This window comes from Eurytemora carolleeae, unplaced genomic scaffold (genome assembly GCF_000591075.1).
Source record: "Eurytemora carolleeae unplaced genomic scaffold, Eaff_2.0 scaffold998, whole genome shotgun sequence".
Classification (NCBI taxonomy): domain Eukaryota; kingdom Metazoa; phylum Arthropoda; class Copepoda; order Calanoida; family Temoridae; genus Eurytemora; species Eurytemora carolleeae.
Window position 1 is genome coordinate 5,504 of NW_019397054.1, and position 72,089 is coordinate 77,592.

A 72,089-nucleotide genomic window follows, 5' to 3' on the forward strand; every position below is an offset into this window, starting at 1 on the left:
AACTGTTTTGCAAAAATGTTACTTAAAAAGGATATGAAAGATTTCTAATATAATTTGGATGGAGAGAAAGGCTGGGGCTACAATGGGAAAGTGTTTGCAGAGAATTCTCAATTTATTAAGTTTTACAAATCTTTATATCAGATATAAACTCCCAGAGCAATATTTTGGACACAAGAGTCTGAACCAATGCATATTTTAGCAGTTTAGGAAGTTTTATCCAAACATACTATCTAAAGATACCCCCTCCACTATAGCTACTGCAGCTTCCCCTCCAAACACTTTTACTAACTTCACTTCATCGTTATTCATATTATTTGTTAAGCTATAACACCAGCTTTCCTTGAATTTCAAATTTACTTTTTACATTTTTGTTTTTAGAGTTTTTACAGTTTTGAGAGTTTTGAGAGTTTTTAGAATTTTGAGAGTTTTGATAGTTTTGATAGTTTTGATAGTTTTGATAGTTTTGATAGTTTTGATAGTTTTGAGAGTTTTGAGAGTTTTGAGAGTTTTGATAGTTTTGATAGTTTTTAGAGTTTTTAGAGTTTTGAGAGTAGGCAAAGATTGCAAACAATTAAACCATAAAACAACAAACATTTTTATAGTTTTTGTGATTTTAAAATGTAAGAAAGACCGAAAACTTGTATAACATTTTAACAGTTCAGATTTTCATTAAAAAAATGCATAAATATTAGTCTTCTTTTCTGTTTTTTGTATCAATTAAATATCTTAACTACTGAAAATAATAGACCTTAATTAGGGATTATATGAAAATGACCAATTTAGTAAAAGTTTCGGTTTTTTACAATTTGTTTAATTAATGTATAATTTCTATGTAATGTAATGCTTATTTGCATAATAAATCAAATAACATATTTCCCCCCAACCTATTAAATGTTAAATGATTATGTTAACGGCTATATTTATGCATTATTTTATATTTATTTTTATAAACAAATATACCTTTTTATCTTTTTTATTTTAAGAAAAATTACAACAAAAAATTGAATATTTGATTTCAAGGACTGTAACTTGAGCTGCCCTCAATCTAATCAATAATTTGAAAGGTTTTTTTCAAGTTAACACGTGATTAATTCTGTTAATTTCTTCAGCGTTTCTGAAATTCTGAAGCAAAATATACGCAAGCTTTTTTTGGAGAGAAAACAGGTCCACGCATGAAAACAAACAGTTTTCAAAATATTAAACATGGATTTCTAATGTATATATCCTTGCTTAGAAAAAGCACTTATGAAGGTACTTTCAAAGAAATAAATGGCAGAGACAAACAAAAAAAAGGTTTTTAATAGAGATTCGACATGACTTGACTTTATTGATGAAACATGCTATTTTTTTTCTTTTTACGAATTGACAGAACAAAAGAAACCTAATATTCTTCCCCATATAAATGTTGATATATTCATAATTTATTTTTTTAGTATTTAGTATTTATTTTCAAACACAAAATACAAATTAATAATGAATGATGGTTCAGCTTAAAATAAAAATTTTTTATGAGCCAATTGAAAATATAATGTTTGATAATTTTGTTTGATCGTTTTTGTTGAAACAAAGTATGCATATTGAAATCTCAACTAAATATACCTTGCATACATTAATACCTTGAAATGCTCGGTTCAGTTAGATTCTTGATTATTACAAATTGTCATCTACACACTGTGTTCATTTAAATTAAAGAAACAAATTTCAAAATTTACCAATGTCGGTGGATCGATAAAATAATGTTTTTAAAATAGGTAATTTAAAAATCTCTAAATCATGCAACCAGTAAAAATAATTTATCATTGTTATCAGTTTTATAAATGCACGAAATATTTTTTTTAACTTTAATAATTTATTCATTACAGGGTGTGGACTGTGGGCACACGCTCACGCATACGAATAAAACGATACATTAGCAAACCTGACTCAAATTTGTTATTGAGATCTTTCTATTATTTTATTTTGCTCAAGATCGGTTAAGAGTTATGTACCCCAACGATTTGTGTTGCGTCATTGTCCCAAAAAACTTGACCGTGGAAATGCACGAACTGTAAAAATCCGCGAAAACTAGAAATCTATTCCTCTGTTTGTTTGGGGCTCCCTGTATGTTACTAAAAGCGTACTGGAGTTGATCCCGTCTGAACTGATAAAGAAATCCAATCTTTATAATAACAAGGGAAATCTTTCCCCATGTCTGCACCATAAATATATTTTCTCATTTTTAAATACTTTTCCTGAGATTAATTCTTCACCCATTGCATTTTTCTGAAACACTTTTCTTTTTTAATTAATATTATCCTAGCTGGAAATTTTTTTTTATTTCAAAAATAATTTGAAGAAAAAAAAATCTTTTTTTTTAGCTTTTAATCGAACAAACCTACAGACACCCACCCATACAGGAATTTTTGTTTTGTCTCCAGAGTGGCCGGGGGGTTATGGGAGGGGGTTCTATTTCGTCTCCNAAAACAACATTTTTTTACTTTATTATGGTGAGTAGAGATGGCATAAACTTTTTGTTAAGATAGGAGATTTCACCCCAATGAAGTTAAATGAAGTTAATTCTATTGTTATCTAAATGAAGTTAATTCTATTGTTATCTAAATGTCGCAAGCCCTCGCAATTACTTCTTTAAACTACTAATCATCAGTAAAACATAAGCCAGTTTGTGAGTTAAAATCAATCCCTAACTTGTTTTAAGACACTTTAAAGTCGACCCATGAAAATTCTTGCATTTACATTGCAGTCTGGATTTTTGTGAATGCATTACAATCTACAGTAAACTGTTTATTGCAAATAAAACTTTAAGCTTTTTATAAATTCCTTTGTTGGTAAAAAGCTTGCATTAAAGTTTATATTGAATTATTGAACAAATTGTCAATAATATTTACAAGATAACAAAAGTAAGTTTATTAAATTGGCATCAATACAGGTTTTTACTAGACTATCAAATAGAAAACAGGCATTACAAATATACTATTTATAGAGTTTAAGTTCATACAAAATAAATTGCTTTATCTAAATTTAACTTTAAAAAATTTTGTATTCCCCAAAAAAATATAAACATGATAATAACTTGTTTTTATTATGAAATATTACTTTGTTGGCCAAATTCTAACAGTTTGAGGATTTCAGCGGAATGGAGGTGGGTGCAAATTCTGCATTTTTTGCACTCCCTTACATTTTGACGTGAATTCCGCATCGGAATTTTTTTGCGGAATTTTTTGCTCGGAATTGCGTATCGTTTGCGCTTGCTTAACTTTCGCAAAAACCTGCAGAATTCCATGCATACAAATTTGAACGAAATCCGCGCTAAAAATGCGGGAAAATATTTGCTTCCTGTTGGATCCCCAACTTAGTTTCAGGTCCGAGAATTATGACGATTTTATAATTTTATCCCCTGCCATATATATAAACAGTGAGATTGTTGGAAAGGGTGTGTTTGACAGGGTTAACATAAAGAGAAAAATAAAGTTTATTTGTTGAGTGCTAGCAAAGGATTAGCAGATAAAATCATGGATTATCTATACTGCAGGAATAAAAGTAAAGAAGGCAGAGGAGTAAACAGTATTTAGGGAGTATTGATTGAAGGGGATCCTCCTGATAGATTTACCGGAAGGTTTAAAGAAAAAGCTCCTTGAGATGAACAGATAGATAAAGATGGAAGGCTAAAGATCTGTATTTGACAGTATCAATCTGAAAGATGAAAGTAAGAAGTCTCTAGTTCCATCTTTTGGAAGAACTTGATCAGATAGTAAGACAAGAAATCTGTTGGTGGGAACCTAATCTTCAAATACAACCTTTTTAGAGTCATTGCAGTCAATCAATCCTTTGGAACAATTAATTTTCTTTGTTTGTGGGGGGATGGAGAAGGAGAAAAGGATTGGGAGAAGGAATAGGAACATTAAAAGGAAAGAAATCATGGGGAGAGGAAGGATTTCGAAAAAAAAATTTCCAGTAATGAATATTTTTCAAACATAAATAAAAAAATATATGAAATAGTAATCTTTTTTATTTTTTTGGATATACGATTATAACACTGAAACCCCTTGACCAATTTATAAATTTTGATTGGACGCCAGATCCACAAATATGTTTTTGTGGCCTTGCTTAAATTGAGAAGTTTGAGTTATATTGGGAAAACTCAAAGTCCTCCAAGCTATATGGACAAAATATTTTAATTTAATGTTTTAATTTGACCATAATTTCTAATGACCCTGGAATAACAGATATATAAAAAAACAATTGGAATTCATATAAAATGTGTAGTTTTTATCCAAAAGAACCTTTTTTTAAATGACGATTTGATTTTATAGAAGGACAGAGATAGCCAAAAAGAGTTATCAAAATATTTCAGGGGTCTTAAAAGTTACCTTTTATATAAGCGCACTACAATTATTTGCCAAATAATCTGGCTATTCCCCCCCCCCCCCCGGGGAGCAAAGCATATTATCAACATGATAAATGATATAATGCATGAGTTGGACCCAGCTAGAGAATATGACCTTTATCATTAATACAGATAATGAAGATAACCTACAATATGATCTGTAGAAAATCAGAAAAGAGACAATTTTGACAAATAGTGATCTTTTCCAGTGAAAATCATTGTTTTCAAACTAAACTATAATTAAACTATTATTTTTGAGGTTTTAGAAGAAAACCTACATAACTTAATAAATTAATGAGGATTTGACACAACTTTAGCTTTTAGAGAATAATCTCTATAAAGTTTAAAGGGACTGTAAAGGAAAAATTAAAGGGGGTATAGGATGAAACCTAAGAATCTCAGACGTTGAACGACACATTTAAAACATCTATCTCAAGAAATTAATATAAAACTGTTTCAAAATTATACGAAATTTCATATATATACAATTTTGTATAAAAGTAGTAGTTTTAAACGGATCCTATTCAGCAAATACTCAATCAATCTCAAAATAATTATATCCCACAGGAGCCTGAGAATCTCAGGTTTGCTCCTATTATAATTTTTTAAATTTTATTTTGCATTTTTAATAAACATAATTGATAATATTATTTTATATAGTCCGTGTAGTCCGTATTACGTCACCAAAACTTCAGCCAATGGCATTGCAGTATGCTGGTCACGTGATTTCCGTTCGTCCATCGTTCACGAACAACCTATTTTATTAGTTTTTTTTCAATTGTTCGTTTAGTAAAAAACATATATTATTTCTAAATCTTTCGCAAAATTAGTTGGTTCAGTAAAAAAAATCGATTTTTTAAAACTTTGTTTTTGGAAAAGATTTCAAAGCGTTAGTTTTTGTTCATTTTGATCGTTCTTTTTTAACCCTATCCCTGTTGGGGTACTTGAAAACCAGGATACGCTGGGGGGGGGGTCAATTTGACCCCCCCTCTAAATCCCATGTTTTATGTCCAAATATGACAAATGATACGTTATTAGAAAGCTCTTGTGCTCCACTTTAAGAATCTGCAAAAAAAATTGCAAATTTGCGAAAATTGAATTTTTTATCGCAAAATCCAGCTCTTTATAGTAAAAATGTTTGCAAAAATTAAATTTGTCCAAAAAATGAAAAATTATACATTTTTGAAAAGCCCTTGACCATGCCATTTCAAATATGCAAAAATGTTTGCAAAATTTGAAAAAACCTGATTTTTAATCAAGAAAAACTAAAAATGTGCAAATTTCCTTTGACAGGTTGTTTGCAAAAAATTTGCAATTTTTTTAAGAAAATTTCAACAGCCTCAGACCAATACTTTTTGAGTTATGTAAAAAAAACAACAGGGGGGGTCAAATTGACCCCCCCCCCCAGCAGGAATAGGGTTAATTTCTCTGAATGAGCTCAGTCGTTAGTCCTATAGTTCGTTATAATTCAGAAGGACAGTCATTTAAAAAATAAAGTAATTGAGTCTTTGTCGACACAAACTCAAATTTTCTAATCTCTATATCAATGGAACTTGATGTTGTAGACTTTGGATAATTCAAACTAAGATAATTTGATGCAACAGTTTGAAATATTTAAGGTCTACGACATTTGGTTGCAGAGATATAGGGATTAGAAAATCAGAGTTTGTGTCTAAGACTCAATTCCTTTGTTTGTTCTCAAAAATTTAGTTTGTTCAAAACAACTTGCCAATCTCTATGTCTAGTTGTTTTCCGTCTAAAATTGCAATTCCTCCTGATAGATTTACCGGAAGGTTTAAAGAAAAAGCTCCTTGAGATGAACAGATAGATAAAGATGGAAGGCTAAAGATCTGTATTTGACAGTATCAATCTGAAAGATGAAAGTAAGAAGTCTCTAGTTCCATCTTTTGGAAGAACTTGATCAGATAGTAAGACAAGAAATCTGTTGGTGGGAACCTAATCTTCAAATACAACCTTTTTAGAGTCATTGCAGTCAATCAATCCTTTGGAACAATTAATTTTCTTTGTTTGATACTACAGCAATTATTTAGCGGATTTAAACAGAAAAGAGGTCTGAGTCGAAAAATTGCACCCAAAATTTTGACAATTTTTATTTTACAGCACTGCAGTTTTAAAGTTAACGAAATTTTAGTTGTATTTGGAAAACATTTCAGAACACATTTTTCATAAAATTTTTCTACAAAGTTGCTCAAAAAATTGTAAATATCTTTGTGTTTTTTTTACATTTATATTTGAAATATTGAATAGTTCAGTCCGGAAATAAAACATAATAAATTGTAGGATAAAATTTTAGAGTAGACATATTTCAACTGAAGCCGAATGAAACCAACGAATTCGAATCAGCTTAACGTGTTTTGTCTGTGTATTTGTTATTTTTTGTAAGAGCTCAAAAACGTAAAAGTAATAAGACCTTTGCAATCGCAAGTGCATATCTTCGTAATATGGTAATCTAATTAAATCATCATATAAAAACTCTTAACAATTTTTTTCTCTCAGAGGTTTAATAATTGGATTTGGTCATTTGAATAAACGCTCTTTCTTGTCGAGAAAAACTGATTAGCTCACACAGGCTGCAGTAGTTCCTTTCCCCACGGTCCCACCTCACTGAGCTTTAGTTGACAGTAGTTAATGGCCATCCATTTTTTTCTAATTCTTCAAATGATTTTAAAAAAGTGATAATGGATAAGATAAGTAATGACTTGATTTAGATTTTGATATTCGAAATTTTTAATTTTTTTTTTGGTCAAATAACAGCGTATCCGCCATTTGGCAGACAAATTGAAAACAAAGGAATTGAGTCTTTGCCACAAACTCACATCTTCTAATCCTTATATTGTCCCAACCAAATGTCGGAGACCTCAGATATTTCAAACTATGAATTTTGTTTGCTTAAATTATCTAAGTTTGAAATATCAAAGGTTCGCTGAAATATTGGAATTCGAAAATTTATGTTTGTGGCAAAAACTCTATTCCTTTGAAAAAGTACCAATATTCTCTTTATTTCCCATTTTCGTAAACTTCTGTTAATTTCTCTAAAATAAATGGAATTTCTTAGTTTTGCAGAAAAAAAACAAGTTTTTTATATAATCATTTTATAGAAACTATGTATGGAATTTTGAAGAGATATGCAAAAGATGCAAAGTTTCCTAATTTATTCACATTGAATATATTTAAACATTATAAACTTTACAAGAATATGAGAGCTACAATATCCCTGCAGTAAAGAAAGAAGACCAATTTAAGTCAATGACGTACTGTCCCTTTCGTTATAACAATTTTAGTTCTAAACTGTTTAGCTTAAAATCGCCATTTTAAATCGTTCTCAAACTTTTACGCGGACAAGCCCAGTAACAATTTTAGTTGTAAACCGTAGCTTTTTATAACTGCCATTTTTATGTGTGAATCATATTTTGCGCATTTTCAAAAATATTAAATGTTTTTACTGCAAAATCTTTATATTTCTGTAACCATCCTTGAACAATCTCCGGGCCATGCAAGTTGCCAAATAAAATGGTGTGTCGATCCGACGTTTAAGAGATACAGACAGACACCAGAACAGTATTTAAAATAAAAGCAAGAAATAATAATCAGTACAATTTTATCTTTAAAATTCAAGATTTTCCTAAATCATCATTTATAAATGTCAAAATTTAGATGATGATGAAAATAAAATATACAGAAATTTAATTTTCCAAAATTTTGTAAAATATTCCACTGTGAAATTGAATTATCTGAACACACTTAGCTTAAAGCTATATGTTCAAATTGATCAAAAGGGAAATTTAAACTTTAATTTACATTATAATTGTAATGTAATAAGATCAGAGAAGTGTTTTACAACTGAATTTATAATATTTTATATACTTTTAGTTAATGACTACATTTATGATATTTTATACTTAACTATCAACTTGACATTCTCAAAATGTGCTCATTACAGTATTTACCATCAAGCTCTCTTATTAAACTTTTCACACATTCGAAATTTAAACACAACACTAACCAAAATTAACCCTTATTTTGAAAGTGTTAACTTTTTAAAGAGACAGTAATCGTAATTTCAAGGAATTCTCCATATTGTTGTCACGTGATACAGATGGAAATCACGTGACCAGAAAACTGCACTGCCATTGGCTGAAGTTCTGGTGACAGAATATGGACTATGAGGACCACATAAAATAATATTATCAATTATATTTAGTAAAAATGCAAAATAAAATTTAAAAAATTATAATAGGAGCAAACCTTAGATTCTTATGCTCCTGTGGGATATAATCGTTTTTAGATTGGTTGTGTATTTGCTGAATATGATCTGTTTAAACCTTTTACTTTTATACAAAATTGCATATATATGATTTTTTGTATAATTTTGACACACCTGAGATTCTCAGGTTTCAAACTATACCCCCCTTTCATTTTTCCTCTACAGTCCTTTTAATGTTGTCTTCCTGTCTACACTTTTCTTCTGGGTATCAGTGTATTTATTTTTCTTAAATTGTAAACCTTTAACTTTACAAAATGCTTTGGGGGTTTTAACGAATTTGCAAAAATAGTTCAAATTAAACAAGCTGTTAAATTAAGCACTGCATCGCATCCCATCCCAGCATACAAAATAGTAACAAAACTTTGACCAGTACACAGTTACTGTTTTTGGAAAAACCCAAAAAATCAGATGTAGGAATCATAGTTTAATTTCACAGATGCGCTGGTACCAATGGTTGACAAATTTTATAGTCTTTATTTTTTCTGTTATTTATACACTGAAAAATACATTAAAGATAAAAAAATAAAGATCAAATTTTGCATAACAAATACGCTCAGGTGAGTCAAAAGCTCAAAGATTCTACAGAATTGCGATACAACTAACTTTAGTATAGTCATCCTTATACATGGTTAACTTAAGGACTGGAGTATGCTCCTTGTTTACAAACATAAACCGGAATATTTTAATACAGTATACAAAAGGGATGTTGCAACTTAAATCTAGATTAAATGCTAACCATCATCCTGCAGAAGTGATTCTCACTCAACAGGTACAGGCGATTTGTGTTAAGAAATGTCTAAATTTCTGTCAAAAAATGTCTAAATTTCTGTCAAAAAATGTCTAAATTTTTGTTAAGAAATGTCTAAATTTCTGTCAAGAAATGTCTAAATTTCTGTCAAGAAATGTCTAAATTTCTGTCAAGAAATGTCTAAATTTCTGTCAAGAAATGTCTAAATTTCTGTTAAGAAATGTCTAAATTTTTGTCAAGAAATGTCTAAATTTCTGTCAAGAAATGTCAAAATTTCTGTCAGGAAATGTCTAAATTTCTGTGAAGAAATGTCTAAATTTTTCTTGTAAAATGTCAAATTTTGTTGACACCATCAAAAATGTTCAGGAGAAAAGGAACAAATAAATTGATACAAAAAAACAAACTCATCTCGTGAATCGTGATATACGAATTGATACATTTGATACTTTAAAATTTTTATCGAAAGGAATTTTTACAATTTTAGCGTTTCTTAATTTAGTGTTTCAAGAAGAATAGTTTGACACACATCTAAATTTATTTTCACAATTTTTATTTCAGTTGCAGTACAGTGAAGCAATTACATAAATTTCGCAAGAAGGGCCTGATATCTTTGGTGTACTATGCCCCATTGCCTTAAAAAATCTGTAGGTGTACTGTAAAGCCTTCTATTTCTGCTTGAAAGTCGACCCGTTACTTGGAATGAACCTGAGTTTACATAAAAAACTAAAAAATTTAATATCAAAATAATAAATCTTAATTTTTTTTTAATGTATCAAAGACAATTTTAGGCCTGGTAATAAAAATTTCAGCATCTTTTAAAAAAATGACACTTATTTGTCTGCCTTAACTGAATCGAAGAAAAAGAAAAAATCGAGGTCGCAACAAAGAACAAAAGCTGATTTTGAAGCAAAAATCGCAATGCTGCATTGCTTCTTTATGTTTTTATTTTTGAGTATTGTGTTTTGTATGTTTTGTAAAGAATCTAGCTTTCATAAAACCATTGATGAAGCCTCAACTACTTTTATTAGCTGGAATTTATATTGTTCTGCATTCCATTAAACAAATAAGGAAATACATTTATAGGGAAAAACAAAACCAAAATGATATGAACCATATCTCAAGAATTTACGCAAAAAAATAGAAACTGGGATCGAGTTTATACAGACAATATATACATATTCTGTCAAGAAGTCGTTCTAGATTGATAGATATTTTGATTTTAGATAATATTAACCACTATATATATTTATAGATCAAGATATATATAGATAATATTTAACCATAACCCCCCTCCTATGGTATATATTTTATAAAAGGAGGCTCAATTTACTCTGATATTTGTATAACAGTATTCAGTATTTACTCTCAATATGGTTCGGCTTCTTGTATTTGAAAAGAAATAATTTTCTGGGATCATACATCAGCCAGATGTATCAATAAAAAGGTATTTTATTCTGAATATGAAGGATATATGCTTCAATTCAAATAGACTTATGCAGTTTTTATATAACTGGCAATGCGCAATATAACTGGCAATGTACAATATAACTGGCAATGCACAATATAACTGGCAATGCACAATATAACTGGCAATGCACAATATAACTGGTAATGCGCAATATAACTGGCAATGCACAAAATAACTGAAAATGCACATTATAACTGGCAATGCACAAAATAACTGGCAATGTACAATAAAATTGGCAATGCACAATATAACTGGCAATGTACAATAAAATTGGCAATGCACAATATAACTGGCAATGTACAATAAAATTGACAAAGTATAATACAACTGGCAATGTACAATAAAATTGGAAAAGCACAATATAACTGGCAATGCATAATATAACTGGCAATGCATAATATAACTGGCAATGCACAATATAACTGGCAATGCGCAATATAACTGGTAATGCACAATATAACTGGTAATGCACAATATAACTAAAAATGCACATTATAACTGGTAAAGCAAAATATAACTAGCAATGTACAATAAAATTGGCAATGCACAATATAACTGGCAATGTACAATAAAACTGGCAATACACAATATTACTGGCAATGCACATTCCAGAGAGAAATACAGGTATACTCGTTAGACACGAAGATTCTAATCTTTTTTAAACCGTCGCAAAAGACAGTGACCAAATCTATAATTATACCTACTCTGGTCACTGGATATTGGAATAAAAATGGCACCCTTAATCAACCTTTATCTGATTAATTTTGAGGAAGACGTCGTTTTTTAAAGTGTAGTAATTAATTCTGACAATGTTCGCCATTGTTTTTGTTATGGAAATCTGTCACAACTGAAAATAATCTATATCTAAGAAAAAAGTATTACTTGAAAAAAAAAAGTCGGTTTACATAGGAAAGGCACCTTTATTAATTAAGGGTTACTTGAAATTAGGTCTGCATCCAAACTGTAAAAATGATTAACTCTTTCATCAGGTTTATTTTGTTCTATGTGTTTCCTATTAGTCCCTAAAAAACTATAATAGTTTTAGAAGAAGTAAATATTTCCATTTACTGATAGCGCTGATTGAAGGATTCATAACTCTAATTGGATAATAAGATAGATAGATAGATGTTAACGACATACTATTTCTATTGGTTCAAAATAGACAACAAACACATGACCGAACCCTGATTGGATCAGGCTAATGGACTTCGCATACAGGAGTGAGAAGTGTGGATAAACCCCTGTTTATAAATGTTGCCAGGGGTTCTATTGTCCTTTTTCCTGAGATAATCAAGCAATATTCATCTTTATACTTGATGATGATTCCTTTTCTTTATTTACAACACTCTCATTACCAATGGACTATTGTATTTAGGGAAGATATAAATATTAAATAAGATTAATGAAAAATATTAATTATATTCTATCTTAATATTCATTCATATGATAATGATAACAATGATTAAATGTATATATTTGACAGTACTTATGTCTATCAGTCAACTGAGATTGATAACCAGAAAACAATTGAAATAGGAAGACGACATTATAGCAATACATAAGTGTATTTGATATTGTTACAAAGCAAATATTTTTACTATAATACGCTTGTTGTTTCACATTCTCAATAGACTTTTCAAAGTAATAACTTGATACTTTAAGTTGTCTTCCATTTCCAGAGTTTTCTGGTAATTACTGTACTATATAGTATATTTACTGTATGTCTATCATTCTTCTAGTAAATTGACTGTCTATCTGTCTATTAGTATATTGACTTTCTGTCTATCTCATGTTTACTAATATATATTGGCTGGCTGTCTGTCTGTTCGCTGTCTATTGACGAATGAATATGCTGGTGACAAATATCATCTCGGATCATTACCTGGTCAACTTTGGCAGAGAGGTTTAACACTCTTCATCCTTTCATCCTTTCATTCTTCCATCCTTTCATCCTTTCATTCTTTCATCCTTTCATCCTTTCAATCTTCCATCCTTCCACCTAATCATCCTTGCATTCTTACATCCTTTCATTATTTCATCAATTCTTTCTTTCATCCTTCATTTTCTAATTTTTTCTTTTTAAATTATTAAGTTTGGGTAGACTTTTAAAGTATCACACAGGGTGTCCCAATAAACATGGGAATTGATTGACGATTTCGAAATTGTTTTTTAAGTAATTCTTTGATTTAGTATAGTGTAATATTTAGAACAGGATTTTTGATACTAAACACCCTCACCTCTTTTTATGAATCATAACAGAATAGAGGGACTATGAGCAGTACGCTCCAGGATCTTATACAGGATAGACAATAGAGTTTAGCTCTGTTTATCTTACTAAGGCCTGGGAACTGGTACTTAATGGACAGCTCTCGGACTAGTATACCTTTACTATGCCTACTAGAGGACAATAAAGAACACCGGCCTCCTTCCCAATCGATATCCCAAAGGATGCTTCGTCAGATTTGTCAGCATCCCCCAGGGATCTATCTCCAGTGGTTTCTGGTTCTTCTCTGATTGTAAAACAGACCCGTCAAGAGCTTAAGAGGAGTTGAACATGCATGCTCACTGCTCAGGCCCAACCTGGATAGACAGAGGACCAGTATACTCTCCTTAGCTGGAAGATGGTTATCTCAATCATCAAAACCATGAACCAACTTATCAGATGTGTTTAATATCTGATCAATCTCAATTCATTTATACTCTAAGAGATATAAATAAAGGTTATTAGAGGGATCAATACTAAAAGAAGAGAACAGGGCGTTAGAGTGCAATATTTGCATAGACCCTAAACCATGGGTGCAATTAATTGATCTCGAAAATCTCTAGGATTTAGATCTGGCTTGTATTTGATAGAATATAATAATCATTACAATAGTGATACCTACGGAGAGAGCTGTAATCTGTAAGACTTGCATCTGCTATGCTTTATAGTTTGTTTGTTTATGTTTTGATTGCATAAGGTTGTAAAACAAGAAAATTACAGTATACATACAGAGTCCGTTTTCACTGTTCATGTTGCAGAAACATTTTACAGTAGCAAAATCTTTACAGCTCTATAACTAATTTATTCGAAAATCTTCATTTTATAAATAATGCTTTCTTTAGGTAGAAAATAAATTATTTAGTTTATACCAAACAATAAGTAGTAAAAAAAGAATGCAATTACTATTCTTAAGTGCATGGCCTTTAAGCTAACTCTAGTTGAACAGATTTTCTTTTTAAAAGAAAAATATATCATGTTTTCCACTCAGTGAATCTTCTTATAGATTTTCGATAAGGTTCTGGCTTATGCCTTATCACGATACCGTAATAGGAATTACTTTTTAAACGGACCTTATAATTATTTTTTTTTTATTATTTGAATAAATTCTAAAGTTTTTCATGATCTTTGATAGCACGGTTTCAATTTAGATAAAAAAAGAAATTAGTAAAATTAGGAGTAGTTACAGTGAAAAGTGTGAAAATGAGGGAGAACGCCAGAACTCATTTCCTTTATCGTTTAGAGTTAACACTTCAACCCACCCTCTACACTCTACACTCTACACTCTACACTCTACACTCTACACTCTACACTCTACACTCTACACTCTACACTCTACACTCTACACTCTACACTCTACACTCTTGCTCCTGTTTTGAAACGAGCATATAACATGTAAAAAAGAATATAATTGTAAACGTAATTTCAAGATGTTGGAGGGGCATGTCCGATTCGCAACGTTTTGTCTATTCAAGTATGAATAAGATATCAAGATTTTTTTATTTGTTTTGACTTCTCTGCAAATTTGGCTTGCGCATTTTTGCTTCAGAAAATAAGGGATAAATTGTAAAAAATGAACAATTTTCACAATCTTGATAAGATCCAAGTTTTAAGGGTATGTCATTTTGAATCAGGAATGTACCAGCTCTTTTAATAAATGATCTCTTGAAATTACGCTTACACCCCCTCCCAGTTTTCCCACATGCAATATAAGATATTTAGTTTGTTTCTGGAATTTGAGTTTCTTTCTAAAATTTCAAATATTTTGGAATATCTTGAGGGCTGGTAGGTTTGCCCTGAGTGCTGACTAAACGGATATTTACAAAGGAATTGAGTCTTTGGAACAAAATCAAATATTTAAACCTCAATATCTTTAGAACCCGATGTTGTAAACCTTTGATATTTCAAACTCAGATTATTTGATCTAACAAAATTCATAGTTTGAAATATCTAAGGTCTGCAACATTTGGTTCCAAAGATATAGTGATTATAAAATCAGAGTTTGTGGCAAAAACTCAATTCCTTTATACATTTCAGCGAACGAATTAGTCCGGCGGCAAATTTATTATAATTTAAAATATTTAAAAAAAAACTTTATTTTTACTTTTATTGGTAAATACAATACAGGATAACCCACAAAGGATGAATTTACAGAATTTCTTCAATTATTAAATCAATTACTTCTGCAACAGTTGTAAATCAGTTGCAAAATCATTTAATAAAACATTCAAAGACTTTTTTTAGGGAAAATCCTGAATTCATCCTTTAAATTGATAGATTTAGAGAACTTTAGGTCATCACTAAAGTCTAATCCTTTGATATCCTTTGGATGACCAGTTTCAAATTGCTCTCTCTGTATATAGACGGTCTTTTTTAGCTCTTTATTTTAGATGGTGATACTTGACAGAATTGCTTACAGTTTAACAACAGATAAAAGGGGGAGGAAAGTTTAAACTAGTGTCTTCTATTAAGAAACGAAATCAAAGTATGTTTACACTCTACATCAGCGTCCATAGTTGGTTTAGGCCTTACTCAAGCTATCTTTGGGTCCAGGCATATACATGGGAATAGATCAAATGGAAATAGATCAAAAAGGAATAGATCAAATGCTCAATTTCAAAACAGGCTTCCCTGTAAACTATAAAAATCTCTGCTTGGATTTTGTTATCCTATCAAAACTCTAGAAAAAAAACTACACCACGATCTTCCTAAAATTTGAATTGCTAACCCCGGAATTTATAAATATGGTTTCCAAGTCAAGGGGTTAGAGAGTTTAGTTTTCAGGTGAAGCTGGTTCCCAAGCTAGTATATCATAATGCTACTGAAATAAATATATCACATTGTTCAAATATTTGGGTTTTAGAATTTTTCTAAAACCAAATCCCAAATCTTACTGTGTTTAATTGTTTATTTCAAAAAGTTAAGAGGTCGATGAGGATGTATTTGCTACAAAAATAATCTGGAAGGATGTATGCACAATAATACTGCATTTTTTGTAATTCAGATATAAAAGATATAAAATAAAATTAAAGTTTAAGTTTCCTCAAGTGCCCAGGAGCAGTTTAACAAAATTCCTGAAAGTTGGGAAATTTGTTTAGATTTTAATTAAATGTTTGTTTACCTTTTAGTGTTTGCATTGCAGCCGGTATTAAGTTATATTTATTTTGCGCTTTTAAGCATATTTTATACCACCTGAAGTGCCCGGCGTTGCCCGTGAAATTTTTTAATTGAATTTTTAAAACCAAATTCCGATTTTTGAAAAATAAATTTTGATTTTTTAACCTTTGTTTCCCCAGGGGTACTCACGGGTTCCCTTAAAAAATGTCAGCCAGTTCGGTCCAGGCGTTTGGCCAGCTATAGCTGACAAATAAATAAGAACTTCACATTTTACAAAAAAAGAATTCTACTTAACATAATGTTAAGGCGTGAAGCCTCATGACGATCCTCAAGAGTCAAAATTCTTTGAACAACTAAAATTCAAAAAAATTTTCATCACATCTTGCGTATTTTTTTAAGAATATCACAAACATTTCTTTGCAATAATTTTCCTCTTAAAAAATATCGCATTTAACTGCAATATATAAATTATTTGATACATATAAAAACATGATCACATTCTACTAAATCGATAATAATAGATATTTTCTTCTATGTCTTGCTAATTTAGAAGATGATGATGTGTAGATGTGAGGATAAGGGTTTTTTCTGTGTTGCATAAAATGCAGCTCTTCTTGGTTGGATGATATACTTGTCGATAAACCATCTTCTTTCATAAGGTTTTTTTTTGATCCTTTAATTTCCAAATGTGCTTTGAAAGTACCGTACTTTCTTTGTATTTTTGATTCCTGAATGATGATGTATGGTTCAGATACCTCTCTTTAAATGTGTTAGAAGCCAATTGAATTTACAGATTGTGCCTGATTCAGACTGGTAATTTATTTACATTATTAGTTGCCAAAAAAAGTTGCAAAAGGTCAGCTGCTATTTCTCAATATACATGATTTTCTGGTTTATGCAGCAGAAACAAGGAAGGAAATTGATTATATTTTACTTTTTTAAAAAAAAACATAAAAAATACATCATCTCCATTTTTTGCTACTTTTTATGGTTTTATGTATGCAGTTGTAAATCGGACATGTAAATCTTAAAGAAAAAGGTAACAATTTATGGGTTAAGTAATTAAGTAAGTATGTAATATTTATTGCACAATAACATACTAAAGGGACAGACTGGCTATGTAAGTTAGTTAAACTGAGTATGCAGTGTGGTACACAAATTCTTTAGGATTCATTTGAGCCATAATACGTTTCCACGAAGTAGAATTACTGAGTTTGAGCGCAAAGTCGACGTTAAAAGTCATATATTTGGGTGGATACGTTTTCAGAATCGGACATTTTTTAATTATTAAATAATGACGACGAAAAATATCGTAAAAATTCTATAGTAACCTAATTAGATGTTTAGGAACATATTTCTCAAAAGAAACTTGTCAATAAATCGAAGTTAGAATTAGTTATTTCCTTTTTCATCATTATATTGAATTTCTTATTTTCTATGAATTTGTTTGCAGATTTCTACAAATTCGTCAATCTAATAAAAATTCCAGAAAATCTGCAGAAAATCTTTGTGGTTAAGAGAGAAATTATAGAAACTAATAATTGAATAAGATTACTTATTCTCGATGATAAGAGTTAATTTTTATTTTCTCAACCGGTTCCTAAACAACTAATTAGTTTACTGTAGAATTTTGTTTACATTTTTGTCGTCGTTATTTCAAAATAAAGAAAATACAAAATTCTAAAAGCGTATTCACCCACAAGTGCGATTTTGAACGTCGACTTTGCGCTCAAACTCAGAATTAACAGATTTTTTATTTGCCTGAAATGAATCATAAAGATTGGTCCACAACAGTGCATACTTGGTTTAACTACCTTACATAGCCGGTCTGTCCTTTTAAAGTGGGAGGAGAGATATACAGGGTGTCCCAAAAAACATGGGAATTCAGTGACAAATTGGATATAGTCTTTGTTATGAATTAGTATTGCAATGCCTAGTTTCAAAAGCCATAATATTATTATGTCTGCTAGAATTTATTTTTTTGAAAAGGGTAAAAGACTGTAAAGATGTGTCTATAATGTCTCCGCAAGATGAACAGTGTAGACGGACAAGTTTAATCTGTTTGTAATACTGTAATTTTCTTGTTTTATTAAGTACAACCGTATGCTGTCAAAACATAAACAAACAAAATGTGAATATAGCAGACGAAACTCTTACAGATTACAGCTTTCTCAGTAGGTATCACTATACTAAATCAAAAAATTATTTTAAAAGACGATATCGAATTTATCACTGAATTCTCATGTTTATCGGGACACCCTGTACATCTCGCAGGATTACAACGTAACACTAATAATAATACAGTTTTTAAAATAAACTATACATTTAACAGCCCATAATCAGATTTGAAGGTAAAAATGGTCTAGGTAAACTATACTAAAATAAAATAAATATTCCTGAAAATGTATTGTATTTCCCCTTTAAAAGAAAGGAATTAAATCTTTGTCACAAACTCTGATTTTGAAAATCTTACATCTTTGCAACCCAAGGTCGGAGACCATCAGGTTATCAAGAATAAATTATTAGAAAACCAGATTTTGTGGCACAAACTCAATTCCTTTATTTTTTTTTGGTAACAGCAGAAGTGGATACTTTTACTCTGAGATGCATCACAGTGGATACTTTTACTCTGAGATGCATCACAGTGGATACTTTTACTCTGAGATGCATCACAGTGGATTACATTTTTACTATGTTTCCCCCTCCCCTTTTTTTGAGTTGAATCCCTTCATTTAGTTGAACTTAATCCCTCTTTGAATTTGACCAACACTTACAACTCCGAAGGAAAGAGCTGAAAGAGTGGGGAGGGGGGGGGTGGTGGTTATGGCCCATTTTAAGGAATTGTCTAAACATTTAAGGACAAGAAATTTCTATAATTGGATAAAGAAGTCGGAATATTTTCTTATTTAAAAAATAAAATAAAATATAATTCCAAATTTTTTTTTCTCCATTGTCTGTAAGAAATTGCTCATCAAAAAGTACTAATCTTCCGTATCCCTGCCTCATACCCTGGTTTATTTTGAGTATCCCTGCATCATGCCCTGGTTTTTTCTAGTATCCATGCCTCTTGCTCAGGTTTATTTGAGTATCCCTGCCTCATGTTCAGGTTTATTCTAGTATCCCTGCCTCATACTCGAGTTTATTCGACTATCCCTGCCTCATGCCCAGGCCGAAATTCCACATTCTACATATGATCTAAATAAAGGATTGTAAATGGTTAGCTTAATATTAACAGGAAGAATATTTTTTCAACTTGACATGCAAAAACTGCATAGGAGGCTTTTTTAACCGACTTAAGATGATGGTTCCAGTTAAGATTTTCGTCTAGAAGATTCATTTTACATCCAGTTCCTATCTATATCTTTATTATCTATGAGAAGTTTAAGAGAGGTGATATTTGCATCTTCTTTTTCTTTTTGAAGAGAATATACTTGGTTTTAGACACATTCAACGTCATTTTGTTTGCTGTAAACCAATCTTCCATTTTAGAGAGCTGAAAATTTGCCAAATCTCATAAGTCTTGTAAGCTTTTTGAAGAAAGTTGCAGTTTTCTATCATCAGCAAAAAAGAATTTAAAAAAATGTTCATACTTTATGAAGGTTTTTAATAAGAATCAGAAATAAGATTGGTCCTAATATCGACCCTTGTGGTACACCACAGGAGATTTCTTTAAGTGAAAAGTCAACACCCCTGATTGAAGTAAATTGTTTTCTTCCATTTAAATAATTTTTAAACCATAAGTTTTAAATCCCACAAAAACCATTGCTTTAGAGTATTGCCTGTTTTACTTTTAGACTGATAAAAGACCTTTGGCTGTTTAGCCATTTACTAGAGGTAAGCAAGTGTACGTTACAGAACATCGTTTAGGCCTTTTTTTCAATCAGAAACATTTCTGAACAATCAAATTGAAAATTTGTTAATTTCATTAGATTTAAAACAATTTCTTGATAACACAAAATACTAAAACATCAAACAAACATAAAACATAAAATCAAACAACAGCGAGAGAATGTTATTTGTCGGTTAGTCTTTAATATGGACAATATTTTTTTTACAATTTGAAGAATTTGGGAAAAGTAACACTAATATTTGCAGTGTAAAAAAAGAGAAAAAAGTAAGGGGTTGGATACATATATAAGGAGAAGTTGCAATTTTTTACATCTTATAAAGAGATTTTTTACACTTAATAGAAATTCATTCAAGAGAGTAATATCAAATATATTGTTTCTGTGGACACTCATTGATAGCCTGGGGGTGACATAGACTATAAAAATTCGATTTTTTTTTCACCACGGGCAATGCCAGTCCCTTAAGCTTGTAAGTTATAAATGGTATAATTTGTTATACATTACTCCTGAGAAGTGAGAAGCAAGACAAATACCTCAAGAAGTTGTCAATAAATCTATACAATTGCAGGAAATATCATCTTTCCGTTAATTGTCATACTATCAAACTTGAGCAAAGTACTTTTGAATAACATGCAGCTAAGCCTAATAGCTTAAATGAAGCTTAAACTAAAAACGAAAGAACACACTCCTAAAAGACAAAATATTAAAGGAACCCACTCCTAAAAGACAAAATATTAAAGGAATCCACAGACCAAATATTAAAGGGACACACTCAATAAAGACCAAATATTAAAGGAACCCACTCCTAAAAGACAAAACATTAAAGGGACACTGTAGAGGATGAAATCCACGAAAAAGGGATATGAAATACACAAATCAGTAGTGTCGGATCCTGGAACAAGAGAAGACTACTCATCTTACTCTCCTTTAATACACTCGTTATTTATCATGTATGTATGTCTGGAGGCAATAAATGTACTTCTAAAGTGGTGACCCTAGACAACAAATGTACCATGGCCGAAAACACAGCCACCTGGACAAGGATGACAATCTCAAGCTTAAACTTCTTATCCACGAATTTACTATTCCTTCATTCGACAATTAGCAACTTCTGGAGCTAAACCTTAGCTACTCCTGGAGCTAATAAGCTGAAATTTAGCTACTTCTGGAGCTAATAAGCTAAACCTTAGCTACTCCTGTTACTAATAAACACTTACAACACTTACAGTCTCAACTCTTTATATGCTCGATTGGAACTTAGGGGGGTTTCTGTAGAGCATCAAATCCCCAAAAGAGGCTACAAAATCCGGAAATCAGAAACAAAAAAGACCTAATCATCTTCCTCTCCTTAAATACACTCGTTATTTATCATTTATTTATATTTAGAAACAATAAATGTACTTCTAAAACACGCCCATTAAAGACCGAAAAATAAAGAAATAAATCCTAACAGACCAGATATTAAAGGGAACCACTGAAAAAGGCAACATATCCAAAGGAGAAACTCCTAAATTGCAAGCTTTAAAAACTTTTAACTGAAGCATCTTGAAGGGACTAGCTCTTAAAAGACAAAATTAAAAAAATACTTTTGTTTCGCTACTTAGCGATTTCCCTAAAGACCTAATATATGTACCATGTGGTATTTCTCAAGACTGGATCGTAAGACTTCCTTCTCTCAACGCTCTTCATAACAAAAGGATGATAATAAGGTTCCGAACATTTATTTCTCTGAATCTTCAATCTAAATAAGTTTAATAAACCCACAGAAAAAGCTTTGAGTGATAAATCATACGAATACAACAGATAATCCACTCAGGCATTAAAAAACTGTGGCAAGGAACCAACAAACACATATATAAATATCAATCATAATATAATCAACCGATAAGCATATGTATATATATAAGAAATAATTACCACAGTGATCCTAGAATTCTGGACACGGTTACACTTGCAAAACAAATAAACATATACAAATATAAAACTGTTCACTCCCACGCGAGAAATCTTGCGCCTGCGTAGTCAGTCTGTAAACAGCTCCTAAAACTAGTTCTTTCACGATTCGCTCTGTACAGATCCTCAGGGAGAACTCAGAAATACACAGGGGCATCAAGTAGACTTTATACACGGAGCATGGCTCGCGTAACAACTTTAAAATAAAACACCTTGTCCTTGTAGGAACAAAATATTAAATGAAAAATCATGAATTAAAAGAGAAGAAGGATAACTCAGTTCCTTGAAGTGAATTTTATGTCTGCATGGTTTCTTGTGAAATATATAATGAAGAAAAAGAAGATGTTGGCAAAGATAATTTAAAAGTTAGATTACACCTTGACCATAACGTGGGAGCCACAACATTGCTGTTTATTTACTGCTTCAAGTTATACAAATACAAAAACTTTTTAAATTGTAAAATTAAGGATTTTAAAAAAGTTTTAAAAAATAATATTTTAGGACAATAGGACCATTATTTTTATAAAGCTAGAACTAGGCGCATTGACAGTTTTAAAAACTTTTTTATCATACATTTTCACCATTTTTAATTATTATTTAGCAATAAGCAAACTCTATAAACGAAAAGTAAATATTTACATAAGCTTTTATCTTCGATCTTGCTTGAAATTAGCTTGTAATTGTTACTTCAACTGCAACCATTACTTAGTAAAGCATTCAAAACTGAAGATGCAAGATTTCGTTTATTTCCTGTTTTTTTTTTGGTGGATTTTCTATCTTATACGGGTTAATTTCCTGTTTTAAATTCGAAGATTTCCTGTTTTATATTAGTCAGTTTTCTGCTTTATATTGCTGGATTTCCTATTTTATATTTGTGGATTTCCTGTTTTATATTGGTGGATTTCCTGTTTTAAATTGGAAAATTTCCCGTTTTTTACTGAAAGTTTCCTGTTTTATATTGATGGATTTCCTGTTTAATATTGGTGGTTTTCCTGTTTTATATTGGTGGATTTACTGATTTATATTGTTGGATTTCCTGTTTTATACCGGGGATTTCCTATTTTATATTGTTGGATTTCCTTTTTTATATTGGTGGATTTTCTGTTTTATATTGGTGGATTTTCTGTTTTATATTGGTGGATTTTCTGTTTTATATTGGTAGATTTTCTGTTTTATATTGGTGGATTTTCTGTTTTAAATTGACGTGATACTGGATAAAAAAAAACGAACAGCAAAACAGAAAATATAGAAAAATAAAGATGATTTTAATTTCAATAATCTAACTTAACACAATCTCATGTCAAACAAATATTGAAATAAAACAAGTCTACTTTCCTTCCATTTCATGTGTTCAAAGATAAAAATACAACTATTAGATAACTCTACCAAGAAAACCAGACATGGATAATTTAAAATTCCGCAGTCATTTTAGAATTTCAATTTCTTTTTAAGTACTTAAATAATCTTCCTAGATTGGTAAATGGTAATGTTGAACATTTTGGAATGAATATGGGTTTGCCGGGCTTAGGTAAAATGGAATTTTGTAGAAGTGGGGTTGGGGGCCAAAAAAAAAAGTAAAAGATTGAAGAAGTGGGGGGTTAAGATATAAAGCTGGATAGGGAAATGACTAGCTATAAACTAGGATTGGATAGGTCAATGAAGTGTTTTATAGTACGAATCATGAATATTCTCTACCCCCCACTGTCCCACATAACCGCACCCCAAGGACAGCCGTAGTATATTTGAATTTCCGAGCCGGGTCAACCTTTACGGTCCAAGTTTGTACTGTATTGTCCGGACATTGGGTAAATAAAGCAGACACTCAATAGGATTAGCCGGCGCAACCAGGTTGACGCGGTCAGACTTTAGGATGAATTTACTTTTACTAAAGGGTCAGAGGTGCGTGACCCTACTCCCTCCTCTCTCCGTGTTTGTATAAAGTATACTGCAAACTATACAGAAGGAGAAGGTCAACTCGAATGTTCTAATTTCTATATTTCTGTAATCTGATGGTATAAACCTTTTATATTTCAAACTTCACTTTATTGTTCTAACTTAATTTTTAGTTTAAAAGTTTAGTTTCTGCGACTTTGGATTGCAAAAATATAGGGATTAAAAAATAAGAGTTTGTGGCGAAGACTCAATTCCTTTAAAGCAGTTTGCTCTTCTCAATAACTCTTCAATAACATATCAGACTTTAATTCTTCGTGGAGTTTATTTTAGTTTAACGTGAGGTGGGATTGTTTGTAGAAAGCCTCGTTTAGTTCAACTTTGGATTACTTTAGTTTAACGTGAGGTGGGATTGTTTGCAAAAAGCCTGGTTTATTTCAACTCTTCTTTGCTCTAATTTAGACGAGCTGCCCAAAGCTAATTATTTATTAGTTTTTATCCAAAAAAAACTTGATAAGTTCGAAAGTGTCGTACAGTACATGTAAACAATTTTCTCAAATGTTTATTCCTAAATTTTTTATAATCTAAAAATTTCATTAAACTTTTTTTCAAAGGAATTAAGTCTCAATTTTTTATTACTATCACGGGCAGCCGTAGTACATTTGAATTTCCGAGCCGAGTCAACCTTTCCGGTCCCATTTTGTACTGTCCCTAGCTCTATGGACAGGACTAGCCGGTGCAAAAAGGTTTACGCTGTCAGACTTTATGCTTCTTATAGGTTGATTTTATTTTTACTAAAGGGGCAGAGGTGGGTGCTATGTCTTTGCAACCTGAGGGTTTAGAACTTTGATATTTCAAACTAAGACTATTTGATTTTTCAAAATTCATAGTTTAAAATATCTAAGGTTGAGTTGTAAAGATATTGGGCTCATAAAAATAGGGTTTGTAGCGAAGACTCAATTCCTTTTCCAATTGTTCTAATATTTATTTGTTTCTATATTCCGTGCTAAATTCAATATTATTGAACAATTAAGCCTCTGAATACCTGCCCTTTAGTTGCAATGTATTTGTTTATTACTCGAATTAAGACAGATTATTTTGCAACGGATATTGAACATGCAAATATACACAAATCATGCAATCATACATGAGTGTCCTAAAAATATGTTGATATTAATTATGATCAGAATTGTACTGGGTGTCCTGAAACCTGCTATGAACACATGCCCATGGCGATATATTCTGTAAAAAAGTCTTTAAAAAACTTTATTTACAGGGTGTTTAGCATAAAAACTTCTAAGAATCTAATTCTTTGGTCAATCATATGATTTCAGTAAGTACGTATATAATAACAATATTCTCCTTTTTAACCTTATTAATCAAAATTCGGACCGAATTTAATGAATTCGAGCTTCTTCACTGAACTAACTGCTGCCAGTTCAAACTTTAACCACGGATTGAAAGAATTTGAGCTGACTCGCTGAACCACCTACTGTCAGTTCAAACTTTAACCACGGATTGAAAAAATTTGAGCTGCGTCGCTGAACCACCTCACGTGGATTTAACGGTTCTGTCAATATTTCAGAAAGCTGCGACTTTCGATCACAATTTAACCCCATACATAATTTTTTAACCTTTTTTCTTAAATACTTTTTTGTCAGCATATACATTTTGAATGAAAAAGTATAAAATAAACAAATCCTTAAGTTTAAACTAAAAATAAACTTTAACCACAGATTGAAAGAATTTGAGCTGCCTCGCTGAACCACCTACTGTCAGTTTAAACTTAAACCACGGATTGAAAGAATGCCTCGCTGAACTGTCAGTTAAAATTTAAACCGACGCCATCACTTTAGCGATCTTTAAAATTGAATATATTCGCGTAGTTCCTATCAAATAAGATAATTGTAAAATTTATAAGAAAAATTGCTTTGCAGTACGGGGAGGGGAGAAAGGTTTAAGGTATAAAATTATGCAAACCTGGAATAAGACAGTCAAAACTTTAGAAAAAGTAAACAAACTGTTAATTAAAACATAAACAAATTCAAAAGCTTAAAAGTTAAAGTGGAATGGATTAGTTGAATTCTCACACATTTTACTCTTAACCCTAAATAGGCTGGATTGGGGGGGGGGGCGTTAAATACTGTGACATCACTGTGACATTTTGTAACTTTCAAAAAAATTGAAATTTATAGGATTTTACCAAAAAACCTTTTTTTTAATGCAAAGGGTAGGGTCCAATAACTTTTTGTGACTAGAGCTACAGATCTAAAAACTATATTTTTGAAAAGCCCGTGAAAAAATTGGGCTATACACATGCACTTCAACCCTATACATATTCTCTAAGGCCTTTTTATGGAACGGGGGGCGTAGGACGCCCCCCACCAGGCTTAAAATAGATTCAGTTAAAGGGACTGAAATTCCCGATTCCCAACGGCACCCCTTAAACCTTTTTCTGATAAATAATGTGGAAGATATGTTTGTTTTTATAGGTTTAAAAGTGTTTAAGTCTGATAATTTAGATATGTTTTCCTGAAATAGAAATTTGCAGTTACGCCAAACGCCCTCCCCCCCCCCCCCCAGCCTGTTTAGGGTTTAAAATGCGCTTACAGTCCTTTACAGAAGAAAACAACTTAGTATATTTGAAGCCCTTTTTTCAAAAAAAAAATAATTTAATCAGAGTGCTTCGTGCCGTTCTCTTTATTAGGTAAAAACAATGTTGAAACACATGGAATATTGTTTTTATTTTCAGAGACAAATTGCTCGTGTTATTGAATGCCAGTTTTGGTAGTTAAATATAAAGACTTCATCAAGACATTCAATTTCTTCATTCCAGGAAATTTCCAATTTTTAGGACTCTTTTCATTTATCAACCCTTGCCCCCAGCAAACAGAAACTCGAGTTAAACTTGAGATGTGTGGTTGAGTTTCAAGGTGGAATTTTCGCCTGTAAAAGTTGTGGCATGTCTGGGTTATTTAACTCGAGTTTTCACCATGTTGAGCCTGGGCTCCAAAAAAAAAATGAAAAAGAAAAATAAGAAAATTACAAAGAAGAACAAGAACAAGAAGAAAAAGAAGAAGAGGAAGAAGAAGAAAACTAAGCAAAAGAAAAGGAAAGGTTTAATGCAAACAACAAGAACAAGAACAAGAACAAGGACAACAACAACAACAACAAAAACAACAAGAACAAGAACAAGAACAAGAACAAAAACAACAACAACAACAACAACAACAAGAAAAGAAAAAAAGGAAGAAGGAAGGAAGAAGAAGAAGAAGAAGAAGAAGAAAAAGAAAAAGAAGAAAACTAAGAAAAAGAGAAGAAAAGGTTTAATGCAAAAAGTTTGATGATGCTGCAGTCATTACATAACAGTTTGAGATAATATGTGGCTAGGGGGGCTGGGGGAGGAAGATAAAGACAAGAGAAAGAAATCTTCTATCCCGGAAAAAAATACTAAACATTTTATTTTATTCTATAGAGGGATTTTTAAATATTTTAAATGACAAAGTTTTGAAACAGAACTTTTTTTTATAAGAGGATAAAATTTTAAGAAACAAAAATAATATTCTTTAAAAAATTAAAGTAAATAACTGTTAAGAGTGTTTTCAAATTAAATGGTTCTTCACTAGATAAAATTTCTCCGGCGGCTCAGTGCAAGATATGAAAATGAGAAAATATTCTAAATTTGTATTTCATTTTATTTGCTTGAATACAAAGAAAAATTATGCTTGGCTTTTATTCAACATTTACATATAAAACGGAGATACGTCTCATGGGACCACAGCTAACAAACAAACAAAACAAGTTTACATTTTCTTCAGAATAATCCAAAGGTTATATTGTTTTGCAATTTGCAATTTATTATTCGATAAATACAGAACCATTCGATTTTTTTGTCTTGAGATATTGAACTATAGGTTGAAATTTAAACTGCGCTGCGTCTCTGTTTCAATTCCTCCTTTTTCCTCTAGAGTAATTAAATTTTTCATCTAGAGTAATTAAATTTTTCATCTAGCGTAATTAAATTTTTCATCTAGAGTAATTAAATTTTTCATCTAGAGATTTTTCATCTAGAGAGTAATTAAATTTGTCATCTAGAGTAATTAAATTTTTCGTCTAGAGTAATTAAATTTGTCATCTAGAGTAATTAAATTTTTCATCTAGAGTAATTAATTTTTTCATCTAGAGTAATTAAATTTTTCATCTACATCTAGAGTAATTAATTTTTTCATCTAGAGTAATTAAATTTTTCATCTAGAGTAATTAAATTTTTCATCTAGAGTAATTAAATTTTTGTTACTAAAAAACTGGGGAGGAAAATTTTGTTTCAATTTTGCCATAAACATTCCTGCTGTCAACATAAGTATATATTATATATATCTTTTTCTTTCTTAAAAAACCGTTAGAGAAATTTAGAAAATTCATAATTTTGTTGTAAAATATGTTTATTAACTGATGAGGATCGAGAGATCTGAAACAATTTGTATTAATTTTTATACATACACACGAATAACAACCTGTAATGAAAACACTAAGCCCCAAATGAAAAAAGATGCTAGCTCAAGTAGGACTAAATTTAGTTCATAGAAACATTTGCTCATTTTATTTCGAAGGAAAAGGGTTCTAAAACTTTAATTTCTCGATCGAAAAAAAAACAAATACAACAAAAATTGTTTATTTCTGTAAAATTGTTTATAATTATTATTGTCAGCTAAATATGAATAACTATTGATAAAACTGTTTTTATTCTATTATGATTTGATTATTATTTACTACGAAAATATAAAGAGTGCAGTACAACATTAAAGTACAATTTTATCACAACATCAATTCATTTCAAAATTTGATAATAAAGATCTAAAAAGATACACCAAAAAATTGTGTCTTTGCCAAAAACTGAAATGTTTAAATATTTTCAACGTTATGGCGTAAACCTTTAAAAATTCAAACTTAGATTATTTGATTTAACCGAGTTTATAGTTTAAAATAACTAAGTTCTCCGTCATTAGGTTGCAAAGATAAAAGGATTAGAAAATCAGAATTTATGGCAAAAACTCAATTTCTTTTAGTTTGCAAAAAATTGTTACGAAGTTTCTGGGTTTGAAAGAAAACAACACTGCGTCTGAGTAGCACGGGATTTGTTTACAGTGATATCCAGAAAACTCTGAAATAGGAAGACGACTTTTAGAATAAAGTTATGACTTTAGATAGTTCAATGATCATGGGATACAGCAATTATGCTGTGTATTTGCTTAATAATAACATCACATACACGTGTATTTGCTAAATAATAACATCAAATACACGTGTATTTGCTTAATGATAACATCAAATACACGTGTATTTGCTTGATAATAACATCAAATACACTTGTATTTGCTAAATAATAACATCAAATACACGTGTTTTTGCTTAATAATAACATCAAATACACGTGTATTTTCTATTTCATAGTTTCTAGGCTATCACTGTGTATTTTCTTTAATTTAAAAGAAATCATTTTTGATAACTAGATAAAAATTCACTTATGTGTACAGAAGAAAGAAATGTATTAAAGGTAAGGAGAATAATTTTCCAATAATGATTTTCTTGGTATAACAAATGATTTTAAGTAAAAAAAGATTACTACATATATCACACTAATTATAAAATTCATTATTTTTAGGTCATCAGAGTTCGAATTTAATGAATTTTAGCCGCGTCTCAAAGCCCCCCAAAACACGTTCAATTGAGCGCCGGCCTAAATCTTGAAAAACTGAATACAATTTTAAGTAAAACCAACAATATTTGAGCCGCGGCTTAAATTCTTTTCGGCCGAATTTTACTTTTTTTAGCAGGTTACACAGTTTGTTTTATACTTCAGACTATTGTTTCATTCTTTAAGAAATAAAGAGACTCAATGTTTCTCTTTTCAAGATTTCAGTTTCAGTTTAAAAGAAATTATTTAACTTTGACAACTGATTACCCGCGTCAAACTCTAATCTACAAATGAGGATATATGTTCACTCTGATGGTGTAACCCCTTGACGAATTGATAAGCAGAATTAGTAGTTTAGAAATTAGAGTTTGAAGCAAGTTATCAGATACTTAGACCCAGAAGGTTCTTTTGCTGTAGATTTAGTATGTGTTTTGGACTTTCATAAGATTTTCAGTTGAATAGTAAACTGGATAACGAGCTTTTTCCAGCTTTATAGCACTACTGTATGTGTACTAACTCTAAGATAGCCAAGTTTTACAAGGACTTTTTTCTTGTTTGAATAAATGCACTTTTTATGTTGACTTCATACAGTTTTATATTTGTAGATATATGTGTTTCTTGAAAAAAAATTTTTTTAAATGCCATTAAGGAGCATGGTAAACAGATTGTTTTTTTTATTTTGTTGTTTTTCTCCATTTTGATCAGAATTTTGTACACATAACGTGCAACAATTTTTTTGTTCAAATATAACACAAATTCGAAGAACTGTTTTTTTAAAGTATACATTCAAAACAACAGGTGAATCTAATATTCTTAGAAATACCCAGATATTTTTGTCTTTTTAATTGACAAAACATAGACTCGTTATCTTTGTCTCATTCTATCAACTATTAACGATGTCAGAGAGTCTGCTCATCCGAACCCATTTTCACTCTCAATAAAATATTGATTTTTATACTTTTCATTCGGTATAAATATAATTGTTCAGTGAAATATATTCCTCATTAGTTTGGGTGCCCGTTCGAGAATTGGGAATAATCTTGACAATTGTAGTTCCAATTAATGTCTACCAAATGCCATGATTACGAAGGCTAGGGCTTGAAGAAGGATAGATGGGTAGTATATTCTCATGCCATTGGATAATACACGTTTCCATTCTAAGTCATGAGCTACTGGAGCTGAAATAATAGAAAACAATTTTAATAACAATAAAAAAAATCTTAGATTTAAAACCAACACAATGCAGAAGTTTATGAGGGTAAACCCAAATACTCCTTCTAGCTGCAGCGTAAAGCATTTACAGTCAGACCCATTCTTCCTATGCAGCGCTGCCATTAAAAATGCTGCGCTAGGAGGTTAGTATAAGGTATACCCAAATTCAAAGGCTTGGCAGCACTTTAATGTCGGCTAAAAGTCGAGTCTTTGCTTAAGCTCTCCTTGGGCGTAAATAGACTGAAATAGTGGTTTAATTGGGTTTAAACTTTGGTCTTCAATTGAAAAACAAAAATTTAAGCAAACAATTTACCTGGTCTAGAAGTAAAAAAAGTAAACAAACGGCTGGGTTCGCTCCAACCAAACCGGTTTCTGGCTTGAACCAAACATTCGTATTCTGCATCTTCCACTAATCCTGAAAATCAAAAAAAAGATGTAAAATTTTGAATTTAATTAAAATTATAATTAATGCATCTTTATTTTTATTCATGATGTACTTTCAAAAGAAGAAACTTAAAAAAAAAAATCAAAGCTTACGCCTGCAGATCAGGTTTAGCTACAGAAACTGATGGTGTATCTTATACTTTTTTAAGCGTTGGTTATAAAATAGATATAGCAGCATATATAGTTAAAAAAAGGGGCTAGAATATAATGATTCTGAAATAGATATAGCAGCATATATAGTTAAATCAAGGGTCTAGGATATAATGATTATAAAATAGATATAGCAGCATATATAGTTAAATCAAGGGTCTAGAATATAATGATTATAAAATAGATATAGCAGCATATACAGTTAAATCAAGGGTCTAGGATATAATGATTATAAAATAGATATAGCAGCATATATAGTTAAATCAAGGGTCTAGGATATAATGATTATAAAATAGATATAGTAGCATATATAGTTAAATCAAGGGCCTAGGATATAATGATTATAAAATAGATATAGCAGCATATATAGTTAAATCAAGGGTCTAGGATATAATGATTATAAAATAGATATAGCAGCATATATAGTTAAATCAAGGGTCTAGGATATAATGATTATAAAATAAATATAGTAAATCAAGGGTCTAGGATATAATGATTATAAAATAGATATAGCAGGATATATAGTTAAATCAAGGGTCTAGGACATAATGATTATAAAATAGATATAGCAGCATTAATAGTTAAATCGAGGGTCTAAGATATAATGATTATAAAATAGATATAGCAGGATATATAGTTAAATCAAGGGTCTAGGACATAATGATTATAAAATAGATATAGCAGGATATATAGTTAAATCAAGGGTCTAGGATATAATAATTATAAAATAGATATAGAAGCATATATAGTTAAATCAAGGGTCTAGGACATAATGATTATAAAATAGATATAGCAGCATGTATAGTTAAATCAAGAGTCTAGGATATAATGATTATAAAATAGATATAGCAGCCTATATAGTTAAATCAAGGGTCTAGATAAAATAATTATAAAATAGATATAGCAGCATATATATAGTTAAATCAAGGGTCTAGGATATAATGATTATAAAATAGATATAGCAGCATATATATAGTTAAATCAAGGGTCTAGGAAATAATGATTATAAAATAGATATAGCAGCATATAATAGTTAAATCAAGGGTCTAGGATATAATGATTATAAAATAAATATAGCAGCATATATAGTTAAATCAAGGGTCTAGGATATAATGATTATAAAGTTAAAAATCGGGGAAGTTTTCCGTTCTTAAAAAAATTATCTTTGGTAACTTAGCTGTGAGCATTTTTGTTTGTTTTTGGGGGTGGTCCCTTCTTGTAGTCAATGCCCGATTCACAATGGTCCCGTAATACCTATTCCTGATCAATGACGTGGAAGATATTATCACAATTAAAAAATATCAGTTTTTAAATATTAAAAACACAAATATCTATTTCATACGTGACCTGCCATAGCTTTTAAGGGAAGGGTTATGTGAATCGGCAGTGCTATCTTAGCAAGGAGGGTCTCATAACAGTACCTTTAACCTTAGTTCTAAATATTATAAAATTAACCTGAAATCTGGTAGAATTTTAGGTGGTTGAAACCTTGGTGACCGGGTTCTCCAGGTATTATAACATTTGTCCAGTCTCCTTCTCCCATTGGATAGTTAGCATCAAGGGGCTAAACATAGGATAGTTAATATCAAGGGGCTAAACATGGGATAGTTAGCATCAAGGGGCTAAACATAGGATAGTTAGTATCCAGTGGCTAAACATAGGATAGTTAGTATCCAGTGGCTAAACATAGGATAGTTAGTATCCAGTGTCTAAACATAGGATAGTTAGTATCAAGGGGCTAAACATAGGATAGTTAGTAGTATTGTGTGTGCATAGATTATAGAGACGGTAAAAAGTTGTCACTTAATCATCATGTTTATTGGATCAGCCTGTAATTTTAATATAATAAGACCTACCCCATGATATGGTTTAATCTTCCTGTATAGAAGTCTATGTTCCTCTATGGGGGAGTAACTGTCCACGCTCCAGGATAATAAATACATCTAAATAAACAAAATTAAATCAACATTAAACCAGAAAATGAGCAAAAAAAATAAATGCATACATTTAGTTTTCTAGACTCCCACACTCATTATTCGGTCAAAAAATGGGGCAAAACAGAAAAATTTTCTTACAAATTTTTAACTTTAATGTCCAATCCTTAAAATCTGAGTAAAAATTAAGAAGATATCTCTAAAAGTTTTCACTCTGACAATTTTCATCACTTTCGCTTCTGAATAAAGCCACTTAAGTACCATTAATGGTGAAACTAAGATTAAAAATAATTTTTTAGTAATAAATACAAGAATATGATATTCATCCATGATAAAACAACGGTTTGACTTCTCGGACACACCACTTTTTAAACTGATTGATCAGTTTTTTTCTCGCATTTTATCTGATGCTTAGAAAAAAATTTAAACTCATATTTGTTATTCATTTGCAGATCTAAAACCAAGTTTTGTATATATTACTTAATATTTAAACCGTTGCTCCTGATATACTTTTAGATTAATACAATTTCATAATTTATTTATTTATATTTTTGCTGTTTTGAATTTGCAGTATAGAAAATCATGAGTAGACATATACAATATAGATTATGGCTACCCTATAATTTCTTGATCCTATTTGTAGGAAATTGTAATTTTATTTCATGTTCTCTCTCTGCGGCCAATATCATCATTAGAAGAAGAGATTACTAAGCTTTTTCATCCCCCAGCTTTCCCACAAATAATCGGTAGAACAATGAATTCACTTCTTAGTTGTGAAGAAGAAGAAATCATTAATCGGTTAACATCAAATGTAACATCGTATGATTTCATCGTGTTTTTACAAACTATAAACGTATATTTTTCAATTTTTGATAAATTACATATTTACTTTTACAGGACGAAACCAATAGTATAGAATATATATTAACCCTATCTCGTTTTTACTCCTTCTTTTGTGTTTTTTATCCATATCTTAAAAATGACAATATTTAGTCTAACATTTTAAGCTTTGATTTTATTTTAATACATTTAACCCTATCTCTTCTGGGGTACTTGAAAACCAGGATATGCTGGGGAAAGCAGCCAGGCAGGCAGTGGGCCTGAGGACTCAGGCAGTTAGTATTAAAGCCCAGTTTTAGGTCTAAAGGAAGGGCTTTGGGTATGGAGGAAAAGTCAGAAAATTTCAACAGCCTCAGACCAATACTTTTTGAGTTATGTAAAAAAAACTACAAATTTATTTGATTTATTCTATTTAACAGTAATTTGAAATAAGATGAATTTTTTCCATTTTTTATAACATGTTTTCTTTATTCAAATGTTTCATATTTACAAAAGCTTGGTAGAATTAAAATAAAAGTTTTCTTGATTATCTCCAAGCTTTAACCATAATACTGGAAAAAACTAGTATTTTCCGCAAGAAAATTCTTCTATTACCCTTATTCAATTTTTTAAAATGATTCGTTCTTCTTAAACTTCCTGATTTGTCCGGAAAATCTTAATTTAGACCGATTGATGATTTAATATGATGTGGGACACCCTGTAGCCAGGATGACCACCTGATTTGTGACTTTTTTAGAAATCAGCCAGCCGCCCAACTGAGGAAATTTGGAAATTTCATGCGGAATTAAGATTCGAAAACCATTTTTAAAAATATTAAAATCTAAAGAAGTTATGGCCAAATGATGGTAGTAAATTCAGGTTTTTTAACTTGTTAATGTTTTTGATGATTTTTTTAGCTCTAACTCACTCAATTTTCAATTTTTTTAAAACGCTTTTCAGATTTGAATTCAGCAATTAATTTCCAAGAAAATGATGTGAAAACACAGTGACCTCCAGTGGGTGGTTGGCTCAATTCCAATATTGATCCCCTTTAATGTATATTACCTGGGGTTGGTTTGTGTTAGGCTCAGATCTAAAAACAGGCGAAGTCGGACGCCCATGAACTTCAATATGTTTTCTAAACATTATTTTATTTTATTTTATATTCCCGATTCACAATTCGGTACCCTTTAAACATTAATCTGAGGCCGACTTTAAAGAATTTGAGCCGCGACTTAAATTTAAACCACGGCTCAAGTATGGTTGGTTCCACTTAAAATTGTATTTAATGATTAAAGATTTAAGCCGGCGCTCAATTGAAACCGGTTTTTGGTGGAATTGAGACTCATATTCATTAAATTCTGACTCGGATCGATTTTTCAAAATATATCGAAATTTTTTGTTCAATTATCACAATTTCAGTCTTTGTTTTTGTGTATTATATATTCACAAGTCACTTTTGCAGAGAAACCACAATTTAAAATGTTCAACGTTAATAACATTCATATCTCATTCATATTGAAATAAGATGGCTAAGTAATCAATGAATAAAAACCATCGAGGAAATTACTGGAAGGGTTTTGTAATGAATCCATCATAAAAGTTTTTAAATGCATATATTTGAAAATTAGGATAAAAACGCATTTCTAACATAATTCATCTTTTAAAAACCGAAAGCAGTTGAATTGACAATTTAATAATTCTGAATTTTAAAATATATAATAATAATATCATTACTTGAATGTTCCCATAGAGTTCTCTGCTACACAGGAATAGTTGCCGAAGTCTAGACCAGATCTGATACTACTGAACATAGAATTTTATCTAGAATACCAGATCTGATACTACTGAACATAAAGTTTTATCTAGAATACCAGATCTGACACTACTGAACATAGAGTTTTATCTAGAATACCGGATCTGATACTACTAAACATAGAGTTTTATCTAGAATACCAGATCTGATACTACTGAAAAATGTTTTTGTTTTTCTAGAATACCAGAAATTAAAAATATGTTGATGTAAACAATAGTCTAAAATTCAAATTGAAGTTGTTTTTCACTTTACAATGTTTTTATTGTAAATCTTTTGTAAAGAATGATCATATAAAACTGTTCAATAGGATATGGCCGTTTCTAAAATGGAATGATTATTATATTATCATAAGAATAATCTTAGAGGAACTTTTTTTAAGTGCAAGGTGCGTCACATCACATAAAAACAGCCTACCTTAATATAAGGGTGTGTCTGTCATTACTGTTTGCAAAGCTTACAGAACTAGATTCAGACAGTAAACTGGTTTCTTTATACCAACGAACCTTAGAAAAGTATAGTAATAACAACTGTACAACAGAATAGTTATTGTCTGAAATTTTACAGCAAATAATCATCCAAGACTAACAAGAGTGAATTGCATTTGGTTTCTTCAATTTGTAATATTATTTATCAATTTTCAAAGAGTAAATAGAAATAATAAACACAAATAATAAAAATGGTATATAAAACGTTGCGTAAATTTGTTATGCATAACTTGCACAATTTGCTTTGTTTAGGCTCTCAGAAAAATCATAAAATAATAGAATTCGGAAAAATTGTTAAAAAAAGGAAATACTTACAGTTGGGTTTGGGTTTCCTTTTACTATGCAGGTTAAATGTGCTTCCTTACTTTCTCCAGAGTGAACCTTGTTGGTTGACAATTCTATCTCAGGAGGATCTACAACCATTCATATTATCAGTTACAACTATTGGTTTACAATAATATCTCAGGAGGATCTGCAACCATTCATATTATCAGTTACAACTATTGGTTGACAATAATATCTTAGTGGGGTCTGCAAACCTTCATATTATTATTAGTATCAACTATTAGTTGACAATTATATCTCAGTGGGATTTGCAAGCATTCATATTATCATTTGCAACCATTGGTTGACAATTCTATCTTAGGGGGATCTGCAACCATTCTTATTATCAGTTACAAGTATTGGTTGACAAAAATATCTTAGTGGGGTCTGCAAACATTCATATTATTAGTTACCAATTGGTTGACAATTTTATCTCAGGGGGATCTGCAACCATTTTTATTATCAGTAACAACTATGTATTGGTTGACAATTATATCTTAGTGGGGTCTGCAAACATTCATATTATCAGTTACAACTATTGGTTGACAATAATATCTTAGTGGGGTCTGCAAACATTCATATTATTAGTTACAAATTGGTTGACAATTCTATCTCAGGAGGATCTGCAATCATTCATATTATCATTTACAACTATTGTTTGACCTTTCTGTATCTTAATGATCATTTGTTTATAAATATGATTTTTCATAATATTTATTTCGTCTTATAAAGATTAATATTTCCAAAGCATAAATATATATTTTTGCTTTGTAAAAACTGTTGCTTTAGTCCAATATTAGATATTCTAGATAAAAGCTGGAGCAAGCCAAAATATTGATGAGTTTTACAACTTTTCTTTCAACTTTTTCTTTTATATTTATTCAATCCTACATCTGCCATAGTAGTATCATTGCCAAGATTAAAAAAAAACAGTTTCAAAAAAACAAAACAAAAAAAATAAAGAAAGTTATCCTCAAATCTAAAAAGCAAACATTAATTTCAAAATCAAGGAAACATTTTAAAAGGTTAATACCCCCGAAAAACAAGCCTCAGATTAGAAATAAAAATGAAGCCAGCATTTGATATATATAAATTTAAATGTAAAAAATGCCACTGGCAATGCCAATTAAAAAAAAACAATTCAGAAATTAGGATAGGCTGATCTAAAAGAATTGAGTTTATGCCACAAATCAGGCCATCCCAAATAAAAAATGAATAAACATAATATTAAAATTAGCCAAAATATAAAAATAAAGACAAAAATAGGCATAAAGAATATAGGAATCAAAGCTGTAGTTGCTCTTTTTTCTCAAATCCTCTCTCTTCCATAAGCAATTTTAGCATTTAGTATACTCTCGTAATGATTCCATTTTTTTATTTTGATCGCTCAATTTTTACATTTTTCTTTTTCACAGAGAAATGTTTGTTTGTTAAATGAAAGTATTCTGTATAGAAGATAGTTATAGTTTCTCCTTTTCTCCTGCTCTCTCAGCAAACTTTAATTAGAAAACATCTACAAGAGGAAGGAAACTTAGATGCTAAAGCTAAATGAAACCAATTTAAGGGAAACAAGAAAAATGCACAAACTCCATCTTAAAACAACATTATTTTGTAATCTAGAGAAAGAAATTAACGAAATGAAAAAACTTGCTTCTCTGTTTTGCATTTTATAAAATTTAGGTTTTTGAGAAACATTTTGTTTTAGGCCGGGAGGGAAAAAAAACTTTTAGTTTGTGATAGCGCTTACTAAAATTGATATCTACAGACAACAGTGTTTTTTTTATTAAATGGCTTAAGTTAAATACCGCGGGGATATACTGGAAATCCACCAAAAGATAATTAAAATATTATTCAAAGATGGGATATAATATAAAAAGCTGTTTATTCATTAGACAAAATATTTAAATAATACTTACATAAAACCTGAAGATTGATTTCTGCCTCTGCAGAATGACCCACTCCATTCATAGCTGTACAGATATACACTCCCCGGTCATTCTGTACATTTATAAATTTAATACATTATTCCTAGCTGTACAGATATACACTCCCCGGTCATTCTGTACATTTATACATTTAATACATTATTCCTAGCTGTACAGATATACACTCCCCGGTCATTCTGTACATTTATAAATTTAATACATTATTCCTAGCTGTACAGATATACACTCCCCGGTCATTCTGTACATTTATACATTTAATACATTATTCCTAGCTGTACAGATATACAGTCCCCGGTCATTCTGTACATTTATACATTTAATACATTATTCCTGGCTGTACAGATATACACTCCCCGGTCATTCTGTACATTTATACATTTAATACATTATTCCTAGCTGTACAGATATACACTCCCCGGTCATTCATTACATATACATTTAATACATTATTCCTGGCTGTACAGATATACACTCCCCGGTCATTCTGTACGTTTATACATTTAATACATTATTCCTAGCTGTACAGATATACACTTCCCGGTCATTCTGTACATTTATACATTTAATACATTATTCCTGGTTGTACAGATATACACTCCCCGGTCATTCTGTACATTTATACATTTAATACTTTATTCCTAGCTGTTCATGTGTACACTCCCCGGTCATTCTTTACATATACATTTAATACATTATTCCTAGCTGTTCATGTGTACACTCCCCGGTCATTCTGTGCATATATACATTTAATACATTATTCCTAGTTGTTCATGTGAACACTCCCCGGTCATTCTTTACATATACATTTAATACATAATTCCTAGTTGTTCATGTGAACACTCCCCGGTCATTCTTTACATATACATTTAATACATTATTCCTGGCTGTTCATTTGTACACTCCCAGGTCATTCTGTACATTCATACATTTAATACATTATTCCTGGCTGTTCATGTCTACACTCCCAGGTCATTCTGTACATTTATAAATTTAATACATTATTCCTGGCTGTTCATGTGTACAATCCCCAGTCATTCTTTACATATATACATTCATTACATTATATCTAGCTGTTCATGTGTACACTCCCCGGTCATTCTTTACATAAATACATTCATTAAATTATATCTAGCTGTTCATGTGTACACTCCCCGGTCATTCTGTACATTAATACATTTAATACATTATTCCAGGCTGTTCATGTGTACACTCCCCGGTCATTTTTTACATATACATTCAATACATTATTCCTGGCTGTTCATGTGTACACTCCCCGGTCATTCTTTACATATACATTCAATACATTATTCCTAGCTGTTCATGTGTACACTCCCCGGTCATTCTGTACATTAATACATTTAATACATTATTCCTGGCTGTTCATGTGTACACTCCCCGGTCATTCTTTACATATACATTCAATACATTAATCCTAGGTTTTTAATCTTTAATTTGTATCCCAACATCTATGTTCAAGCCAAAACAATAATAATCTATTTCATGTTCTTTTAATAAAATCGCTTACCTTAGCAATTGACTGAATAACAAGAGTTTCTCCGAATATTTTCATCTCGTCTCCAGGCAGCCTTCCTCCCTGCACACAGTTAGTGCTGTCATTTGTTTTCAATGAAACTTTCAAGATTTCAAAACTTTTATAATTCATACAACACACTTAATTTTATCATAAAAAAAAAATCCAAGACGGTCGAACAAATTTCCGAATGTGGCTGAAACGTAGACAAACTCTTATTTTATTCATCAGCCATCATCTTAAAATATCTTGCTCAAATTGAAAGCTGAAAAATCTAAAGTTCTTTATCTGAAAGAAAATTTAAATTCAATTTTAAAAATAAAATTTGATATTTGGCGAAGTTTGGACCACATGGGTTTCCTTTATCATTTAGTTGGTAGTTTTCTCAAGATTTGGGGATTTATTTTCAGATTCAGGATTCAGTTGATTTAACAACAGTTATATGAATACAAACATTAAAGGGACTGTAAACTTATTTTGAATGACTCTCCGTTTCAAGATTGATATGTCCGCTTCAAGAGTGATATGTCCGCTTCATAGCAGTACAATTAAAATATTAGAATTACTGAGTTATCCGTTTTTTGCTCTTTGAAAATTGTATATTTATATTTTCTTCTTCTCCAGAAAATTCACTTGCGGATTTGTGTAGCAGAAACAATGAAAGATTTAATCAGAGTTAAACACTTATCAAAGTTAAAACGAACTTATATTCCAAAGTTTTATGACACACATATTAAATCGAGGATGCTAAATTCTAAAATCTAAAATTCTAAAATCTAAAATCTAAAATTGGAGGGTATCGTGATACGTCAGTCCCTTCCAAGGGGGGATGATAGTTCTCTACCTGTGTGCTCAGTTAGCTGAACTGTATACACTTACAACTGTTTACTAATATTGATATACTATAGGTTAGGCCAGAATCAATTTATTATAAACAAATATGCAGTACGCTGTCAGTATAGTTCATGGCGTATAAAATTAGTAAAGGAGTAATGTACATCATCACTCTATACACTATAACCTCGTTGGTCCCTTCATATAAGCTGAACTAAATTATTTCGTAGAAATGTTAATTGGACTTACAAAAAGCGTTTGATTTTTCAACGATGTCTATAGTTCCGAAATAATATAAATTATTTTAATTCTATAATTACTCTTTGTATTTTGGTAGATTTAATGATAATTCTTTCAAGTGTGTCTGGGAAAACAGACAATCAATTCACCCTTAGGTATTAAACATTTGCATTAACTGTTTGGATCAGACGCTGTGGGAAAGATGAAACAACATTGAATTGGAGATCATTTTTTTGAATTCTTCAATTGCACAGCACTGTAGAGAGTAAAATGAGGAAAGGAGGGATGATACAGATTAAAATCTACAAAAATGACTTTTACCTTTTTCGTCCACTCGACCTCTGGCAAAGGATTTCCTGAGGCGGAGCACTTGAGCTCCACCCTTCTGTCCTTCTTCACAACATAGTTACCATCAGAAGGCTCAGCTCTAACACTCGCAGGAACTAAAATTGAAAATATTAATAACTAAAATTTATTTCGAACAAAGCAAGTTTCTATTTTATAAACTACTAGCCGAAGTGCCCGACCTTGCCCATGGACTTTAAGAAATACTTAAAAAAAAAATTCGATATTTCAAAAAATTAAAAATTTTGTAGCCTAATTTACCCTGGGGTACTTAAGGGTTCCCTTATAAAATGTCAGCCCCTACAGTCCATCCGTTTGCCAGCTATAGCTCATTTGTATATAAATATATGAGTGAAGAGCTTTATTATATATATGTAACAAAAGATGAAAGAAGATGAAAACTGTTTATTATAAAGGGGTGACAAGTAGTGCTGAATATTTTTAATATTACAAACTTTTTTAGTAAATAAAACAGCTAAACTCAACCCGAAATTTTTTCTACTGGTTAAAGTATATAGGGGGAATATCTTGGTCGTATGGAGGGTGGGGGGAGGGGGAATCTTGCGCAGTGAGGAATAGTAGGGTTAGAAGGGCTGGGGAATTTGGCAGGATAAGGGAGGGTACGATTTGTCCACCATTAGTCCTATTAGCAAGCTTCCAAGGAAATCTTACCAATCTCATTTACAGTTTAGTATTATACAGAAACTGGGTTTTTTACCTTCATGCCGATCTAATCAGTTTCAATAAAAATTACGCATTAAATCAACTATTGAGATCGAGTTGACTTTAAAGGGACTGTAACCGTAATTTTAAGCTATGTCAGTAATACAAAAAGCTAAATAATGATGTTTAAAATTTTTGAATGATCATTGAGGACTAAGTTTGACAATTTACTTTTTATTTCGAAAAAACTCCATGTTTAAAAAAATGCTATCTTTGAAAATCAGATTTGTCACTTGAAATTTTGCCTTTAAATTCAGTCATTTCTTTATCTAGCTTAATGGATTTTTTACATACAATTCTTATTTATCTTTTACAGAATTATCAAATGCATTAATTGAACAATATTCTTTATATCGAGTACATTAGTGATATGGGTAGGTATATATATATATATCTGAAAGGGTGTAGAGGTATAATGTATCAAGATTCATCCATCATTTTCAGACTTATATAGTTTATTTATGCAGAGGGCAGTGCCAACTTATAGTCTTAGATACTTCAGGGGGGAGAGGGNGGGGAGAAGGCGGGAGAACCACCTGGAAGGGGCGGCCATTGACTTTTGTTTAGGAAAAAAATGCTGCTCCATTAACCAAGATTTTTCTTATTTTTGCCTGTACTGTAATAAATGTTTCACTAAAAATATAAAATACAAATTACCACCAAGTTCTTTTTAATATGTTTACTAAAGATAGTTTGTTCTGGTTTTTATACGACAATGATGGCTTAAAATTAAATAGTTAGTTCAGAGCAGTTGAGTAGTAAACATCTCTCTGTAAGAGTGTTTTAGGCAGTTCACACTACTTTCTCAATTCAAGCCTTACACACAATTTAAAGTAAATTCACAGAAATCTGGAAGATTCTAGATATAATCTGGCTTTCGTCAATCTTGTGGCGAAAATGGGGCCAAAACCCAAAAAATCCTTGGATAATTCTTTAAATACTTCCTTGGAGGAAATGGATAGTGAGACCACTGTAAAGGAACAAGCCAGTCATCAAGGCTTCCTTTATAAAGATACAAGATCTGGGAAAATAATTCTAGTTGATGGGATTTTAGTATCAATGTTTTATACTTTTGATAGAGGTGCTGATAAAACCTGTTTTCAGTGTCCGAATTTAATGAATTTAAGCCACGTCTTAAATTCGCCAAAAACCGGTTTCAATTAAGCGCCGGCTTAAATCTTGAAACATTGAATACAATTTTAAGTGAAACCAACCATATTTGAGCGGCGGCTTAAGTTTAAGCCGCCGCTCAAATTCTTTAAATTCGGTCTCTGGATACACTTAGTCGAGAGTTCTCCTTGGAACAGATGAAGAACTCTAAATCAAATTTTTATCAAGCTTTTCAACTGCAGGATACAGAGGGAAATATCCAAGAAAAACGAAAGATATCTACCATTTGTCTAGATCTCTGGGAAAGGATATCGAAAATTGATAAAGCTGGGCATGGACATGTTGTGGTGACTGTACCTTTCAATTTCCAAATACCCAAGTTTCCGACAAATAGTGAGTTTAGTGTCAAGGCATTTCAGGACACCTAAAATGCCATGATGGATGAGAGAATGTCAGCAATGAAGAAGTTTATTGCAATGTATCCAGGATAAGGTCAATATCAATCCTGCACCAAGTTTTAAATAGGAGATATTTTTAAAGTACCGACCAGCTCTTCGGTCGTCTTATACCAAACCCTAGACGTTCAACAATAAGTTCAAAAATCCCAAAAATTACTGTTTTTGAAAAACCAAGAAGTTTCAAAGTAATATTGTTAAAAATGAGAGTAATGGCGCAATAAAAAAGTGTGGGGCGTCCAACGCCCCCCCCCCCCTCTATCGCCAATTTATGGTTAATGCCATAATTAAAAAATTGAACCCCAGGATCAACTTTTCGAGGGTTCAACGTCTACGAGGTTTTCAGTCATAATTAAGAGAAGAAGACAAATTAAAAATAAATCCTACGGCATCAGGTTTGAGATATGAACATCCTATGGCATCAGGTTTGAGATATGAAGATCCTATGGCATCAGGTTTGAGATATGAACATCCTACGGCATCAGGTTTGAGATATGAACATCCTACGGCATCAGGTTTAAGATATGAACATCCTACGGCATCAGGTTTGAGATATGAACATCCTACGGCATCAGGTTACAAACATATAAGGATTTTAAAAGTGTAGTTTGGTGTAGTTTGAGATGAGTAATCAGTTCCTTCACAAATTGTTTTTGAGAATAGTTTTATGGAAGTAAGAAGATTGATATTAGTGTGGAAGGAAGGGCAAGAGAGAGTTCCAACTTAAAGAGACAAATTGTTTCCTCGTGTCAGGCTTTTAATGTAAAATGTCAAACAGTTCATCAGTGCTAACTTTCAATGCGTTCATTTGTTACAAATTTTCTTTTTATTGTTATTCTTCTTAAAGCAAGTTCTTTACAGTAAATAGACTATTTATCTTGTTGTCTCATTTTTGTTTAATTAAAAAGCAAATCGTATAGGGTTAAGCATGCTCTGTATTATGGTTAATTAATGACAAATATATCAAGACTTTCTTTTTTCATTCATCTTTCTCCTTGCCAATTATTTTCGATTCTTTCACTTTCCAAATTTGTATCATTTTTTTGTATTCTTTTCGTGTCGGCCTTATCATTTGAAACAGCCTGTATTGACAAGATAGGTACTGACTTCTGATAAAGGTATGTATATGTAAATATAATAATTTACAAAAGTGTTTTATTATTAGTCGAACAAAGTAAACTTTAAAAACATATCTTTTAAACCGTCTAGAAAATTAGTTTTGTTCTCAATTCTTTTTCTCTGAATTGTGATGAATAAACTGGACATATAAATAATTTAACGATAACCTTATCCTCTCTATTGGATTTGGTATTTTGGTATTCTGTTCCCAGAATTGTATGCATGATGTTGGATATACTAGAATACGAAATTAAGCTAACCTAAGCTTTTGTAAATTGCGCAAAGGGCAATGTTTAAAGGGACTGTAAATTGCGCAAAGGTGTTTAAATGGACTGTAAATTGTGCAAAGGACAATGCTTAAAGGGACGTTAAATTGTGCAAAGAACAATGCTTAAAGGGACTGTAAATTACGCAAAGGGCAATGTTTAAAGGGACTGTATATTGTGCAAAGGACAATGTTTAAAGGGACTGTAAATGTTATTTCAAGTGACCCTAAATTCAAAATCATTACATGTTCCATTTCCAATGGTACTGTTTAAATCTTTATTGAACTAACAATGATGAAATGGAAAAGTAAAGTACTTTCCAATTTTTGTCAAACATAGTTTTATAGGTATCGTTTAAGAATTAACTTTATAAATGGGTAGGGAGGGGAAGGGGAGGGGGGGGGGTCATGAAATAAGATCTACAATCCCTTTAACTCTAAGAAATATTCAAATTTTTGCCCCGGTGATGATGTGATGTCTATTAAAAGAAGTATTTTAACTTTTAGAAACGTCAAACACAAAACTTTCTCTGAGTTTGGAAACTCAAAGTTAGAAATATCATCATCAGTTTCAATTAAATTCCAGTCCATGGTGAATACAGAATCAGAGGAAGGAAATATGAATTTTAAAAAAGTTGGTTAATTTTATCTAAGTATCCAGTGGCAGAAACAGGGGGGGTTAAAAATGCCATAAATAATGCTATTTCCATATTAGATTTATTTAAGATCTTAACATACTACATTGACGACAAGAAAATTTTAGAAATTAGAAATAAAAATATAAACAAATACGATATTTTTTCAAAGTTTTGCAGTGTAGCTTTTCTAAAGATTTAAAATAGTAACATATTTTTTCTCTTAGAGTAAAACTATTTTTTATGTTACTTAAAATAAATTCAGTTTTTTACAGTTCTTTGCAGTTAATGTAAAATGAATGACTATAATGATGAAGGATATAAAACAAGGTAACAGCTGAAAGGTATGAAATAAAGCCTTTACCAAACCCAACTAAAACCAATAATTTGACATACATTATGATATTTTTCTAGGGGGGGGGGGGGGTTAAAAAATTCTAGGGGGGGTAAAAAATTAAAATTTAAAAAAATCTACCCCCCCCCTACAGAATCCTTATTTAGGCCCCTGTAAGTATTTTCCATTAATTAGTGATTAAATACATCTGGTGCTGTTTATAATTTAAAGGGATTGTCCAAGTAATTTAATGTGAAGCCCCGTTAGTGTCATGTAAAAAGTGCGGCACACTTTACTCCTTAGTCTGAAAAATGAAGATATCCTTGTTCTACTTTATAAAAATGGATTATTTCCAATTGTAATATCTAGTTTTTAGTCGATTTGAACATTAGTGCATATGAACACCAATTAAATGCATTCTTTTTTTTATGAGTCAAATAAAAGATATATATGCTCTCTCTCAATTTCTCCTCCTAACAATCCTTGTTCAACTGCTTACTTAAATCAAACGTTAGATAAATTTCGATTTTGATTTTAAAAAATGTCAACCATTTTGATTATCAAACTCCTCAAATCGAAAAATGTTAAATCGGTGACCCCTCTTAAAACTCAAATTTATATATTATGACACACAGTTTGGGTCATAAAAAGATCAAAATATCCTATTCATGTAGTTATTTTGCAAATACTTGTGCAAATATTTTGCGGGGACGGGGATATGGTTTTTGCTGAAATAAAGGTTCTCGCAAAACTATGTCGACAGTTTTGTTTTAAAATCAAGCTTGTGTTTTTTGGTAAACTTTTATAATTTCTCTCTTGAATTTGACAAGAAGTCGCGTGGTAGATTTTCAAGGGAAATTGTGTGGAAATTGGTAATCTACAATGATGAAAAGTAGCTGGTATTTGAAGGTTACATATAGAAGTTATATCTATGTTTATGTATATGGTATATGAAGGTCACATAGAAGGTATATCTATGTATAAGTACCTTGTATATGAAGGTTACATAGAAGGTATATCTATGTGTAAGTACCTAGTATATGAAGGTTACATAGAAGGTATATCTATGTGTAAGTACCTAGTATATAAAGGTTACATAGAAGTTAAATCTATGTTTAAGAACCTGGTATATAAAAGTTACAAGGAGGTATATATAATATATAATATATATGTATAAGTACCTAGTATATGAAGGTTATGAGATACACTAACTTCAGGTCCATTAGTGCTCACATAGCAGGTATAGGTTCCTGCATCGCCAGCTTCTAAACTCTTTATGCGTAGATTCTTTTCCACCAAACTTAACAGAGAATAAATACAATTATTAAGTACCTGCATTAAAACAAATGTTTTCTAAAATTTCGCCATTATCTGAATTTGATAGTTATTATATTGTAGTTAGTTTTTGCTTTTTTTTAAATTGCAACAACATTTTTCTGGAGAAATTTGACCGAAAAATCTCTTATTTGAAAAACATTATTATTGAATAATTCTTAGGACGATAAAATATGAAGTTGAATGTAGAGGTAAATTCGATTCTATTGAAAGAAATCTTGAATGACGGGCAAAAACTTTCAGAAACTGAATGAATTCAGAGATGTTTTAAAAATAGCCTAAATAAAACCATTACAGAATTTTAAAAAGAAAAAAATTCAACAGGTTAAAAACTGCAACTTTTAATTAGGAAATATGTTTTTATTATTAAGGAAATATGAAGTGAGATTAAAAACAATGAAACAGGTCGTTTTTAAATTCATTAATTTTATACTTATAAAGCGCTTTATCAATCGTTCTAAATATGATATCAGCTGTTTGTTACTATAAATATGTATCTAGAATTCTTTCCTTTTCATTGTGTTGAAGATCAAAAAATGAGATTTTCGCGGATTCTCCTGTTTTCATTGGAAATTTTCAAACTTTTAAATCTTTTTGAAATGACCGGCCAATAATCAACATTGGGGTCGGTAATTCGGGGCCTGACAAAAAAATGGACCATATCAGTTTAGCCTTTTTTCTACTTTTTTTTTGGATAAAAATAAACCAACCAAAAAAAGAAGAAATGTATATTAAAATATCTAATTGTATACCTAAGCCTTGGATCTGGTTTAACTATCATATCTCCAGCTGTTAGGATCATATGATCATTTTTCCTCCAAAGCACTACAAAACTACCAACATCCTAAACAACAAACTATAGTTATACAATTAATCAAATATTTTCTATTCCGTTTAAAGCTTGAAGGGACAGTAAAGGAAAAATGAAAGTTGGTATAGGCTGAAATCTAAGAAATCTAGACCTATGAGAGTTTTATCTGATGTTCCTGTCTCGTGAAATTGATATAAAACTATGTCAAAATTATACCAAAATTATATATAAGATTCTAAGTATTAAACAGAGCAAATACGCAACAAAGCTGAAAACGACGATATATCCCGAAGGAGCCCGAAATACTCAGGTTTGCTCCTATTATTATTGAATTTAATAATTTTTCATTTTTAATAGATATAATTGATAGGTCCGTATCAAGTGACCAGAACTGCCACCAATTTTCAGTGCAGTATCATTGTCACGTGATACAAACGGAGAATAATTACTTTTTTAGCAAAATCTAGTTATATAGTGAGAAAGTATTAAAAAAATTGCTCAAAACAGGATAAAATTTACATTTTTAAAAAGTCATTTCCCATACCATTTCAAAATATGCAAAAATTTGTGAAAAAGTTTAAATAACCTGATGTTTCAGTAGGAAAAACTAAAAATGTACAAAATTTTTTTTTGATGGGGAATGTGCAAATAGTTTGCAAATTTGTTTGCAAAACTTGTGCAATGTGCTTCCTTTTATGTTCATTTCAATAAAGCTATATAATTTATCAAAATCTGACAATTTAAAGTGGGTCAAAATACATATTTAGTTTCTTATGGGAAAAAGTTATAGTCATTCAGGCAGTGTGCCTTTGGACTCAGGTAGTTTTAGACCTAAAGAGAGGGCTATGAGATTTTGGAAAAATTGTAACAGCTTCAGACAATTACTTTTTGAGTTATGTAAAACACCTATGAGGGGGTGGAGAGATTGAATAGGATAAAAAGGACTGTAATCTTTAACCCTACAGTGGCATATTTCGACCTATCAATTCAACCGTTGCCTTATCATTCATGAATGTATTATCCTTATTTTTCTATTTGAAAATGAAGGGTTACTTGAAATGATAACTTTACCTGAGGATCGCACCACAATGTTACTTCTTCCCCCACCGCCTTCTCATAAACGCTCGTATTCGTGGATATTCTTGGATACAACTGCTTATGATATCCACCCTCAAAGCCAGTAGCTCCTAAAGATTTTAAAAAAATCATTGAATACAACTGCTTATTATATCCATCCTAAAGGCCAGTAGCTTCTAAAGATTAAAAAAAAGCATTAGAAAAAACTGATTATGATACCCATTACCCACCCTAAACTGATTATGATACCCATTACCCACCCTAAAACTCAGTAGCTCCTAATAATTCAAAATTAATTATTGGATACCATTGATTATGATATCCAACCTTAAAATTAGAAGCTCCTAAATATTCAAAATAAATTATTGGATACAATTGATTATGATATGAACCCTATACACCAGTAGGTCCTAAAGATTCTTTAAAAACATTGGATACAACTGCTAATGATATCCAACCTCAAAACCAGTAGCTCCTAATATAAAGATCCTTATGAAGGAACTACTGGCTTCTAAAATTCAAAATATTGGATATAAAGTTTTTTTTTGGTATCCACCTTTACCCATGGATAACAATCATGTTAAAACATTATTGCGATCATAAATATATAACTTATAATATAATATAAATTGTATGCAATCGTTTTGATATCTCGCTCAAAAATAATATAAGAGGCGATAAAAACATTTTATTAATACAACTTCTTTCGTATCTACATAATAATAACTAATAAGATTAAAAACAAACTTACCTTTTCTAATTAATGAAACAAATTGAAACAAATTTTAGAATTAAATGTTTTTATCATTTCTGTTTTTATACCTGAGAGCAGCGTAGTGAGTAAAAGATTGATGGACATAGCCTGATTTTCAAACACAAATCCTTTCATATTTCAACTGAGATCTAGTCTGATTTTCAGTCACAAAACAAGTGCACTTGGCAGCTTATCTTCCATCCTACAACATTAAGATTGAAACTCTCTCAGTTTGAAGTTTTAGATCAAATGATATTTTGAACTTTTATTGAAATTTTAAGGCAATTTAAGAATTTTTTAATAGTTTCATGACTTTAATTTAAATTGCAAAGCCAAGAATATGAGGCTTGGACACATTACAATCAAACTTCATGTAAAATTCTGAATATTTTCAAAAAAAAATTTTTATAAATGGAAGAAAATATGTATATGTTAAGTATATGAACATTGAGGGACAAATTTATAAATGAACTGTCAACTTTGAACAAATTTATAAAACATTTTATCGAGTTAACAAAAGAATATTCAGAGCTGATTAATGCTTCAAAAAGAACATAAAAAAACGTTTTAAACATTATTTATAGTTAAACCATTTTTTTCTTTTTTCATAAAAAATGAAATAAAAATTAAGTTTGCGCGGATAGGATTTGTGAACATTTTTTGTGACATATATAATATAGAAGTTAACAAGGAAGCCAGTCCTACTCTGCCCATGCAAATTCCGATCTTTGTTTACAATCTTTGTTATTGTTTCAATAAAACTAGTTCCGATTCCGAAACAAATTAATTCAGTTTTTGCCACAAACTCTGCTTTTCTAATCCGTACATCTTCACAACCCGAAGTCGGAGTCGACCTTTGATATTTTTAAATATAAATTTTGTTGGATCAAATAGTCTAAACTTGAAATATCAAAGCTTTACACTATCTGGTTGCAAAGATAAAGGGATAAGAAAATTTGAGTTTGTTGCAAAAACTCAATTCCTTTGTAAAAAAATCCATTTTTTAGGATTTTCAAGAAATAATGTTCGCTACTGCAGGGTTACCCACAAAGGATAAGACGTCTTCTGTACGGAATTTATACTGTCTGTTTTCTTATTTATTATTTCCTGCAATTAGAAACTTATTTCTTCCTTTGAAAACTCATTAAATAAGCCTTTTAAATATCACAAATTCATTCTCATCCTTTGTGATTAATCCTGTACATTGGAGTTGTTTGTACCCAATATTGAGTATTCATATCTGCGTGCCTGGAAGAAAATTACAAATATTTGCCATCCTACTGGGTCACGCAGCTTTCATCTTTAATCTATCTATCTATACTTTTGGTACATAGACATTTTTAAAAAGAAATACTTAAGAGAAAGTTTAGTTTTAGATAGAGGATATACAGCACATCATAACATAAGGTGTTTTATACTGAAAGTAGTTTAAATATAGGCAAACTTCAATTTTAAGTGTGAATACGTTTACATATATGACCCACACAATTCCTTTCAGGCAAGGTTTTTAATAAGTGTTAATATCTACCGATTTATAACATTAATATGTAATGTTCTACCTATGAGGCTATTACCAAATCAAAAGTGTTACATTCCAACCTATGGTTTGTTTCAGGCATTACAAGACTCTGCTTAGCACTATTACTAATGTATATTATAAAAAGCTCCAAAACGCCAAAATTTGGATTTTCAGAATTGCTGCCCAAATGACTAGTTTTTTAGAGATTAACATGTAAAACAAAATAAGAAATAAAATACAAATCAAACTACCTGTATATAGAATCTTTTTGTTTACTATAATATCATTGACTAATGTCTGTTCATTTCGTAAATATCTTTAATGTCACTTGAAAACTGATATTTATAAAGACAAGATGAAGATCGAACTTCAAGTCCTCTTGTGCTTCGAAGGAGTGTATTCAAACTGCCAGAGTTTCGGAGGGTTCTCTGGTTTCCTCATAGCTGAGATTTCTCCGTCGATAATCTGACTTTTACCGAGGTTTTCCAACCGGGGTTCACGCCGCAAATCACCGTTCACACAGGGCTGATATTGATCCGATACAGAAGAGAAACAATCTTTTATTAACAGATAGATACTTTGATAGATTCATACATTGCCAGAAAGATACTTAGATAGACATATACATTGCCAGATAAATAGATATACAGATAGATAGATAGATAGATAGATAGATAGAAAGATAGATAGATAGATAGATAGATAGATAGATAGATAGATAGATAGATAGATAGATAGATAGATAGATAGATAGATAGATAGATAGATAGATAGATAGATAGATAGATAGATAGATAGATAGATAGATAGATAGATAGATAGATAGATAGATAGATAGACAAATGGTTAGATAGATAAAAAGATAATAATCACGCACCTCTGCCCCTTTAGAAAAGTAAATTCTACCTATATGAAGCATAAAGTCTGAACGTGTGAACATTGTTGCACTGGCTAGTCCTGTCCATAGAGCTAGGTACAGTACAAACTGGGAACGCAACGGTTAACCCAGCTCGATATTTCAAATATACTACGGCTGCCCGAGTAATAGACACTAAATATATTTATTTTGATGACGAGTTAAGACTGAGAAAAAAACCTCGGAAGACGAAAGATTTGTTTAGGATAAATAAACAGCTATTATTAAATTGTTAAAAAAGAACATTGCATTATTTATTTGAAATTACAATAAACGTATCTGTAAAGAATGAATCATTAATTGAGAAAAAAGGTAAATGATTATAAGGAAGAAAAAATAGGATTAATCAGTGAACATAATTAAGTTGATTAAAAAGTCTTTTAATAATTGTCTAAATGATGATTTCTATGCCCTACTTTTTCTTTGAATCTTAATTTTTTTTACTAAAACATCTAAAACAGTTTTAGTTAGACAACCCTTAACCATAGATTGCAATAAAAAACGAGCTATTTTCATTTCAAAAATTCATTCCCTTAACCAAGAATTTTATTTTAACAATCCTGATGTTATTTTGAAACTGTATAATATTTACTGTTGTAGTTTTTATGGATCTAGTATTTGGGACTTGAGTTCCCAATGTGTTTCAAAATTGTATACAGCATGGAATACTGCTATTAGAATTCTTTTTAATGTACCTAGAGATACGCATTGGTACTTGATTGAAAGTATTTCACAATGTTTACATGTAAAAACTATGTTAGCTAGCAGATGTGTGTCTTTTTATGAGACTATTGAAGCAAGTTCTAAGCTTTGCATTAGATTTCTTTCTAATTTATGTAAAAATGACCTCAACACAGTTCTTGGCAGAAATTTATTTTGTATTGCAAATGATTGTTCTGTAAATCCTTCCGATCTTAGTAAAATGTTAGTTAAGAAACAAATGAAATATTTTGATGTCCCATTTGAACATGAATGGAAAGTTCCGGTTTTACAAGAACTTTTAAGTACACGAATGAATAATTTATATGCTGAAGGATTCGATGATTACGTAATAACTGAAATGATAAATATGTTATGTAGTGAGTAAAAATCAATATTTTCTATTTGTGCATAATTTTGCATATTTTTTCTCTTTTCTTTTGGAAACCTGTATTTTCAAAAAAATTTATTTAAACAAATTTTAACTACACCATTTATATATGTATTTATATCTTTGTGTGTGAATAAATCTTTATAATAATAATTGTGTGCTAAACAATACCTGAGGGGGGAGGGCCCGAGGGGGGGGGGGTCATCGTATGCGCGCACTTTTAAGATCGTCTTCCTAGTTAATATTGTCTTTTAAAATTTCCCCCCCAAGGAGTTCTGACGTTGAAATTCTTTCTTAATTAATTAATCTTTTAAGGTTTGTGGGTTTTCTATTTGAATCTAAAAATATTAACAAAAGAAATGACTTCCAATAATTTAAATCTGAATAAAAGAATTCTTTTTAAAACCATAATTATAAATTATTGTGAAAAATCATTTCACATTTAATTTAATTTAAAATCTTTCATGTTTTTTTAATATCATAATTTTTTATTGAAGAGATATTGAGAAAAACATGAAACAAGAAATGTTTTGAATTTTATGATATGTAACGAAATAAATTTCCGTAAGAACAGAATTATAGTAGCGACGTAGTCACAAAGTATAGTAACAGCAAATAGATTCTAGTACAAAAGATGGCAACGTAGAATTTGTACACTCTCAGTGCAGCTGTGTTCTGACGTCACAAGTGTCAACTCAGTTTGTGTGTCCGACAAAATTATTAATAATAGTGATAATTTTAGGAAAAAGTGCTTATTTTACAGTAAAATAAGTGCAATTTTATGTGTTCTTTAGTTTCTGTTTTTACACTTTTTTATTTAATCTAGGAAAACATGTTAGAAAATTTAGTTTCCTTGTTTTATTTAACACTTGTGACGTTGTGTATATTTGATCCATTTCTCTGTTGCCACCTATTGTACTTGACAATCTATTTGAGTAACAGTAATGTAATGAAATGAATTTGATCTTCTTCTCCTGATTTAAAAAACTCGGGAAAGTACGGCTCGGGTCTAAGCTGTTGGGCCTTATTTACAGCTTGAGCTTTCGAATTCAAGCTGCATCTTATATTCCATAGAGTTGAGTTTAAAAAACCGGTTTAATATTTTATTTGGTTTAATTTTGATTACAAAAAAAAATTGAATTATTGATTGATAAGATTATTGCATAAAAGATGGATGCGAATTGCTCTGTTTTATAATGTCTACCTAGTACCTTGTGTCCTCCTTGTTAATGACTCTAACTATGCCAGTTTAGAAGATTAATTAAGTAAAGGTTCCATAAGCCAACAATAAAAGAGATAGTGTCACTTTTTATTGGAAAAATAGATTTCGGAAATTCTTGATAGACTATTGGTATGATACATTTTTAAACTATTTTGGATGAATGATATGGGAAGTGAAAGCTTAATGTAAAAATATGGGAAATAAAGTGAAATATCAGGGGTAAAATGAATAAAAAGGAAAAGGGAAAATGAAGGAAAATTTGTTGGTATAAGGAACTAAGAAGGGGGCCGGGAAAGAGGAAAATGTTGGGGATAGGAAAGGATGGGGAAATAAAGGAGTGGATGGAGGTAGAGAGATAAAGGTTAGGGGGGAGAAGGAGAGAATACATGAAGGGAAAAAGATACAAGTGATAGCGGGGGAAGAAATTAGGGGATGGGGAAGAAGAGATTCAGAGTGTGTGTTATGGGAGAACTGATTGCAAAGGGGAGATGGAGGTGGAACAAGACAAATATATTACAAACAAGAAAATAAAAAAACATTCATCTTAATCTGCGTTATTCATAAAAGGGGCTGAAGAAGTAAATTCAAGCATATGACCCTTCATTTAAACAACGGTAAACTTTGTACCCTTTGTTTGATAAAGATATCCTAGTCTTTCAATCTAAAAACTTGCTATTTTTGGATTAGGTTTATTTAAAAAATCTTTTTCCAAGATAAAAAAAATAGTAACTGTTTTAAGGGTACCTATAGTGAATCAGATATACCACTAATAAAGATCACTTGTAATTATAAGTTCTATCTAGAAAGTCTCTTTTTATTTTAAAAACATTCTTTTAATTAAATGAGAAGAATTGGCATTTTGAACAATGTACTTAAATTTTAGAAAGAAACCTTTTAACATAGAATGATAGAATGCAGAAACTTTAAATGTCGAATCAAAAAAACTAAAAAAAGGAATGACAATTTGTCAAAACATTAAATGTTAAAAAATGTCAGCAGATTGTTTGAAGGGCAACCTTTCAAAGATTTTTTAACATTGATGGACTTTAAAATATCCTTCGCCATGTTATTGTGAATATCAATTTCAATGCTTGATCCTGATCCTTTGTAAATATGCATGGATTATTTTTACCATTATTCAATCACCAGGCACCCCTGCCCCTTTTCTAAAAGTAAATTCAACCTTTATGAAGCATAAAGTTTTACCGCGTCAACCTTGTTGAACCGGCTAGTCCTGTCCATAGAGCCAGGTACAGTACAAACTGGAACCGGAAAGGTTGACCCGGCTCGGAAATTCACATGTACTACGGCTGCCCGTGTCACACACTGTAATCGTACTTGCATGGAGGACTTACTGAACTGGCGAGAATAAGAATTTATACACAAATGCTCACACTGGATATCTAATCAAGCTATCGGGATTAAGACTCTCCAACACAACAGTTCCCAGCTCTGGAGTCAGTACTTTTCGAATTTCGAATTTTGAATTTCGAATTACTAAAACGAAGAAAGCAAGCATTTATCTTATCATGTTACAACTTACAAGTTTACACTACACATATTGGATATCTATATCAAGCGTTCTAAAGTTCCAATCTCTGGAGAAATAACCCAAACAGTTTGAATATGTATGCCTTAAAAAAGAACTTTACAGTGTTAAGTCTATTTTTGTGTGTGTTTTCTGCAGATATAAAGTCTAATTTTATGTCGAAAATTTAAAAATAAATCCTTTTTTGCTTTGGTTTTTTATAAGCTTTAAACTTTTCTCTAGAATTTATGATTGAAAGATTATTCAGAACTAAAAATAAAAGAAATAGATAAATAAAGAAATAAAACGTTTATTTTTACAAAAAAATATTAAGCTGGTAATCGATGCTTTTCAGGAATTTTATAATCTAAAGTGACCGATATCATTTATTGAATACATGGTCCGATACCTTTTTCTAAAAAAACTAATTTTTTTTTGCGAAAATTAACAACGCCCTGGAAAAAAATGATGGTTTTCTCTTTTAGTTTAGTACTGATCATAACGGTCTTAATCTCAAAGCTTTTCATATCATATATACATGATTCAGAATGAGTTTTATAAAAAATAATATGATTTGTAGTTCTGTTTGTTGGATAAAAAGTCTAATTTATGGAACGTATCTACTAATTATTTTCATATTTGACAAACACAGAAACAGGGACAAATATTTCAATTAAGATGAAAATTCTTAAAAGTTTTTAGTAAAACAGTTTTTTTAGTATTCTGTTTTAATATTATTTAAAATACAAAATGTCAAAATGAAAAATCTTGTATTATAATTACTGTATTTAATTCTTATAGATATATCAAAGCAGTACTTATTAAAAGGTTTTATTTGTAAACAAACCTCATATTAAAACAACATTATTATCGATCAATCGGAATAAAAATAATTTAACATATAATAAAGCTCTTTGCTCATTTATATATATTTAGTTATATATTTATATGTTAGCTATAACTGGCCTATATCGGCTGGACAAAACTTGCTGAATTTTTTTTAGGGAACCCCGGGTGTGACATAGGTGAATTTTTTTTTAATTCGGATTTTTTTTCTACGGGCAACACCGCGCATTTCAGCTAGTACCTAATATGTTCTTTTTAAATTCTTACTTCACGAGAGCGCCTTGTTTGATGTTTGTTTAATTGTACACTAATTATAGAATCATAATCAGGCATCTCTGCCCCTTTAGTAAAAGTAAATTACTACATGAAGCATAAAGTCTGACCGCCTCAGCCTTGTTGCACCGGCTAGTCCTGTTCATAGAGCTAGGTACAGTACAAAATGGGACCAGAAAAGTTGACCCGGTTCGGAAATTTATATGTACTATGGCTGCCCGTGCATTTCAGATTCACTAAGGTACCCTTTAAACCTTTGACCGACCATCGATGACAGAGAAATCCTTATTTTTCTTGCCGAGAATTGAGGTCTATTGCAACTGCAAATAAGACAAAAGAGAAAGGTCAAATGAATGCGACTTTTCTGCTACGACCTTGTGACCTCGTAGCTCCGGCCTCTAGCTTGGGTTTTACAAAAATTTTCCGGTTTCACAATGAAATTAAATTTTTTTTGGTCTTCCATTCAGTAATATTAAAATTTATTTTAATTAAACGTTAGGACAGAATCTAAATTACGTCTTTACTCTAGCTCATATTTCAACAACTTAACTAGGAAGATACTCTTTATGACATACTTAAACTATAAAAACACATTTTTTTAAATTTCGTCGTTTGTGAATGACTCGAAATTCTGATTTAATGAGAATTTCTAAAGCCCTCCCCCCCCCCTTTTTCCCTCTTTATCATTTCCGGCCCTTCTGATTAAACTGAATAACAGATATTGGATTTATTTAAAGAATTGAAATAGTTTATCTAGAAAATCATGCAACACCTTTGATACTGAGCCCTGGAAATCAGAATACACTGTAGAAACTGAATAAAAATTGATAGTTTTTAGAAGAACAGCAAGATCAATTTCATTTAAACTTGCCCCCTAATAATTTAAATGGTTTCTCTCTCATTCTTTTAAGAAATTGATATTTGAAGAAAATTATTATAAGATGTTTTATCTCACTTAGAATATTAAGCGGCGTTGAAAAGATACTATACATAACTACATCTAAACATATATTTCTATAAAAAAAATCATCGTAAAATAAATATTAACATTATATTAAAAGTTTCTTAATTTTTCAAAAAGGTTGAAGTATCTTTTTCTGAATTTAGTAATTAATATATTTTTTTTGTGGAGTAAAGACACCTATGAACCTAGGGCTGGGCACGTTCCGACTTTTTTGAAATTGATCCGTTTCGTTCTAGAACGAGGGCCTTAAGCTAAATCGTTCCATTATAATTCCTTTTTTAGGTGATCAAATCAAAAAAATCTTAATTATTTTTAGAACACATTCCTGATTTACAATGCGTTATCAACTTAGAATGCGTTCTTGATAATAAGAACGCGTTCTTGACTTTAAACGTTCAAATATTTCCGTTCCGTTCCTTTACAAATCGTTTCAACTTTTTTTAAGAACTTGGTTCCTTCTTATTTTGGAACTAATTGAACATTCTTGATTGTTCCGTTCGTTCTTGTGAAATAACGATCGTTCCCCAGGAACGACGCCCAGCACTATATGAACCACCTTCAAGGGGATCTTAAACTTGGCAGTAATCAAGGATCATATAATGGCAGCAGGGGGAGAAAGAAAAATAGAAAGTACAGGGTGAGTCAAAAAAAGTGTGATTTGTGGCGCCTGACGCAAAATTGTACCTTTTTTTTGAGCAACTTTATTGTATGGTGTTTTTTCAATATTTTTTTAATGTTTTTATTTTTTTTGGTACTTCAATGGCCCGAAAAAAAATCCGCGAACATTATTTTCTCTCAAAATCAAAAGTTCAGAAAAACAAAAATGTGTTAATAAATTGCTTCTATCCAAATCTAAAATTTTATAAAGATTGAATCACAGAATCTCAGAAAATTTGCAAGATTGTAATAAGAAAATTCGCAATTTTCAGTTCTGTTATAATTTTTACGGAAAATTTTTTTTCAATGGTTCTTAAGGTTTCAACTGAACAGCGTATACTTAATACTTTAGAATGACTAAGAAGAAAGGAACTAGAGAACTTAAATAACTTTTCCGTAAAAATTTTACCAGAACTGAAATTGCGAATTTTCTAATTACAATTTTGCAAATTTTCTGAGATTCTGTGATTCAATCTTTTTAAAATTTTAGATTTCGATAGAAATAATTTATTTATTTTTGTTTTTCTGAACTTTTGATTAAATTACCAAAAAAAATTATAAATTTTCAAAAAATATTGAAAAAACACCATACAGGAGAGTTGCAAAAAAAGGTACAACTTTGAACAAGGCTCTGCAAATCACACTTTTGTTTAACTCACCCTGTAATCAATTTGATATAGATGTCTCTTGTTTCAATTGTTCTCAGAGGTACAAAATATGAGTTGTCTGGCACAAGCAATTTAGGCAGGAGGTTACTACCTGCCAACGTATGAATTAAAGGCCACTTGAAAGCACGTAAAGACAGTCACTTTTTTGAAAATAAAAAAATTCATCTGTTAATGTATTTTTTTGCTAAGAAAAAAACTTTTTTTTTTCAGTTGTGTAACATTGAAATATATTCATACAAAATTAATTAAAAAACAATGATTATCCTGCGTAAAAACCAATTTTCAAATTTAATTAATCTATTTCAAGTCATGATCAGAAAATAGATTAGTTGTTGTTAGAGGAGGTGAGGAGGGTGGGGGAGGGAAAGAAGAGGATGGGGCAGAGAGAGGGGAGGGGATAATGAGGGATGGGAGGGGGATGATGAGGGGGTGTTAGGTACTTTCACTAAAGCATTTTCCCAAGGGCAACTTCCCAAGTGACAATTTCCCAAGAGGCAACTTCCCAAATGTACATTTTCCCAAATGAAAATTTGCCAAGTGGCAACTTCCCCATGTAGAATAAAACGGCATTTTCCCCATGAAGGAAGTATTAAATGAACATTTAAGTTTTACAATTTTAAAGAATTTTTCAAATTTTTTTAAGAAAATACGCAACTTAAAAAAAATTATTCAGTTTCTCTCAGTTATTTAAGGCAAGAACATGTTGGTGGCCTACACCCTTTCTTCAAAGAACACATTAAGCGATTCTTAATATTATTTATGGTTAGGTTAAGCCTTTTGAGGATAGGATAAACTAGGGCGCCGAGCGTTGTAGCTAATACAAAGAAAATAAAGTACATTATTTAAGGTTAGGTTAGGCGTCTGAGGCGCCGCAGGCTACAATGGGGGCCGAGCGCTGTGGCTAGGATGGGGGAGGGGGCCGAGTGCTGCGGCTATTCCTTGTTTTAAAGAAAAAATAGTAAATTATTTAAGGAAATTGTTACTTGGGAAAATGTACATTTAGGAAGTTGCCGCCTTTCCTTCATGGGGAAGTTGCCACTTGGGAAATTGTTACTTGGGTAAATGTACATTTGGGAAGTTGCCACTTTTTCTTCATGGGGAAGTTGCTACTTGGGAAGTTGTCATTTGGGAAAATGTTTATTTGGAAAGTTGCCGCTTGGGTAATTGCACAGCTGGGAAGTTGCCTTCTGGGAAAAGGCCTTTGGGAAAGTACCTAGGGATTAAAAAAAGAATAAGGTTGGCATTATTTTAGTAAATAGGGTTTATGAATTAAAGCATATTTAAAGGGTGGTAGAGTGTGAAGAGCAGGGAAGAGGAGCATTCAACAGAGGGTAGGGGGTGAAGAGCATTAAACAAAGGGTAGGGGGTAAAGAGCTTAAACGCGGGGAGGATGTAAAAAATTCATTTAAGGGAGGGTGGGGGATGAAGAGCATTAATATGGGCTAGCGAATAAAAAGGGGGGGGGGAGCTTAGGGAAGTTAAGGCTGAAGAATGGTTAACGGTCATACAAAAATGACAATTGGATCGTTTTGGTTGATAATGTTGAATTACCGGGGGTAACAAGTATATTATGGAGAAAGGATGGAAAATTCAGCATGTTTAAGTAATTCAAAGTGAGCAGCTAATTAAATACATACTAATTAAACCACTAATAAAATACATACTAATTAAACCACTAATTTAATGCATACTAATTAAACCACTAATTTAATTTTTCTTTATATTTGCAGCATGCAATTTTCTAGTTAAGAATTGTAAATCTACTTGTAGTTAACTTATTATACATAATCGTACAACTTGATTTTATAAACTCATCCCCCCCCCATCCTTTACGTATGTTTATAAATAGTTATTCCATCTTTTGGCTTATATCGGGTACTTTATATAAAAGTAACAAAATTATCCATTTTAAAACAAATCCTTATGTTTTTTCCTTTTAACTTTACCAGAAAGTAATTGCTTTTAAAGCTGATCAAATGAAAAGTCTAAACGTCTGTAAAAAAAAGTTTTTAATCATTCTGATTTGCAAGCCCGTAAATACCATTCTATAGAATCTCGTTTGTTTTTAGATTGTGTTGAATATGTAAAGTGTATGTAAAGGAAAAATTAAAGGGGGTTTAAACTGAAACCTAAGAACTTCAGTAGTTAATAAAGACTTATAAGAGTTCTAGCTGATGTTCCTGTCTCGAGAAATTGATGTAAATTTGCATTAAAATTATACCAAAACTTATACATCTAAGATTTGGTTAAAGATTCTAAGTTTAAACAGATTATATTCAGAAAATACGCAACCAATCTGAAAACGACGATATCCCGGAGGAGCCTGAAAAACTCAGGTTTGCTCCTATTATTATTATAATTTAATAATTTTTCATTTTTAATAGATATAATTGATAATATAATTGATACATCCGTATCACGTGACCAGAACTCCCACCAACGGCAGTGCTTTATCATTGTCACGTGTCTCCGTCTGTATCACCCTCTTTCATTTTTCCTTTACAGTCCCTTTAAATGAAAACAGATTTTATAATATTTTTAATTAAATACAAAGTAAACAAACATGAAATTGTCATCATAGAGATTTCTAGAAGTAAGAATAATATAAGTAAACTTGTACATAAAACCACTTAGTTTTATTTGTATCTATTCTAAAGAAATTAATAAATCCAAAATGTAAAGCTTGGTTTAAGAAAAAGATGATTTCAAAAATGAAAATGTTTTTTTCACGGGTAGAAAAGAAATTTAATCATAATAATGAAAAATGCTAATTTTACGTAATTTTACGACTTAAAAATAAAACGTACGAAGTCTAATTGCAAAATTTGGTTTTTTGGTGTGTTTCAGATTTTTAACTTTTAGTTATTATGGTTTGCCTTTTAAACCATTAAAAAGATTCCTTTAAGTTTACATATGTTTAAAGTAGTAATTTCTCTGCTGGTTTCTTTGTTTGTGTGTGTGTCTGATCAGAACTCACGAACCTCTTGACAGATTTGCCTCAACTTTTGATTGAGGAACTCTTTACAGCCATTGAAATGCTCTTAGTTTGCTTTAAGATTCTAAGTTGAGGGGATTCACTAATTTAGAGAAAGGTCAGTTTCATGACAAAGCTGGGTTTCCAAACTAGAAAATGTAAAGGGTTCCCAATCACTATAAGTAGAAGTAAATATTTCCATTTTGTGTATAGCGCCGATTGAAGGATTCATAACTCAAATTGGATAATGAGATAGAATGAAAGATAGATGATACCGCCATACAATTTCTATTGTTTTAGAATAGACAACAAACACATGACTGAACCCTGATTGGATGAGGCGCTAATGGAATCGGAAAACAAGTGTGTAGTAGAGGATTAAACTGTATAGAGGACTTCAAACTCTTGAGATGCGATAATCTCAAGGTTAAAGTCTTTTTTACAGTCTCTATATGTATTCTTGAATGATTTGACAACAAAATAGAATCTAGTTTACAATTGAAGTGAACAATTAAGATATGGAAGCAGACAATATATTTTGATACTTTTTTATTTTAATCTATCATAAAAAATCCGTCAAATATAGTATTAAAGACCTGAAATCTATATATAAATTTGGCTTGTCTGTCTTGGTGGGTGTTTGTCTGTTTGTTTGTATCCAATAAACGTCAAAACGGCTAAACCGATCGGGTCCAAATTTTTTGTGGGACATCACGTGACCACAGGGAAGGTTTATGAATGATAAAAATTTTTAAAAATGTGTTTAAAAGGTTTTTAATTTTGTATAAAAAATTTAATTCTTGAAAATCCGCGAATTTTTTTTTTAAATCCGCGAAATTTTGTTCTTCTTTGTTTTAACATTTAAAAAAAAGAATATGTTCACAATTTAAATTGAAGATGGGCGCAAAGCGCCCTAAAAGCCTAGTATCTGAATATTTCAAATAAGAAGTAATAAAATAGCAATTACGAAATATTCATCGTACTTTCTAGGTAACACTGTAATCTATGTTTACACCTCTAGCCCTATAATTTAACATTAAACCTTCAATTAAAGAACAAATATAGGAAAAACTTATTTTATATTGAGTGTCATTAAACAATTAATCATTCGTCTCTATAATTCACAAATGTTCACGACACAATTTTTTTCGACTCCCCCCCCTCTCCCTCTACCCCCTTTCATCAAATAATGTGCTAATTTATCATATTTTAATGAATATTTAGGTTCGCTTTCGGTAAGTATAAAAATTAGATAAAATGTAGAAAACAAAGTTTTAATTGGAATAAAAAACGAAAAAAAATGATGTTCATAATTAGTCTAAATTAATTCATGATTGTTTACAAAGTATATATCACTCTTAGAAAAGCTAATTTAAATCTAATTAAAAACGTTCCCAAAGAAATTACACTGAATGGTTTTTGCAATGCATGCCGTAAACCCGATGACGATTAAAAGAATACGAACTTTTATATGACAATAAACGATCGTAAAATCCTTTTATGAGTATGGACACTTTGGTGTATACAACCCCTTTATGTATATGGAAACTGGTGTATACAACCCCTTTATGTATATTGAAACTGTGGTGAATACAACCCCTTTATGTATATTGAAACTGTGGTGTATACAACCCCTTTATTTATATTGAAACTGTGGTGTATACAACCTTTTTATGTATATTTAAACTGTGGTGTATACAACCCCTTTATGTATATTGAAACTGTGGTGTATACAACCCCTTTATGTATATTGAAACTGTGGTGTATACAACCCCTTTATTTATATTGAAACTGTGGTGTATACAACCTCTTTATGTATGTTGAAACGGTGGTGTATACAACCCCTTTATGTATATTAAAACTGTGGTTTATACAACCTCTTTATGTATATTGAAACTGTGGTGTATACAACCCCTTTATGTATATTGAAACTGTGGTGTATACAACCCCTTTATGTATATGGAAACTGTGGTGTATACAACCTCTTTATATATATTGAAACTGTGGTGTTTACAACCCCTTTATGTATATTGAAACTGTGGTGTATACAACTACTTTATATGTATGGAAACTGTGGTGTATACAACTCCTTTATGTATATTGAAACTGTGGTTTATAAAACCCCTTTATGTATATTGAAACTGTGGTGTATACAACCCCTTGATATATATGGAAACTGTGGTGTATACAACCCCTTTAAATATATTGAAACTGTGGTGTTTACAACCCCTTTATGTATATTGAAACTGTGGTGTATACAACCCCTTTATATATATTGAAACTGTGGTGTTTACAACCCCTTTATGTATATTAAAACTGTGGTATATACAACCTCTTTATGTATATTGAAACTGTGATAAAAACAGCTCCTTTACGTATATTGAAACTGTGGTGTATACAACCCCTTTATGTATATTGAAACTGTGTTGTATACAACCCCTTTAAATATATTGAAACTGTGGTGTATACCACCCCTTTATGTATATTGAAACTGTGGTGTATACAACCTCTTTATGTATATTTAAACTGTGGTGTATGCAACCCCTTTATGTATATCGAAACTGTGGTGAAAACAGCTCCTTTACGTATATTGAAACTGTGGTGTATACAACCCCTTTATGTATATTGAAACTGTGTTGTATACAACCCCTTTATATATATGGAAACTGTGGTGTATACAACTCCTTTATGGATATTGAAACTGTGGTTTATACAACCCCTTTACGTATATTGAAACTGTGGTTTATACAACCTCTTTATGTATATTGAAACTGTGGAGTATACAACCCCTTTATGCATATTGAAACTGTGGTTTATACAACACCTTTATGTATATTAAAACTGTGGTGTATACAACCCCTTTATGTATATTGAAACTGTGGTGAAAACAGCTCCTTTATGTATATTGAAACTGTGTTGAAAATAGCTCCTTTACGTATATTGAAACTGTGGTGAAAACAGCTCCTTTACGTATAATGAAACTGTGGTGTATACAACCCCTTTACGTATATTGAAACTGTGGTGTATACAACCCCTTTCTGTATATTGAAACTGTGGTGAAAACAGCTCCTTTACGTATAATAAAACTGTGGTGTATACAACCCCTTTATGTATATTGAAACTGTGGTTTATACAACCCCTTTACGTTTATTGAAACTGTGGTTTATACAAACTCATTATGTATATTGAAACTGTGGTGTATACAACCCCTTTATGCATATTGAAATTGTGGTTTATACAACCCCTTTATGTATATTGAAACTGTGGTTTATACAACCCCTTTACGTATATTGAAACTGTGGTGTATACAACCCCTTTATATATATTTAAACTGTGGTGAAAACAGCTCCTTTATGTATATTGAAACTGTGGTGTATACAACCCCTTTATGTATATTAAAACTGTGGTGTATACAACCTCTTTACGTATATTGAAACTGTGGTGAAAACAGCTCCTTTACTTATATTGTAACTACCGTGTATACAACCCCTTTATGTATATTGAAACTGTGGTGTATACAACCCCTTTATGTATATTGAAACTGTGGTGTATACAACCCCTTTATGTATATTGAAACTGTGGTTTATACAACCCCTTTAAGTATATTGAAACTATGGTGTATAAATCCTCTTTATGTTTATGGAACTATGGTGTATACAACCCCTTTATATATATGGAAACTATATACAACCCCTTTAAGTATATGGAAACTATGGTGTATAAACCCATTATATGTTTATGGAAACTATGGTTTATACAACCCCTTTATAAATATGGAAACTATGGGTTATACAACCCCTTTATACATATGGAAACTCTACCCTTCTATGTCTATGGAAACTATTATGTACAGTGTATACAACCCCTTTTTTATATGGAAACTATGTTATATAGTGTATACAATCCCCTAATGTATTTGGAAACTATGGTGTATACAACCCTTTTATGTATATGGAAACTATGGTGTATACAACCCTTTTTAAGTATATAGAAACTATTTTGCATACAACCCTTTTATGTATATGGAAAATATTATGTACATTGTACACAATCCCTTTATGCATTTGGAAACTGTGGTGTATACAACCCCTTTGTGTATATGGAAACCATGTTGTATAGAACCCTTTTATGTATATGGAAACTATTTTGTATCAATAAAACCAGATTAGTCCCAGACCATTCTATTTTATGCATTTATATACAGAAGTCAACCAAACAAATTCAAACGAGTGTTCGAGAAAAATTGGCAAAATTAAACTTTGTCAAAATAAGCTAAAATTGGGTATTTAGGCAGGCAGCAGAAGGTATTAAAGCCTAGCTTTTAAAAGTAGAGCACAAGAGCTTTCTAATGATGTATCATTTGTCATATTTGGACATAAAACATGGGATTTAGAGGGGGGGGGGTCAAATTGGCCCCCCCCCCCAGCGTATCCTGGTTTTCAAGTACCCCAGCGGGGATAGGGTTAATGGCAGAATTTGCAGAAATATTTTATAATATTTTATTCATTCGTTTATTTTCTTAAATACTGCAGAGCATTCTTTGGTTATTGTATGTTTTAATTAAAAATATCTTGGTCTAATTGAAAGCAGCAAATAATGTACAAAACATTTTATATAAACAAAGATTAATATATACCCAGAGTAATACCAAGTTATAGCTATTGTAAATATGTATTAAAAATAGCTTCATTTTTATCAGCTATTTTTCTTGTTAGACTATACCAATATGATGTAAATATATATTTTTGGGGCCCAAAAGAATTATGAAAATAGCTTGATACAAAAACCAATTTTACCAACTTCCACGGCATGGACTTGAATCTGGTTTTCGTTCAAAGTTTTTAAAGGATTTGAGTCTTTGCCACACATTCAGTTTTTGTAAAGCCTATATCTTTGCAACCTGCTGATGTAAACCTTTGATATTTCAAACTTGCATTATTTGATCTAACAGAATTCAAAGTTTGAAATATCAAAGGTCTACGACATTGGCTTGCAACGATATTGAATTTAGAAAATCAGAGTTTGTGGCAAAATCTCAATTCCTTTGAAAAATGTTTCACAGGTGATAACCAGTTATGATCACGAGTTGTAACTTTAAAAAAAAAATTTGTTAGCGACGTTTTCAGTCAAAAAACAATTAAAAACATGGTTTTATATTTTTTTATGTTTTAGAATTGTTAATCAAAATTTGAGCTCACATTTATTTGTAAATTACAGCATCAAAGATTGTAAGAATTTAGAACATTTGTTAAAAATTACTTTTTGTTTGTTTCTGACCTAATTGTAATTCTGGGACGTAATTAATCTTACAAAATTCATCATTTGATTTATTTCTGAATTGTTTTAGTGCAATTCTGAATTTTCTGTTTAACATTTTTTAGAGTTGAAGGAAACATGTATTTTAACCTGGAAGAAGAATGGTTGAACCTTTTCTCATCAAAACTTGAAAGAAAGGTTCCCCTTGAAGTATATAAACCAAAATTAATTTCCCCAGTGTTTCCAGAATATTTTCCTCACTGCAGAATAGAAAAACATTGAACTTTGTCTTTTATTTTTTTTATGAACAATCCTGATGAAGAACTTATATAAAGTCACATCTTATAATTTAAATGAACGCGTTTACTGAACAATCTGTAATCACAGGTTCCCAGCCAGCCTGTGGTATAAAACCTGCTGGGTCCACTAATCACTGTGTTCACTAGACGGGATGGTACTGTACAGTCTGTAATCACAGGTTCCCAGCCAGCCTGTGGTATAAAACGTGCTGGGTCCACTAATCACTGTGTTCACTAGACGGGCTGGTACTGTACAGTCTGTAATCACAGGTTCCCAGCCAGCCTGTGGTATAAAACGTGCTGGGTCCACTTATCACTGGGTTCACCAAGTACGAGTAAATGCATTTTGTCATTCATAACAGCATGTGCTATAAATTTGTTTTCATTCTATTTGCTCTTAACGTTTAAAATTAAAAATCTGTACTTTTTAATTCAAACCAATTCATAAATTTTGAATTTCATTTCAAGTTTCTGTTTTATCTAAAGTGGAAAGTATTGGAAATGTGTCAAGTTACTGGAGACCCTTCTGCCACCACTTTTTACACATTTTCAACCCAATATATCACAGTTTTTAGGGAATATAAAAGTGATTTTAATTGACCCCCCCCCCCCATTGATAGAGTTGCACTTGTCTGGTACTACTGGTACTAAACGGTACCTTAACGAGCTTAATCTGATCAAGTATGAATTTCAAATCCCTGTTTTTAATTGTATTTGAAAACTTATTATTTTTATTTGTGGTTTTGTACACAAAAATTTTAAGTATCTTTGGTATTTTTAACCCTGCAGAGGCCGAATTTGAAGAATTTGAGCCGCGGCTTAGATATGGCTGGTTCCACTAAAAGTTGTATTCAATGTTTCATGATTTAAGCTGGTGCTCAATTGAAACCAGTTTATGGGAGGATTTGAGACGCGGCTCCAATTTGTTAAATTGGGACTGTTTTCCTGTTTCTAATGAAATTTTCAAAATTTCAGGTTTTATTAATGAAAAAAGATCAAATGCAGTAGTATAGGATGTGACCCGGGAAAATGTTAAACTGAAACCTTTTTTATCATTCCACATCAGTTCTAATTTAACCATGTTTTCGGCAATTTATGGTAGTTGAACTGAGATTGCAGTACTATTGAACAATTATTTAGCATTCATTTTAGACCTATCAGACGTTTTTAAATGAGAATTTAAATATTGCATTTGTGCTCTTGTTGAACAAATATGCACCGTAAAAACGTCTAATAGGTCTCAATTGAATCCAAAAAAAATATCAATAATACTTCAATCTCTTTCCACTGGCAATCAATAGTTGTTATAGATATCTTCTATAACTCTTCCCTCATATATATAATGTTATCAATCAATAAAAACGCAACAATTTTCTTAACATTTTATTCATATTATTATTATAATGAGGTATATTTGTATGTATATTGTTATATATATATATATATATAGATATGTTTGCTAAAGCTAACGGCTGGACCGAATGGGCTGACATTTTTTTAGGAAACCCATGGGTACCTGGGGCGTAACATAGACTTAAAATTTCAATTTTTGTCTCAAAAATAAAAAGAAATTTCATTTAACGGGTAATATCGGGCAAATCAGCTAGCTAGTTTCTTATAGTTTTGATGATCATCCTCTTAGATTTTCAGAGGAAAAATAAATCAGTAGATTAGATTTTTAAGCCCTGATAATATGCGAATTGCTCTGAATCCCGTTTTTTATAATTGATTTCCCTTGGGCAGCTAATTTAAAATGAAAACAAACATAAGTTGAACTAACCCAGGCCTTTTACAAACAATCCCAGCTTTATGCAAACACTTGAAGGTATAAAATTATGCAAACTATAGAATATGAGAGTCCAAACTTTAGAAAAAGTAAACAAACTGTTAATTAAAACATAAACAGTTTCACAAACTTCAACATTAAGGCGAAACTGCCGAGTGTGGTTCGGATAGATTTAAAGTTTCTATTGATTGTTTTAACCCTATTGCTATACGAGGGGGTGGGGGAGGGAGGCAATTTTACCTTACGTTTTTTTGACATAACTCAAATATTATTTGTCTGAATCCCGCCAGTGAAAATGATATCCCTGCCATGTGGTATCCATTGGAATCAAGATCTTAATGAGGGGTTGAATTACCCTATCGAATTATGATTATATTTATATTTCTGTGTTACACTTACTCATTTGTTATAGGCGTAGCCAGTGTATACTGTGGTTTAACCTTTAACATCTAAGGGCTCTTCTATTTTTAATATTATCACCTTGAAACTTGTTGACTATTATAAAGTAGGTATTTAAAGGAGTTTTGGGGAATTTATTGTAGGCACAGCTATTAGGTAGGGTAGGATGCACCAGTGCACAGACCTGAAGAAAGGCTGGTCACTGTAAAAATAACTTTTTGATGTTCATATTTCATTTCATATTTCATATTTTTTATTCAACTACAAAGCACGAGATAATACAAATAAAAAATCACAATTTACTATGTATTTTGTACCCGCCTAACCAGAGTTGGTTGTTTTGATTGGTTGGCCCATTATAAGCGAATAAGAATTGTAAATAAATAGATGGATGTACACTGTACAGTGTAATCAAGAAGATGTCGATAAATCTATATTCCTGAACAGGAAATTCAATCTTTACTTTATTTGTCACGCTATCTTCTTAAAAAGTACCTTAATTAATATAATCTTAAAAAAAAAAAAATATATAAATACTTCCGCTATAAATAGTAAATTTTACACACATAAAACATGCTAGCTTTAGTGCCCAGCCTTGCCCAAGAAATATTTTGGAAAAAAAATTCTAGTTTTAACTAAAAATAATTTGATAAAAAAAAATATACATTTAAATAAAAATTCGAATTTCCAAAAAATGTCAGCCCATTTGGTCCAGCCGTTATTTATAAACAGACAATACAAATATATATATATTGAGCGAAGAGCTTTATTATATAGATAAAGTAGAGTCAGAAAAAAACCCGAATACAGTGGAATTACGACATTGGTTTGTAAAGATATAGGGATTAGCAGTTCAAAATATTTTGAACGTGGGAAAAAAAACATTTCAAAAATTTATATATTTTCAGTAGGAACGGAAAAAATACTCAAAATGAAAAAAAAATTGCATCAGGTGTAAAAAATTACACCAGGTGTGAAAAATTATACCAGGTGTAAAATTTTGAACTTGGACACTGACAGGTTCTACTAAATATGTATTACACAACCGAGTCAAGGAAGTTTTTAGTAAGATTTTGACTCCACTGGAGACCACTGGAGGGAATTTATTTTCACTGGAGGGGTTTAAAAAATTCTTTTTACAATTTAAAACTTTACGCAGGGTGATTTACATTCCACTGGAGGAATTCTGATAAATTTCCAGAGGTTTATAATTCCACTGGAGGGATTCAGATATCTTTCCAGGGGGTATATAACTCCACTGAAGGGATTCAGAAATCTTTCCAGGGGGTTTATAAATCCACTGGAGGGATTCAGATATCTTTCCAGGGGGTTCATAATTCCACTGA

The 72,089-nt window shown here is 31.0% G+C and overlaps 1 protein-coding gene across 2 annotated transcripts; it reads right to left on the bottom strand.

Annotated features, from left to right (window-relative positions):
• Positions 1 to 29,325: 29,325 nt before the first annotated feature.
• LOC111711453 (lachesin) lies at positions 29,326 to 52,281 on the bottom strand. Of its 2 annotated transcripts, none has more exons than XM_023485823.1 (16): positions 52,117 to 52,281; positions 50,415 to 50,548; positions 49,587 to 49,702; positions 48,457 to 48,548; positions 47,551 to 47,669; positions 41,705 to 41,826; positions 40,304 to 40,372; positions 38,749 to 38,830; positions 36,824 to 36,921; positions 36,438 to 36,526; positions 35,945 to 36,010; positions 35,273 to 35,345; positions 33,311 to 33,397; positions 32,910 to 33,018; positions 31,174 to 31,275; positions 29,326 to 30,826 (listed from the first exon to the last, which is right to left on the bottom strand). In XM_023485823.1, exons 2-16 carry the CDS (start codon positions 50,479 to 50,481, stop codon positions 30,708 to 30,710), a joined length of 1,410 nt encoding a protein of 469 aa, XP_023341591.1. In that variant the 5' UTR covers positions 50,482 to 50,548; positions 52,117 to 52,281; the 3' UTR covers positions 29,326 to 30,707. The 2 variants fall into 2 exon arrangements, with proteins under 2 accessions (XP_023341591.1, XP_023341589.1); XM_023485821.1 differs by having other exon boundaries at positions 29,327 to 30,826; positions 35,945 to 36,013.
• Positions 52,282 to 72,089: the final 19,808 nt, after the last annotated feature.

Excerpts from the sequence above, each read along its gene's own strand:
- LOC111711453 (XM_023485821.1), bottom strand. The coding sequence starts at position 50,481 with ATGAAAGGATTTGTGTTTGAAAATCAGGCTATGTCCATCAATCTTTTA. Across the intron at positions 36,922-38,748 it reads AATCAATCTTCAGGTTTTAT|ATCCTCCTGAGATAGAATTG; the intron begins GTAAGTATTATT and ends GAATGGTTGTAG. Across the intron at positions 33,019-33,310 it reads AGATTAAACCATATCATGGG|CCCCTTGATGCTAACTATCC; the intron begins GTAGGTCTTATT and ends TCCTATGTTTAG.